Raw genomic sequence first — 72,089 nt, forward strand, 5'->3', positions numbered from 1 at the left:
ATCATCCCCAAACATCCTTTCCATTGATGGAGTAAGAAGTGTGTCAAAGTAAACTTGGGCATTTATTAAAGATGTAGTGACAGCCATCTTCCCCGTGCCATTAGCTGACATACAACCCCATACCATCAACGACTGTGCAATTGTGCATGTTTTCTTCAGGCAGTCGTCTTCATAAATCTCATTGGAACGGCCACAAACACGAGTTTTAGCATCATCACCTTGCCCTATGCAGAGTCACGATTCATCACTTAATATGACTTTCATCCAGTCATTAATAGTCCACAATGGCTTTTCCTTAACCCTTTCTCTTTAGGTTTTAATGATGCCTTTTGTTTAGCTTTTCTGTAAATCACATTTCCTTGAGGCGCATTCGTACAGTTTGGTCACAGACGGTGACTCTGGTTTCTGCCCGATTTTTCTTCATTTGTTTTGCTGTTCATTTTCTGTTTTCAAGACATAATGCTGTCTTGACGCTTTCATTTTATACTTGGTTTATCAGTATGCTTGCCTTTTACAACCTTCTTATGTTGTTTGTACTTTATACACGGCTGACTGTGAACAATCAACATCTTTGGCAACATTCTGTGATTGACACACATATCTGGTGTGCTTATGATCAATACAACTCTCAAAAGTTGGTTTAGCATCTTCTTGCTAAACAAACATAAATGGCATTTAACACCCTACTTTCAAGTATCTCTGAGGATTTATGTCGTGAACTTACTCTCAAACTAAAGCTTACTGTATTTTGCTTCATCACCGTGGTTACCGTCGGACCAACGTCCGCCACATGATGATTTACCTTCTTGAGGAGTTTGACAATCCTCTCCTATGTTTCAACATCTCTTGTGTTGGAGCCATGATTCATGTCAATCCACCTGGTGCAACAGTTCTCGAAGATGTGAACACTCTTTTTTTGACTGTAAACTAATGAACAGATTTCATCTGATTAAAGATTAAGATTAAAGTACCAATGATTGTCAGCAGGTGTTCGCTTCAGAACTGATATTTACAAAGTGATTCCAACATTTTTCTCAGAATTGATTGATTCCATATTTTTTGCACTTGGCTTTATCTAAAAATTAAACGGTTACTGGTTACCACAATTTATATTCTTGATTTTTTTCTGTCTGTTTATTAAAGTCAGAAAGTTGCAATTTGAAATGACTATAGTTTTGTGTCATGTGTTTCCCCGTAATAATTTCACTTGTCATTTAATGTATACTATCTACACTGACTTGAATATGAGAAGGCCCTGTATACTGTATACGATTACATTCCTTCAAAGATTTCACTTGTATACAGTGTATTATAATATATATTACCACATTGATGCTGAATATAAAGCAACATTTCACCATAATAGGTTTACTTGCATATATTCTCATATTTACTACCATACTGACCCAAAAAAATAATATGTGGATGTAAGGCCACATTTCTTCATAATTGTTTCACTTGCATATATTGTGATATATATTAATGCACTGACTGCAAAAAGTAAGGCAATATTTTGCCATAATACTTTCAGTCGCGTGTTTGTAATATATACTACCGCACTAACCTGAATATAAGAAATGTTGATTATAAGACAACATCTGGTTATTGAGTTTCACCTGCATACACAACATTGTAATATACAGTACAGGCCAAAAGTTTGGACACACCTTCTCATTTCAATGTGTTTTCTTTATTTTCATAACTATTTACATTGTAGATTGTCACCGAAGGCATCAAAACTATGACACCTGTGAAGTGAATACCCTTTCAGGTGACTACCTCTTGAAGCTCATCGAGAGAATGCCAAGAGTGTGCAAAGCCGTAATCAGAGTGGGGTGGCTATGTTGAAGAAACTGGAATATATAACATATTGTCAGTTATTTTACCTTTTTTTTGTTAAGTACATAACTCCACATGTGTTCATTCATAGTTGTGATGCCTTCAGTGACAATCTACAATGTAAATAGTCATGAAAATAAAGAAAACGTATTGAATGAGAAGGTGTGTCCAACTTTTGGCCTGTACTGTATATTACCACATTAATTTGACACAATTTCACCAAAATAGTTTTACTTGCATATATTGTCATATATACTACATAGCAGTGGAGGCTGGTGACTTCCAGAATTGAGGAGGCCATTTTTTTCTGCTTGCTCACTTCACTCGCGATGGAATGTTCCCTGTTCTCTTATCTGTCTTTGTGCTGGCCAAAGGCATACTATTTGGAGTGTAAGCTACAGTCAGAAAGTTCTTGCTGATGCAATTCATTGTGCAGAGCTTAGCCTTGTGCCTTCCTGAAGGAATTACATTGCTGTAAGTCTATGAGCCTGCCTGATAATTAAGAGAATACTCACAGGTCGTGTGGATCCAGAACGTGTCCAACTCAGCCATCCATCCCCAGATTAAAAAAAAACTGTAACGTTGATTGCAAAAACGGTCTTGTCTCTGCTTTTTGTTTCCCTTCAACAATTAAAAAAAAAGTACAAAAATCTCAAATTGCGCCAGAATCTCGCCGATTTCCGAGGTCGTTTTAAGCAAAAGTATTTGGCTATATGAGCTATAAACTTCACGGATGATAGCCAGGGGTGTTCTCTAAATTTCCTGAAAAGCACAAGTTGATAGGACACTCGTAGCCACTATGGCGAGTGTTTGTTTGACTGAAGTGGCTGGCGAATTCTCAAAATGGCTTCTGTGTTGATTAGGAAAGGAAAGGATTGATTCCAAATGAACCAGTAGCATGTGATTGGACGAACAAAATGTCAATCTTTCAGCCCTGGACACAATGCATGGTGAGGCCAGGCCTCCGTTGCCCACCCATTTTCAGTGATCTGGCCAATCACATATTGGCATGAAAAAGCATGCATTACATTGACTTCTATGAGAAGCTAATTTCCTAGGGGAGGCCTGGCCTCCCTTAATACAAACTGATAGGGAAATCTGGCCTGTTGCTTTACAATTGCAATATTGGGTTTTAGCCATGGGAACATTTAGATTTATGAACAAAACTAAAATAATATGAATATAAAAAATAAAAAATATGTTTTTTGTTAAAATAAATAAATAAAATAAATATATTTATTGTTTTTTTTAAATCTCTCTCTTCTCTCAAATTATTGGGGAGGCCAGGCCTCCTCCACCTCTATGGAGGAGCCTCCACTGCTACATAGTAACGTGAAAATTAAGACTCTGCATACAAGACCACATTTCTCCATACCTGTTTCACTTGCATATATTATATTACTGCGCTGACTATGAATGTGAGACAACATTTTGCCGTAATACTTTCACTCGCATGTTTGTAATATATACTACCACACTGACCTAATTACGAGAAGGTTCTGATTATAATACATTTGTTCATAAGTTTAATTTCCATTTACAGAATTGCATTTAATTTTACCACATTAACGCATTAATAGTTTTACTCGCTTGTACTCTCATATATACTACCATATGCACGCGGCGCTCAGCTTAAACTCTGAATATAAGACCACATTTCTCCATAACTGTTTCACTTGTTTATATTATATTACTGTACTGACTCTGAATAAAAGCCAAGTTTTTGCCCTAATAATTTTTCTATTGTATATTCTCTTATACTGTATACTAGCATATTAACATGAAAATTTGACAGTGAATAAAATACCTAATTTCTCCATTACGGTTTCACTTCCATATATTGAAATATCACTCCACTGACTCATTTCACTGTAAAAGTTATACTCGTATATATTGTCATATATATTACCTTATTAAGGTGAAAATTAGTGTTTGAATATCAGACCATATATTTCCGTAACTTTTGCTTATGTGTATTGTAAAAATATAACTGCGCTGACTGATATATTTTAATATATATTACAACACTAAAGTTTTACTCGGGTATATTGTCATATGTACTACGGTATTAACTTGAATATGAGAAGGCCATGAATATAAGACGATATTTCTCCGTAAATTTCACTTGCATGTTTTATAAATAAAGTTGGTATGGCATATATTGTAATATGCACTACTATATGAAATGACCCTAAAAATCTGAACTTTTTCCATTACAGTTTCAAGTGTGTATATACAGGTAATGTATATTGACATTATGAACCGAATATAAGACGGCACTGCACACATTTTTCGATTACAGTGAAGTGGAAGCTTGTTATACATAAAAACATATTGTAGTGTAGTCAGTATTATAAAAATAAAAGTTTTATCACAATCCTAACAGACAATGGCACATTTTGGACCCAACTAAAATCCTGTTGTGGATTGTGTGCCTTCTCAGACAAAAAGCCTGTGAGACGCGTCGCAGCAATAAATTGTCGGCGTTGTCCGCCTCTCTGCATGGCTGAGCAAACCAAATCGGATCTGGACTTTTTATGACTCTGTGCCAGCGGCGGCAGTGCACTTTTCAGGCTGCCTGTCCAGCCGTCCTCCTGTCCGTCCGTCTATTGGGCCCATTCTTCTTATGAAGGCAATATCTCAGCAGCAGCTGGGAGGGAATTTCATTACGGCGGAACAAACTTCCACTCGGATTGAGTTGTTCAAGGGTTTGTGTCGTATCGTAATTCACCTTTTTTGTTTACTGTAATTCTGAAAACCACAACGACCAGATTTCACATATCCAGACTTTGGGTAAGTCAATCATGAGCTTCTCTCAAACGTTCTTGGCCTGATCATTGAATTACCTCTCTTCACCTGCCAAGGAAAGCCAGCACATCCACACTGCTGAGTAGGAGAGATTGAGATGTGACTCCGACCGTGAGTTTGCAATCAATTAAGGGCTTAATAGAAATTCCTCTGGCCTTTAAAGGCAAGTGAAGAGAAAAGAAAATGACTTTTTCTAAACTCTCACATCTTGATCAGGAAGGGGCTGGATGTTTTTATGCGTCGCCATCAAACAAAACAGCCGCCATCCCAGCGGTATCATCGTGTTGGACAGAAATACTCATTACAAAATGTAATTAATGAAGCGAATCCCGCTCAGGCCAGCGCTGAAGGATTGCAGACTTGATTTTCTACGTGCTGTTCTGCACTGGGTACATTTGTCCTAGATAAAGCTAATGAACTGTTCTGCTCGCTATCACAAACTTGACCACAGACTGCGCTTGTAAGACTGGGAAGGAAATAAAAGAAGATAATATAAAAACTTTACATTACTGATTTGTGTTTGTTGGTTCATTCATTTCTTCGTAAGCGACGTCCTGGCTCAGGGAGGCTGCATTTGAAGGCCAGTTGGTGTCCCGTTATGAAAATCTTCTTCAATTACAGCCAACTTTTCTTGTTTGGCATTGTTACGATCTTTTCTGACTCCCACTTTATAAGATAGTTTGCTTTGCTTTTTTATGTCATGAGTAGTGATAACATAGCCACCTACCATGGTGACTTAAGGGCAAAGGTATCAGGTTTGCATTAATGTGATAAGTAATGCTAACATGTAGCCACCTAGCATGGTGGCTTGAAGGGGAACTGCACTTTTTTGGGAATTCGTTCACAATCATTATGAATTTGTTTTTTTTCCTAATGCATTCTAACTTAACGTAAATAAAAGTCTGTTAACAGCAGAGCCAATGGGAGGTCCTCTATTTCGCCCATAAAACCCAATAAATAACCATTCAAAAAGCCCCAAAAAATGAACCATTTACATTTAATGACTTGAATATTAACCAAGTATTAATGATATTGTTATTATAAGCGCTAACGCAGATGAACTATTTAATCCAGGGGTGCTCATTACGTCGATCGCAAGCTACCGGTCGATCGCGGAGGGTGTGTCAGTCGATCGCCAGCCAGGCATTAAAAAAATAGTCCTAAAAATGAGCGATCATAAATCTTCACTATGACGTCACTTTCGTCACTTGATTGACATTCACGGCACCCGAGGGTCTTCTGAGATTACGCTGGCTGCTGCCAGCTCATTATTAAGAAAAAATGACCGACAGGAAGGCGAGAAACACTTTTTATTTCAACAGACTCTGGCGCCGTACCTGTCGTCAAAACTCCACAGACCGACTGCACAGTTGCACAATAAAAGCGCTGCTTCATCCTGCCTGCGCTAACAAAATAAGAGTCTCAGAAAGCTGGCGTGCACAAGCCAGCAAGCTACGGAGTTTGCCGCCAATGTATTCCTTGTAAAGTGTATACAAAGGAGTATGAAAGCTGGACAAATAAGATGCCAAAAACCAACCACTTTCATGTGGTATTGGACAGAAAGGAGGACTTTTTTTCTCCTCCATTTGAAAATGCGGACGTTATCAGCACCACTGTCTGATTCCTATCAATGCAAGTCATCAGAATCAGGTAATACACCAACGTATATTCTTGTCTTCATGAAAGAAAGGAATCTATATGTGTTAAACATGCTTGCATTATCTTTAAACACCTTTAACGTGTTAACAATATTAACTATATGTGTTAAACATGCTTGTATTATCTTTAAACACCTTTAACTTATTAACAATATTAACTATATGTGTTAAACATGCTTGTATTACCATTAAACACCTGTAACTTCTTAACAAAATTAACTATATGTGTTAAACATGCTTGCATTATCTTTAAACACCTTTAACTTGCTAACAATATTAACTATATGTATTAAACATTCTTGTATTATCATTAAGCACCTTTAATTTATTAACAATATTAACTATATGTGTTAAACATGCTTGTATTATCTTTAAACACCTTTAACTTGTTAACAATATTAACTATATGTGTTAAACATGCTTGTATTATCTTTAAACACCTTTAACTTGTTAACAATATTAACTATACGTGTTAAACATGCTTGCATTATCTTTAAACACCTTTAACTTGTTAACAATTTTAACTATATGTATTAAACATTCTTGTATTATCATTAAACACCTTTAATTTATTAACAATATTAACTATATGTGTTAAACATGCTTGCATTATCATTAAACACCTTTAACTTGTTAACAAAAACATATATTTCATAAATAAGTAAATATAAATTATATATATGAATGAGGTGGAACCCCGCGACTTGATCAATTGAAAAGTAGCTCGCCTGCAGAAAAAGTGTGAGCACCCCTGATTTATAGCGTGTGTCCCTACGTTGACATGATCGAGTGGTCTGCTGCTTTCTCGCCTCCTTGCTAAAGAAGTGTTTTGTTGATCATAAATCATGCATCTCACCTGGACAGAAGAATTCTGAGGAGGTATTCTGACAAGTTGGTACTTTGACAGCCGTTTTGGGCCCGGAAATAGCGAGAACGACACGAAAAGACGCTTGGTCCCTCCCCCATTTCTTCGTGAGGATTATGAGAAATTCTTCACCTAAATGGGAATATATGTACATCCTAGCAGTCGGCATCCTAATGACAGCAGAACGTGTACAGTAAGTGATGTTTTATTATGTTTGTTGGCTCTCATGAAGTCTGCAGTGAGTAATAATCAGTGATGAAGAAAAAAGAAAGCAAACATGATTAGTTTTTTTTAAATTAATGCTTAAAGTGATCAAAATACATTAATATTAAATGTTGTTATAAACGTGCCTGTTACTACATTACATATATACGTTTGCACTTACATAATGTATATAAAATCGCAATGGAGATGTTTGGATGTTTTTAAGGGTTTCGTAAGCGGAATTGCGCGGCTACCTTAGGTTCCATTGTAAGTGAACTTTTGATCGCATTTATTTAATATTTACAATGCAAAGAAAAATCCATCCATCATCTACATAAATGCGATCAAAAGTCCGCTTACAATGAAGCGTATGGGAGTCGCTCTATTCTGCCTATAAAGCGCTCTAAAAACATCCAAACACTTCCATCAAGGTTGTATATACATGCTGTAAGTGTATATGTAATGTGGTAACAGGCACACACAACATGTAATATTTACGTATTTTGACTATTTTGAGCATACGGCGGTGCGTTAATTTAAAAAACGCTTCACGACAAACGCTTTTTCCTTCGACAACATCACTGGTTGCTACTCACTGCAGACTTCATGAGAGCCAACAAACATAATAAAACATCACTTACTGTACGATGTCTGCTCTCACTGGGATGCCGACTTTTAGGATGTTGTTAGATTCCTGTTTAGATGAAGAATGACTCATATTCCTCGCAAAGAAAAAAGGGGGGTGGAACCAAGCGTCTTTTCGGCTCTTTTTTGCCATTTACGTATTTAAATTGGATGCCAAAGTTGACTAATTCGTTGGATTATGTCCTCATCTTTATACTATTAAGGTAAGAGGCATGATGTCACGTACGATGGAGAAAAGACGACACTGAGGCAGGGGTGTCCTTTAGCCTGATATGTATTTATTAATATAATAAAATTATGTGTGTTATGTACGTGAAGAGTGGAAGGAGACGACACCACGAAGAAACTCAGGTTACCGGATTTATTGTAACCTTTGATGAGTGAGTGGGAGGTGTATGCTACTCTATGTGTTTGTTGCAGGACTATGTGTGATTTTAACCATGTGAATATTACCAGACGATGTTGTACGTGTGTGATGGATGAATCTTTCGGCAGTCCAAGAGGGCGAGGCAAAGAGGGGGTCCGTAAGCAAGCAGGTGGTCAAGGGCAGGAGAGAAGCGACAAGGTCCGTGTCCAGGCAAGGTTTGAGGGTCGAGGAAGGCAGTCCAAAGTCTGGACGGAGGTCGAGGCACAGAGCTCGAGCACACGGGACAAGACGGGTACCGAAGGAGCATGAGACGAGGGAACAAGGAAGACAAGGAGACCGAGTGTGAGGACAACAGGAGGGAAGCCAGAGACGTGAATGCTTACTGCAAAGAATTAACGACGTTCCGGCATTGGTTCCAAGGGTCAACTGGTCTTTATGCTGTCTCCCTGATTATTGTCAGGTGCGCTGACGGCCGATAATCTGCAGCTGCGGCGTTGCGTGGGCGTGAAGCGCCCGGTGCGTGCGGGGGCGTATACTCGCATACTGCCAGCCAGTGTTGGATCTTGCTGCAGGAGAATTGTGGGTTCGAGACTGCGCCGTGACAACATGTGTAATAAATCCAAACGTGTATGGTGTGATTATGTGGTGCGTCTAGCTGGTGAGTTTTACCGTATAATGTTGAAGGTGCGTGTTGTGAGAGGTGCGGAAGTCCAGAACGGGCAAGGCAGGCTCGGAGGTCCGTGGGCAAGCAAGAGGTCAAGGGCAGGAGCGAGGCGTCAGAGTCCATGTCCAGGCAAGAGGTCGAGATCCAGGGAGGCAGCAAGAAGACAAGGAGAAATCCGGGGAGACGAGACACACAGCCCGAATCCAGGGAACGAAGAGGAACTGCAGGGTGACGACACAGGACAAGACACAATGAGCACAGAGGAGGGGAAACACCGAGAACAAGGAAGCACATAGGCGAGGAGAGCTAGAGACGTGTAGGGCTTACTGTATGAAGACAAGTAGCTACGTTCTGGCACTGGAACGCAGGACACGCTGGCTTATGAAGGACGTGGAGCTCTCATCAGCTGCAGGTGTGTTGATTGCTGATTGTGTGCAGTTGCGCGGAGGCTCGGCCGCAGCAGGAGAGGAACGCCCGTGGGCGTGCTCAGAGGAGCGCACAGCAGGCTGTGCGGCGGCAGGAGCTTGAGCCGTAACACATGATTTATAATCTAGAATAACTTTCACAAGCTCCGACGCGAGGAAGCAGCTCACCAGCTGATGATGACAACACAGCAGCAACAAGCTTGTCGCTCTCTCTGACAATGCACCGCTAAAAATAGTTTGTCTGCGTTAGCGCTTATAATAACAATATCAGTAATATGTGGTTAAAATGCCGGTGACCGAATGTGAATGGAGTATTCTTGGCGCTTTTTTGATGTTTATTTAGAGGGCTTTATGGGCAGAAAAGAGTACCTCCCATTGGCTCCATTGTAAGCTGACTTTTATTTACGGTTATTTATGACTTTGAAAATATTGAGAAAAAAAATATACATCCGTCTTCTTGTCTCTCATAATGATTGTGAACGATAGGCAAAATGTCAAAAAAAAAAAAGTGCAATTCCCCTCAAAGACACTTTCCTGACATTTGGAAAAAGAACGATATTGTTTCAAACGCAAAACACTTGCATACTTATAATTTCCTACCCATAATTCAACAGTAAATGCATGAGTGTGTGTGTCCTGTGCCTACAGTGGGTGAAATAAGGTAAATCATCTGGTGTGGCAAAAGAGAAAGTATTTTGCAGTGTGCTGTTGTTGTACAAAAAAAAAAAAAAAAAAAAAATCTAAGGCGACATTATAAAAAATCCAGTACAGTGAAGTGCACAAAAGGAGACTCGCTCAGGGTTCAGCTAAAAAAGACCAAAAAATACTCTGAACCAGAAAGACTGGGTTATATATATATACACTGCTTTTATACTTGATTCACTGAAAGAATACATCCTCACTCATGGCTAATGATGTTTCATAGGATAGTTTCTTTTATGCTGTATAATGAATACGGAGTATGCAATATCTTGTCCTACTGAGGGCATGAACCTGATGCCTTTTTTGTCTCTTAATACAGAATACTGCTATTTGAATTAAAAACTCTTTACACTGAAAGCGAGATGCAGGCCCCAGTGTGACACTACAGTATATATATATATATATATATATATATATATATATATATATATATATATATATATATATATATATATATATATATATATATATATATATATATATTTTTTTTTATATATATATATATATATATATATATATATATATATATATATATATATATATATATATATATATATGTATATATATATATATATATATATTACCTCACTTATGTATCATATATATATATATATATATATATATATATATATATATATATATATATATATATATATATATATATATATATATACATATATATATATATATATATATATATATATATATATATATATATATATATATATATATATATATATATATATATATATATATATATATATATATATATATATATATATATATATATATATATATATATATATATATATATATATATATATATATTACCTCACTTATGTATCATTTATGCTTTTTCTTAAGGTCATGTTTGCAACAAATTCCCCCCACACTGTTTTGCAAGGCATATTAAATTGCCCAAGCTTTTGCTTTAATGCAAGCATTAAAATGCATAGTACGTGTCACAAGCTAAGCGTCCCCTCCCACAGATTCATCACAAATGGACTATTGTTAATTATAGGCTGAACAAATGGGCGCAGATTCGTCTCCATTTTACAATGCTGAGGTTTCAGGCAGTGTTGGTGCTGTCAGAAAGGAAATTATACAGGTGGTTAATTACAGATAATATAATGTATGTGCTTTGTGGTGACATTTGGCAGTGTTTACTGCATCATTGTGCGGCATGGAGTATGTGTTTCCTACATGAAATATTAATCTGACTGAGGTGTTAGTAAAGAAATGGTGCAAACAAGGGGATCTATCCAGAATAACCAGAATATCAAGCGGAGACGTGTGTGCCCTTCATTCACTGTCAGGGGCAGCCCGGTGCTACTCACCAACAACGGAGTTTAGGGGGAAAATACGTAATTTGCAATGCGTCGATATAAAACATATAACCTACTAATTTGAGTCAGTTATGTCGCAATATTGTCAATTAAAGTTTCAAACTGTTTGTGTTTCACCGCCTCAATTTTGCGGAAGCGTTGTCACCGTAATAGGAAACGAACGCGCCCATTGCGGAAGTGACGTCACGGCGCTGTAATTCAAACTTCAGGAAGCGAAAAGCAAGGGAACTGTCTTCCTTCCTGACACAACAAAAGATTATTTTGACGTCAAAGCGTCGATTCTGTAAGTAAGCTTTTTTTTTAAGACCATAAGCTTTAATATTTTTTATTTTGAAGAATGAACAGCCTGCCGAGCATGTTTGTGTTTTGTAACGTTAACTTTCGATGAATGACAGGTGTATCATGCATGCCCTGTTTGGGTGTACGTCAATACCATTTTAACTTAGCTAGCTATTTTTACATTTGTACAGACAAAACTAGATTATTGGTCTTAAATGAGTGATTGAGTACATTGTTAAGTTATTGTTCCCAAGATGAAGAGATTGGTAGTGTATTAATTATATAATGTGGCCTTATCTCAGTGGTCGGCAAACCGAAACGTTGAAAGAGCCACAAAATGAAAAGCCGTATATACTGTAAGTCTTATAATGAGGGCAACACATGACGTAAGTGCCTAAATTAGCCTACTATCAAAATGACTATGTGTCGTTGACAGAAATGTTGAAATTTTATATTTATTCTACACATTTTTACAACATTAGAAACCATTTGTAAATCAGAGGCTACTCAGAAGGTGAGATAACTCCTGGAATTTACTGGCTTTTAATGGCCAAAGGTATATATATGTGTATCCAAGTTAAGACTTTTAATAGATTTATTACAATCTTTGGCAAGCTAGGTAATGTTTGCTGTGGTCTGGAACAACATGGCACACAAACAACTATCTGAATTGCAGCCAATACATACAGATAATGTGTCATGAGACGTGCAAAACTAAATTACATACAAAGAGGATACAGGTAAAGGATATTAAATGAGCTCAAATATACCTACAAATGATATGTACATACAGCTAGCCTAAATAGCATGTCAGCATTGATTAGCTTGCAGTCATCCGCTGACCAAATATGCCCGTTTAGCACTCCTCCAACAAGTCAATAACATCAACATAGCACACATTCGTGTACACACGCACAGCGTGAAACTTTTGGTGGACAAAATGAGACAAAGAAGGAGTGGAAGATTTTACATGGAAACAAACTGTTGCGTCACAGTCCACAATATGGTGAGTTCAAGAACCGCTGAAGTTAGTAGGACAAAACGGTGTTCACCAAATACTCTCATCATTGAAGCATACACACAAACATATTAAACAGTGGGCTTTCTAACAATTGGGAATATTTGTGTTACATTAGTCCTCAAACAAACAACATACTAAAAAAATTATTTTCTCCTCATCTTTTTCCATTTTCAATCCGTTTTTAAAAATGCTCCAGGGAGCCGCTAGGGTGGCACTAAAGAGCCGCATTCGGCTCAAAAGCCGCGGGTTGCTGACCTCCGCCTCATCTACTTAACTAGTGCAATTGCTTCTATTATAGTCTCTTTTAGTTTTTGTTTTTAGTTTATGGAAAGTCTGCACTTTGCATAAATCATGTAGATTTAAATTTAGCATTTGTGGTTAACAAGAAAAATTTAATCTATTTTGACGTTGAAACTTTGGTTTCAGTGACAGCGTTTGCGAGAGGTGGGCGATACAACAAATGTTGGTGTCGATCCGATACCAAGTAATTGCAGTATCATTACCGTCGATGATGACACTTTTTAAATCAAATGTTCCGATTTTGTCATTTTTTGCTTTTTATTGTGTTGCTCATATTTAGAATAAAACACCAAAAAAGATGTTTAGGCAAAAATATATATATGTGAGAGGATCCAGCACCCCCCGCGACCCCGAAAGGGACAAGCGGTAGAAAATGGATGGAAGGATGGATGTTTATCAACACACTTATTTTGTGAAAATTGAACAATACCATTAACAGAATATAAATCCAACAATACAGGACAATTTTACATTTTTGAGGAAAATATAGTCAATAGGACAAATAACAAAACTAAAGCAAAAACTAGCAATGGCTCATTTGAAAAATTTGCATTTAATTTTTTGTATAATTGTGAGCAAGACAAAAACAGATTTTTACAAATAAACATGGAAAATAAGTGAAACATATCAACCACATCACAATACTATTGATCTGATACCAAATACCAATGCTACCCTGGTATCGATAATATTGATATTTTGATTTATTCGCCCAACTCTAGCTTGCCTGTATGAAGACTAAATTAAATGTTTCCCTTTATAGCGGTCCAACCCTCGCAACCAAGAAAGCCACAATGACATCCAAAGGTGCAAAAGACACTTTGGTGGCCAAACTAGGCTTCAAATCCAGCAGCTCTGCCTCTAAAGCCGAGGCGGAGGTGGAGAAGGTGAGGCGGGAGAACGTTCATCTCAGGAAGAAGATTGACGAACTGGCCAAACGACACATAAGACCGCCTGACTCGGACAAAAGCAAGCTGCTGGAAGTGAGTGGGGAAAATGTCTTAGCTATCAGTGTGTGTGACATGTTCCAGTATTTTAACCTTATCTCTTTAATTGTTTGTTTTCATTATTTTTTTTTTTTTAGAGAATTGTTTCGCTGGAGACGCTTCGAGTGAGGAACAATCAACAGTTGCTGGTCAGAGAGCAAGAGCTGGAAGCTGTGAGGCAGCAGCTGACGGCTAAAGGCGGCGAGGCATGTATACGATGAAAACATGCAGAACTGTCCAATTCCGCTTTTATATAAAGTTGTCAAACGATTGAAACGTCATCTTTTAGGACGTCCACGCCATCATCAGCTTTAATGAGCACTATAATGTAATTTATATCTAATTCTGAGAAAGATCTATGCAGACTGACAAATTGTTTTCAACAAATATAATACCCCATTTTGTATATGGCAGGTCAGCTGCTGCTCTTCTTTGTTTGAATTGGGATATGTACTTACCGTATTTTACGGACTATAAGGCGCACTTAAAATCATTTTTTTTCCCTCAAAACTCGACAGTGCGCCTTATAACCCGGTGCGCCTAATGTACGGAATAATTCTGGTTTTGCTTACCGACCTTGAAGCTATTTTATTTGGTACATGGTGTAATGCTAAGTGTGACCAGTAGATGGCAGTCAAACGTAAGATCATACATGTAGACTGAACTATGATGGCAGTCACACACAACAGATATGTGTAGATTGCATTTTATATGTTCCATTAGAAATATAGAACATTACACACGGCCCTCAAAAATCTATCAAAATGTTTTAGTACGACTTTGGTAAGCTATGAAGCTGGATTGTACTGTGCTTCAACATACGAGTATTATGAGGTGGCGACTTGGCCACGGTGTACCGCGCCTTCCGCCCGATTGTAGCTGAGATAGGCTCCAGCGTCCCCCGCGACCCCGAAGGGAATAAGCGGTAGAAAATGGATGGATGGGGTGTATAAGGTCCAACATAGATAGACAACCTTCACACACTACGGCCAGTATAGTAACACACTAACTTATCTCTTAATATTACAACTTTCTTTCAAAAGCATGACTTAGCCTCCAAACATTGATTATTTTCAAAAAATACATAAATAGAATAGAATAGAATGCTTTTTTATTGTCACTATACACAGGTACAATGAGATTAAAAGCAACTCCAGTATCTATATATCCAGTAAATATAGGAAGAAAAGAAAAAGAAAAATAGTGCAAAAGGAGGTAAGGTGCACAGTCCAGTTCTGAGAACGATTTATGTTCAATGTGTTGTTTACAGGAAATACATTTTAGTGCACGCACAGGTAAGAAAGAAGTATAAAAACAATAAAGAATAGCACTGAAGAGGAGAGCCGTGAGCCGCTGCAACCGTGCGCGCCGTTCCCTTAACATTACAACTTATATCCGTGACATTTTTCTAAAAAACAAAATGCAACTTTATTTCCTTGGCATTACAACTTTTATTCTTGTAATACCACAACTTTAGTCACATTTGAACACACATTAAATAAGAAATGTTTCTAAAAAAAACAACAATGTTTTCGAAACAATGACTCTAATGTTACTAATTTATTCTCTTAAGTGGCCTAGTGGTTAGAGTGTCCGCCCTGAGATTGGTAGGTTGTGAGTTCAAACCCCGGCCGAGTCATACCAAAGAATATAAAAATGGGACCCATTACCTCCCTGCTTGGCACTCAGCATCAAGGGTTGGAATTGGGGGTTAAATCACCAAAAATGATTCCCGAGCGCGGCACCGCTGCTGCCCACTGCTCCCCTCACCTCCAAGGGGGGTAATCAAGGGGATGGGTCAAATGCAGAGGACAAATATCACCACACCTAGTGTGTGTGTGACAATCATTGGTACTTTAACTTTAACTTTAACTTTAACTTAATGATACAACTTTTATTCTTGCAATATTATTTATATTTACAGTATATTTCCGTAAATGAAGATGGTATTTTCCAAAATACAGTATTCTCATAAATTTTATGTTTTATTCTCCGAATGTTGCGACGTATTTTCTCAAAAATCTGACTTTATTCAACAAATTTTTTTCCTCAAGAATACAATATTTATTCCGTAAAATTCAGAATTTAAAAAATATTCATGTTTTTCTGTGGCAACTTTTTCGTTGTAGTATTCCTAACATACTATTTATAACAAAAGTTCTAACACAGCAATTTTATTCTCACTCAATAGTCATGTGAAAACATTTTTCTTAAAAATACAATAGCCACCTAACTTCACGACTTTCGTCTTGGTACATGGTGACTATTTTTATCGTAACAGTCTTATTGTAATATTTATAGTTTTGTGTCAACCATGAAGCCATTTCATGGTATACAACTTAATCATGGAGATATGAAGTTTTTCCTAAAAATACGATGTTCACACAACTTTGCAACTTTTTCTTGTACCATTTAATCTCTTTATACTTTCTGAAAATGAAATGTTTTGTCAACTTTATTCTCAGAAATTTGCAAATTTTATGTTGACTTTTCTCCACAAAGACAATTTTATTGCGCAAAAATGTTACCAAAGAAAATTATTGTAAAAAATATTACAACTTTTACTTTGTAATGTTTTTTTAAAATTGTTTGTCGAATTTTTAGACTTTAATTCTTGTAATGTTATATTATTTGTGTTTTATTCATTTAGCTTTATTTCCCATAACATACAGCTGCTATCAAATAGATCTGTAAAGATGAAGTTAGAATTAGAATAAGATTAATTTGATTAGAAAAAAGCTTTGTTTTATATTCTTGTTGCTTCGATTACTCGTTTGAGTATAGCTAATAAAAATTTATAAAATCCAGATTGAAGTGGTGTGCCCGGAACTTTAAAAGAGCTCACATGAAAACCCTGGTGTGTGGGTGCTGTGATCAGTGTGGTGGCCACTAAGAGCAAGTTTTTATTTTTATTTTTATTTTTATCAATGCATACATGTTAAAATTGCAATTTCAATGTTGACAATGTGCATTTATTAGGAAAAAAATAATTAAGGTTATGGCAGGCACACTAATTGTTTTTTATTTAAACTATTTTCCCTAAAATATGCATAGAGGCAATAAAGGGTTGTATTTGCTTACTCGATTAATCTGGAAAACCAATAATTAGTTTAATCGATTACTAGAATAATCAATAGCTGCAGCCCTAAGCACAGTGCAATGTCTTGCAAAGTTATTTATATTTTTGTGGCATAATACCAAGTGTTTTATATTTATTTATTTATAATTAGAAAAACTTCTGCACAGCTGTAATGTCACCATAGAAGTGGCGCCTGGTGCCTGTCGATTAGAACTGGAAGACTAAAGCCACAATATAGTGAAATGGTTTTGTTATAACTCTTCTTGCTTTCCCTATGGGGACCATTTTGAACCGAAACATGTAATGTATGCCCGCAAACGACATCAGCAGCACTGACTGTCACATAAACTGATGTCAAACTACTACAACACAATCCGACTTTTGGTAACCTTTGCGTCCTCCGTGAACACATTTCCATTATGCCCTATGCACAGACGGTATGAAAACAGGTGATGCGATCTGAAACTACTACTATCATAAAACCACTGTTATTGCCACATAGACGGGAATAACTTTATTGGAGTGCACATGATAGCGGTGGTGTGTGGGTGCAGTGATCTGTGTGGCGGTGAACAGCGGAGAGTTTATGTGTATCTTTATGAATGCACTGCAATTTCAATGTTGATGATGTGCATTTATTCCAAAAAAAATGAAGGTTATGGCAAGCGGAAAAATGTTTGTTTATTTCAACTATTTCCGTAAAATATGCATTGAGGCTTCAAAGTGTTTTATTTGATTACTCGATTAATCGAACCAACTAATCAATTAAGAAAATGATTGACGGTCTTTATTATATTAAATAAGGACCATCATATACTTGTTGACCTTTAATGGCTTTGTTTTAGGTGGTGGCGGCACTGCAGTCCCAGCTGGACCAGCGGCGGAAGGATGCGGAGCAGAGAGACGTGCAGTTCCAGAATCTGTCGCAGGAGACGCAGAACCTGAAAAACAAGCTCGCCACCGTTTCTGCACGCTGCCAGACACTGGAGACACAAGCTGGGGTACGTCAATCCATCATATTATAGCCCCTTTTAACACCCCCTGGACCCTTTTTACAGTTCTCTGTTTGTGTATGTATATTCAGCCGTTCACTACTACACCTAATATGTAACCCCCTTCATTAGTTGTTTCACTGATTATAACAATTTCCATGTGCAGTTATAGCTCCGCCACTAGGTGGAACTGTTTGACTTAGGCTGGCTTTGAAGTAATAGTGTTTGTAATAATAAATAAAGGAGAGTAACACAAATCCTTTTCTTATTAAAATATCAGATTTGAATAAAATGCTTAGATTTTTCTTGCTGTTTATATATTGAAATTCATACAAACACCTATTATGACCCACTTCTTAGTTATGTCCCCACCTTCCAGGTTTACTGCATTTGCATAACCATAATCTCACTCACCGATCCTACACCTTTTCCCCTCGTGTCCTTCCTGGATACACGAAAGCTACTAGTTGGCTTAGCATTTGAGGGGATGTATATATATATGTATGTGTGTGTGTGTGTGTGGGTGCGTGCATCTTTAAATCCACCTGAGAGGGTGAAAGTTGACAAGCTCACCATGCTTGTCTGCAAGGCCGAGAGAGCTCACGCAGCATTGGCGCACAGATGATCATTTAGATGCTGCCTGTTGTGACAGTGCCGTGAAGGGTTTGCACCGGGGCTCAGACATCGGGTGGTATCGGGCATGTGTAATTATTGCGCTAGAGGGACGAGGGAGAGAGGGCTGTCCAGCAAGCGCATGCCCTGGGGGTCGTAAAAGTGTATAAAATCTACACGTAGCCTTAATACAAAGAAGCATCTGACAGGGTTTGAAGCTGTTGGAAGAGAGTCGCGGTTTGTGTAGGAACTGTAGGGAGCCTCTAAATAAAAACTTACGAGTTCAGATAAGTCCGATAAGAAGCCTTTGCAATGTTTTTCACTTCAGGGTTTCCTCTAGATTAATTAGTATTAACACGTTTTTTTATATCGTTTTGCTCCATTTTCGTAATTGTTGCTGCTTATTGTACAATGTGCTTTGTTGACAATTTTTCAGATGTCTGGAGACTTTTAGAGACTTTTTCACAAGCAACAAATTTAGCATCTTTTTCTGGTGTTATTATAGACTGTACTCGTGTTTAGAGAGTTTTTCTGTGATGACAGGCAAGCTGCAGCGAGCATGACGTCGCACTTGCTTCGCGTTGCTGCTCCAGTTGGACTGTCTCTCCTTCAAAGCTGCAACTGCCTCTTCAAATTTGCACATTTTGTAGATCTCTGTCTGTGGGTATTTCTGGGATGTATTACAGTTATGTCCACATCGCAGACATGCTGACTCCACCGCAGACTGTCCTGTGCGCATTGCTTACATCATCACAACATCCTGTTCCGGCAGCACTCTTACGGTTGTCAGTCTTTTTTCGGCCGATTTTTTGTGCATCGCTAGTCAATAGTGCGCTAATAATAGGCTATACATATATCCATTCATACTGCAACAACCTGCTGGTGGTAATGTTTTATGTTTGTGTGATTTTGATTTGATGTTTATTGTTCACATGATTGCGAACGTATCGCCCGTGCCCGAACGAGGTTTGACGGAGAACGAGGAAGTGGTGTTGTTTGCCTGGGGACGCACGGAGACAGACGTGTGTGTACAGGAGGGAATAATGTTGGAATCGGGTCGGTCGTTAGCATAAAATGGCAATAAAAGTTAGAAATAGCGTCAGACTTTGTGTGAATTCTTCTGGAGTCTACAATTAATTATACTACATTAATTTGTTTTAATGTAAAACCCCTTTTTTTGATTTGTGAAGGCTATAATTTTTCTGTGGCGGTGCGCCAAAACCAGTTACATTAAGGTGAACTCCTGCTAGTTATCTTTGGCCCTATTCTTGTGTTTATACCCTGTGTGCTAACCCACAGAGAAAAACTGGCGACTGCTTAGATAAATAAATAAAAAGAGAAAAGAGGCTGTTAAACTCATCTTCATTTTGCAACAATGATTTGGATTTGGAGTGCATGAGAAAGTGTCTCTGACCACGCAGTTGTTTATTAAAAAGTATGTTGAACAACACAGCAACCGAACCAATGTTGTAATAGCAGTGAGGGGCAAACTGCTCAGCATTGTAAACAACAGTACGAAAGTGTAACATGTCACACCAACAGCTGAGTTGTGGCATTTTAAAGCGCATGGATAGATGGATAAAGCTGCTTAATACTATATACAGTCGTCCCTCGTTTATCGTGGTTAACATTATTCATAAATTGAATATTTTCATAGTTTGAGCATAAATAATATTTTCGATCTTCTAAATAAGTTTTTGTAACACTATTGGAGCCCTCTAAAAATGAAAAAAACATATAGTCACCTTTATACTCCTTTCACCCAATATAACATCATTGAGTGTGTTCCACTGTAGATTACAGTCTTTCACCCTCAGCCTTGAGGATCCTCCAAGTGTCATTGCTATACCCGTCACCCGGCCACTATCTGGAAATAGTTTGTCACATCCTGGGTAATTCCTCCAAGTTACAACTGGGCCTCAATGTGCTGAAACCACCGGCGTGTGTTCTTTTGCTAAAACGTGGTTAATAGTGGCAGCTACAATTGTTAGCTTTGTTACCTGTCAGCATTAAATCCTTTTTAGCAGTTTGTGTGTCCTGCTTTGTCATTCCACATAGTTCATGGCAAAGAGAGTTCATCCCCACTTTGCCCAGACAGCTGCCGATAGCTGATAACAGTCTTAGTTTGCCATAAGTGTTGCACCGAATGTCCGATGCTACGTGTGCTATTGTCCTTTGACATCGCCTGAGTCAAAGTCTCACCAATGTGGAGATATATTATAAATGGGGCAGGAGTTAAAGATGAAGTCCATCAAGAAGTTGTTCAACTCGAGGTTGTTGCAGTGCATATAGTGCCAAGATTAGCCGCCCGCTTGGTGAATATCTTTATCAATTGCCACATTGTAATAATAGAACATGAGACGAATATTGCACTGTAACCCTTGTAAATAAAACCTAATTAAACACCTAGTTTAAGCAAAAACATGTCGAATATCTTTTTTTTTTTAATCTGCAATGTAGTAAGCTGTGATATTTGAAGTGCAATTGTAGCAAAAACAACTATTATATATATTTTTAAAAAATCCAAAAAAAATCAGGAGGGTGCCTACAGCCACAGCTGTTTAGTGCCACACACCTGGCTCAAATGAAAAAATTATTTATGTCGCTAGTAGAGGTGGGAATCTTTGGCCACCTCACGACTCGATTATGATTACGATTCAGGAGCTACACTTCAATTAAAAATCGATTATGGATGCAGCTTTAATTTATGTACGTATATTGATGCCGTTTTACATTTCTTTTCGTTTCACTAAATAAGCGTTTATCACTTGCAACTTTTAAAAACAGTGCATTTGTAATAAGAAATTCCCATCACATGTATTAAATTCATGGAAATGTGTAGAAAACTGAAACATAAGTGCCTTATGATAAGGGAGCTGGTCAGAGCTCTTGGGTAGGTGGCTCGCTGCAAATTTTAAAACTGTCTGAATTATTTAGTTTACAATAAATACATCGATTATTGACGTTTACTAATCAATTTTATAATCATCCATGTCCGGATTGCGATGCATTTAAAAATCTTATTTCCCCCACGCTAGTTATAATAATGTTGGTTTTCTATGGTTGACTTTCTGTTATGTGATTAGAACGGACAGGCGCCCCCTGCAGACCTGGTGGTGGTACAAGACCAGCTGAGAGATGTGAGTATGATCACCCTCACTCCGGCTCATCACATGATCTCAAGCATTAGGAAGTTCTGAAGCGTCTCCTCCACTCAGGCGCTGGAGAAGAACCAGCAGTGGCTGCTGTACGACCAGCAGCGAGAGGCCTTCGTCCAGTCCGTCTTGGCCCGCACGCACGAGCTAGAGCAGCAGCTCAACCGGGCCAAGCAGCAGGACACGCCCACACAGGAGGTGGCGGCCGACCGCTCGCAGAAGGAAGCGCAGCTCATGAAGGAAGTGGAGAAGCAAAGAGATCAGCTAGAGAGAACACAGCAGGAGCTCCAAACCCAGAAGGAGCAGGTACATCCATCATTGTGTTATGGATCCAAAAAATAGTAAAAGTGGATATGAGAATATTAACGTTTTAAATTGGATTCATCAAGCTACATTGGTACCAAATGTGGATCAGATCTGGACTGAATTTGATGTCTTTTTTATGGCTGTTGACACACATAGTTTCAAGGTTAATTACATTTTAAAAAAGGTTTGAATTATTGTTGATGTAATATATATAATTTAGTAAAAATTAATGTATAATTATTTTTGATTTATGTAATTTATTAAAAATAAAAGTATGATTGTTTTTTTTTTTTTTTGTTTTTTTAAACATTTTGAAAATACCTGAAATAAAATACAACTAATAAGTGAATACAAAAGAAGCCATGTGCAGAAAACCGTGGATTCCAATTTCAATGAACAATACTTATTTATAATATTTAACAAATCAATTACTGTATTGTTTTTACAATCAAAAAATAATAATACATATCTTCTCATTAAGTGGTTATAAAAACATTGTAACACTAATTGTTGCACGAAAACGTTTCATAAAACGTAACCTGGCAGAGGGAATAATTTTCTTATTTAACAATTTATGTTGCACTTAAAATAATATTGTGAGTGTTTTTCTATAATTTATAACGGCAAAAAAACAAATATTAACCCAATGCCTGTGCAGAACGTCCGGAGTCAGGGTGATCTGCACCATCAGTGCGAGCAGGTCGCCAGGTTGCAGGAGGAGATGTCGGTGCTGCAGCGGCGCTCGGACGACAAATGTGACGAGCTGGCGTCCCTGCAGAGGAAGTGCAAGGAGCGCAGCAAAGAGCTGGAAGAGACCAGGATGCAGCTGCAGACGGAGCGCCTCAGTAACAGGTGCTTGCTGCACACTTCGTCAAGCTCTGCGAAAGAAGTTGACCCCTACTGTCTCCACGTTTTTACGTCTATTATACAGACATGCTGCGTCTGAGGAGAGGCAGGTGTCCTCGGAGCGAGTGGACAGAATGAGGGTCGAGCTGGAGGGCGTGGACTTAAGACTGGAGGAGGAGAGGAAGAGATCGGCTGAACTTCTGCTTCAAGTGACCTCTCAGCCTTGTTTAGCACCAGTCAACACGCACATCATAAGTGTATCGGTAAATGTTCAATTGAAATGGGCTGACTTGACTTGACAGGTCAACGTGCTGCAGAAATCTCTCCTGAACCAAAGCGAAGAGCAGAGGAGGATTGCAGTACTGGAGCAGCAGGTGACGCCCCAACTAACCAAGACTTAAATGTCGACTGCACTCAATCACTAAGACGCTACATGCTGTATGCACAGGCAACACGCACATCTTGGAGCGTGTGCAATATGAACAAAAAAATTCATATCCTAATATCCTTTTATGTTTCAATAACGATATATATCACAATTTATAAATATACACACATGAATGTCAATATGGCTGATATTTTCTCATTTTATTTATAAAACACCTATTTTATATATAAAAAGGACAGACAAACCAACAAATAATTTTAGTTCCAGTCTTTCTTTTCGACAACGTATACTAGGTCAGGAGTTCTTAACCTTTTCACCTTGGGCCCAACTTTTCCACTACGCAGGGGGCCGGGGCCTACTCAAATATTAACTCTGAATTAGTAATCTTACTCTTGATTTTATTCATGTTCGATAGTTATATCTAATAGAATAGAATAGATCTTTATTGTCATTGTACAACGAAATTGCAAGCAAACTCATTTAGTGCAAATTCATAATGACTAGGGCTGCAACAACTAATCGATTATAAAAATAGTTGGCGATTAATTTAGTCATCGATTCGTTGGATCTATGCTATGCGCATGCGCAGAGGCTACCTTTTTAAACGTATTTTATTTTATTTATTTTTTTATAAACCTTTATTTATGAACTGCAACATTTACAAACAGCTGAGAAACAATAATAAAAATAAGTATGGTGCCAGTATGCTGGGTTTTTTTTCAATAAAATACTGGAAAGGATAGAAATGTAGTTTGTCTCTTTCATCCGATTATTAATCGATTAATCAAAGTAATAATGGACAGATTAATCGATTATCAAATTTAATTGTTAGTTGCAGCCCTAATAATGACAAATAAAAAACATAAGAAACTGGTACTAAGATTAATAGATACAAATAATACATAAAATACCAAGCACACAGCTCACATGCACAGTCGTTCTTTTTTATGCCGTGTGTTCAGTGACACTATTACTCTTGGGTAGAAAGTGTTCTTAAATCTGTTTGTACGGCGTGGCTTGGTTGGGAGAGCAGCCGTGCCAGCTCCCTCAACACCTGAGGGTTCCTGGTTTGATCCCCAGCTTCCGTCTTGTGTCCTTGAGCAAGACACTTCACCCTTGCTCTCTGATGAGTCGCGGTTAGGGCTTTGCAAGGTAGATCCCACCATCAGTGTGTGAATGGGTGAATGCGGAAATAGCGCTTTGAGTACCTTGAAGGTAGAAAAGCGATATACAGTTGTAACCCATTTACTGACAGTTTAACAGGACAAACCTTGTCAATTGGTATGAAACCATGCGTAAATCCCAAAAAATATTATTAAGGCTTAGGTCAGGCTGATTACAACAATAATTTATCAAATATGATGCAAAAGATGGGACTCTTAAAAACTGACGAAAATAAATGTACTCACAATTATGCAGTGCTAAAACAAATTCCACCTAAATTAATGATAAATAATAATATATATGTTTCTTAAATGAACTGTCAATAAAATTCAAGTGCAAATGAAAATACAGCTTCACCACTTTAGTCATAATTTGTGCACTTAAATTTCCCTGACTTCTTCTATTTGATGCAGACTAGCTTCAAGAGGTGGTCACCTGAAAGGGTATTCACTTCACAGGTGTGCTTAAGCTCATCAAGAGAATGCCAAGAGTGTGCGAAAAAGTAATCAGAGCAAAGGGTGGCTCTTTTGAAGAAACTAGAATATAAAACATTCATCAATCCATCTATTTTCTACCGCTTATCCCTTTCGGGGTCGCGGGTAGGGCTGGAGCCTATCTCAGCTGCATTTGGGCGGTAGACGGGGTACACCCTGGACAAGTCGCCACCTCATCGCAGGGCCAACATCATTCACACTCACATTCACACTAGGGCCAATTTAGTGTTGCCAATCAACCTATCCCCAGGTGCATGTCTTTGGAGGCGGGAGGAAGCCGGAGTACCCTGAGGGAACCCACGCAGTCACGGGGAGAACATGCAAACGTATTGTGAGGCAGACGCACTAACCCCTCTTCCACCGTGCTGCCCGAATATAAAACATGTTTTCAGTTATTTCACCTTTTTTTGTCAAATACATAACTCCACATTCATAGTTTTGATGCCTTCAGTGACAATCTACAATGTAAATAGTCAGGAAAATAAAGAAAACGCATTGAATGAGGACAAAGTGTGTCCAAACTTTTGGCCTGCATTGTATATACTGTAATATCGTAACGCACTAATATGGCTCGCGCTTTTTTCCTCATGAAAAAACCTAACTTAGCAAACTCTCTTAAGAAGAAGTCGGCAACTGTTGGTTTGGTTTGAATAAATCTTCAGATCGAAATATAAGAATATTCAGATGTACTTTTCCTTGGGGTAATCAAAGAAAATACAGTCTTATACTGTATCTAGTATTGTATTTTCCTCAGATTTAAATCAGTACATTTACTTTTAAGTGTGAAATGTCCACTGTGAAAATGTATGATGTCTTGTGGTTCCTACCGCCCCGCACAGATCCAACTCTCGGCTAAAGACTTTGAGAACGAGAAGTTGGACCGTCAGAGCGTCCAACACCAGCTTCACAAGGTCCTCAAGGAGCTCCGCAAGGCCCGTGACCAGATCGCCAAGCTGGAGTCTTCGGTATGTACCATTTTTACATCCTAGAAAAGATGTCAAATGTTGTCGTCTGACTTACCCTTTTTTGTCCATGTTCTTTTTAGAAGCAGCCCAACAGCCGCTTCTCGGAGCCCAGCTCTTACAGCAAGCTGGAGCGGCTGGCCATTGACGACCCGCGCTCGCCCACGTCGCCCTCCAAGGCCGGCGGCCTCCTGGACGAGAGCTTCCTGGAGTGTCCTAACTGCCGCGTCCACTACCCCACCAGCCGCCACCGCGAGCTGCTGGCTCACATCGACTTCTGCTTGGCCTGAGCGCCCTCAGCCTGCAGCACGTAATCATCAAACACACGTTTTCTTTTTAAATCTCATTTTTACCAGGCGGGCTTATCATGAGAAGGTAACAATTAAGATATCATTTATCAGGTTAAAAGGGCAACTTTGGTCTGTGAAGTCCAAATGATGGTATTTAAATGCCAAAGATTGACTATACTTGAGTTTCTGCTTTATTTGTTTGGTTTTTCATAAGGTGATGTATTGTGCTTGTTTTTGTCATATTTATTTTGGGGTTGGTTTTTCAGTGAGCTTCCATCTTTTTAGGGCAACTTTAATCAGTATTTGCTCTTTTTATAGGTAAAGGTATTATTTGTTTATTTCTTTGATCATCTTGGCACAAAGTTATGTTTTTTTTTTAATATTGTTAAATATAACCCTGATAATAGGGATCATCTTTCCATTCTTGCCTTCAACTATCATGAAAGAAAATCATGTGACAACCCTGAATATTTTTTAAACCTGTTTTGGGCAAATATTTCATGGAAAAAAACTTACAATCTCAGAAAATACATACTAAGACCTTTTCCTCCTTTGGTGTGCGAGTGACGGGATGAAAAGCTCCGACTTGTTTGGAAGAAATATAATCATAGGACAAAGCTAATGTTTTTAAATATTGTTGTCACTCCGTTGTGCTTTTAACCATATAAGAATCATGTATGACTTCATTTGGCAGCACAGTTATTCTCCTCTTTGTGGACATTGGACTCAAATAACTGACTTTTTGTCAAATATGTTGCTGCTTTTCCCTTCCATCACCACCATGACTTGTTGCGAGGCGGCAACAAGATTGCATCGAGTTAATTCCTTGTAAGAAACTATTTAAGGCCGAGGATTAGCGGCGGTCCTCTCTCGGCCGGGTGGAAAGGTGTCTTTATTTCCGCCCGCCGCCTCGGTAATGAAACTCCTTCGAAGTTTGGGTTTTTAAATCCTTTCGGACAACTCTCTGTTTTGCTTATGTAATATTCTTTTGTTGTGCAATAAACTTTCAAAAATATTTATGTGCTTTTTCCAAATAAATGCATGAGCAGAAAGGTTATCTAGCTATGATAGAATCTGAACCACAATGTATATCTGGAGTAAAATTATGGGAGGGATTGAGTAAGTATTTGTGACATGTTTTTAATATGTGCCAGTTAGAGAAACAATATATGCATACAGAGGGGAGGGTATTTAATTGGCCCCATTTGTCACGGTTTACCTGACACATGAAACGTGACTAAGTGGGCTGTTGCATTATCAGGAGTAGAGGTTTAAATATCTTAAAGTGTGTTTTGTGTGTAGTGGATTGTCCGAAGCTTAAACAGCAACAAAAGTGAGTTTAGTACAAAAAGTTTATTTACCCATAGTCAAAAATGCAAAGTCGGATTGAGCTGCCCATGCAGACAAACAAATCTCCTCCGGAGGACACAAGAATCACTTGGCCATTTTATCTGTTTCCCCATGCCCCAAGGTCCCGTTGTTTTCGACATGTTTGTTTTGCAACATCCTTGAATCCCTTAGTCATGCTTAGACAATCAAAACATTTTGTAGAATGGTCAGAGCGACTCCATATTCAACTTTGTCCTACATCTGGTCCTTCAATGGTATAGAATAGAAGAGAAATGAAACAAGCAGACATTCTTGATAGACACGAAATATAGCTCAAAGGTCAGAAATTCTACTACATACCCCTCTTCCAGGGTTCTAGAACCCTGGCCCATACCGGTTTCTAACGTAGGCCACTTACTTAAATCTCTACCACAGATAGAGGCAAAAACCTCAATGTTTTATACGAGGCGAAATTCCTCTATGACCCTTCTACGGAGCGATCGCTGTTACCAGCCTGCAGTAAAACCATATCACAGAACACAATTAGTGGCCTACCCTTTGATTTAGTAAAGGAATAACAGAATACTTTGATCATGAACATCATTGAACATAATTAGATATATATATGTATATATATATTTATATATATATGCTTATTCGCATGTATTTCACATTAATGATCAACCAAACAAATCTGTTTTAAGATGTATATAGACTTATGACTGTAAGACATTTGGAGAATTATTTTTCCGGCATTTGCAATTACAACTGTGACCACAGTGTTGGTTGCTATACTGAACAAAAATATAAACTCAACACAGCCCAGAACTGTGAAGAGAACGCCTCTCCAACGTGCCGGACGCCATCGAATGCGATCATTTGCACACTCAAGTCGGTTACGACGACAAACTGCAGTCAGGTTGAGAAACCGACGAGGCGGTTCCTCACAGTTTCTGCAGAAATTCTCTGGGTATGCAAACCAATTGTTGCAGCAGCTGTCCGGGTGGCTGGTCTCAGACGGTCATGGAGGTGCACCTGCTGGATTTGAGGGTCTTAGGCTGGTTCGGTTACATGTGGTCTGCGGTTGTGAGGCCGGTGGGATGTACTGCCGAATTCTCTGAAACGACTTTGGAGACAGCTTATGGTAGAAAAATTAACATTTAATTCACAGGAAACAGCTCTGGTGGACATTTCTGCCGTCAGCATGCTGACTGCACGCTCCCTCAAAACCTGCGACATCTGTGAGATAAAACTGCACAATTTCAGAGTGGCCTTTTATTGTGGGCAGCCTAAGGCACACCTGTGCAATAATCATGCTGTTTAATCAGCATCTTGATATGCCACACCAGTGAGGTGGGATGGATTATCTTGGCAAAGAGGAAATGCTCACTATCACTTTGGGATGTCCGATAATGGCTTTTTGCAGATATTCCGATATTGTCCAACTCTTTAATTACCGATACCGATATCAACCGATACATACAGTCGTGGAATTAACACATTATTATGCCTAATTTGGACAACCAGGTATGGTTAAAAAATAATAAAATAAAATAAGATGAATAAATTAAAAACATTTTCTTGAATAAAAAAGAAAGTAAAACAATATAAAAACAGTTACATAGAAACTAGTAATTAATGAAAATGAGTCAAATTAACTGTTAAAGGTTAGTACTATTAGTGGACCAGCAGCACGCACAATCATGTGTGCTTACGGACTGTATCCCTTGCAGACTATATTGATATATATTGATATATAATGTAGGAACCAGAATATTAATAACAGAAAGAAACAACCCTTTTGTGTGAATGAGTGTAAATGGGGGAGGGAGGTTTTTTGGGTTGGTGCACTGATTGTAAGTGTAGATTTTGTTTTAACGATACCGATAATAAAAAAAACGATACCGATAATTTCCGATATTACATTTTAAAGCATATTATCGGACATCTCTACTAGCACTCAGTAAATATGTTTCAGACACATTTGTGAACAATATTCGGGAGAAATAGGTATTTTGTTTATTTAGTGGCGGCGTGGTTCGGTTGGTAGTGCGGCCGTGCCAGTAACTTGAGGGTTCCAGGTTCGATCCCCGCCTTTGCCATCCTAGTCACTGCCGTTGTGTCCTTGGGCAAGACACTTTTACCCACCCGCTCCCAGTGCCACCCACACTGGTTTAAATGTAACTTAGATATTGGGTTTCACTATGTAAAGCGCTTTGAGTCACTAGAGAAAAGCGCTATATAAATATAATTCACGTCACGTAAAAGTTTTAGATCTTTGAGTTGAACTCATGAAAAATGGGAGCAAAAACAAAAGTGTTGCAGTTATAGATTTGTTCAGTGTATGTAGACCAGACCTGGGCAAATTAAGGCCCGGGGGCCACATGCGGCCCGTTAAGCTTTTAAATCTGGCCCACCGGACATTCCCAAAAAATTTTTTTAGATCTTTAAGATGGAAAGTGTAGCTGCCATTATGATGTGCAGTGATGTTTTCTAATGACCGGAAGTCTTGAACTATACAAAGTATTTCAATGGTTGGAATCTGCGCTTTTGCATGATATATTAGTTACTATGGTAATCTAATTAGTTACTATGGTCATCTAAGTCACAGCAGCTCAGACGAGGTACCAAGCAGTGTGGGTGGGGAGCGTTTCCACAGAGTGTTTCCAGAGTGGCCTGAAATGCGGGTGTCAGGGACAGACGCGGAAGGAGATTTTTACAACAACAAGAAAAGTGATATTATATCAGATTGTTGGCATTCATATTTCGCCATCGTGGATGGAGAGGGGGTGTGAGAAGTAAAAGAGGAGTGACGTTCATACGTTGTCAATATTCAGTGTTTTATCGTTCGTAGTTAATATCGTAAATCCCACATTTTTTATATTCATGTACATTCTGGGTGTCTCATTCAGTAGAAAATTTAAAATTCCATTCCGTTTCCTAAGGCGGTCTGTCATAACGTTTTTAGCATTCAATCCGACATTTTTGTGAGTTTTTGTATTAGTGTTCCTAAACACACACATACTGTCCAGCAGATTGTCACAGCTTATATATGTGTGTGTGTGCGTCTATTTATATATATATATACATATATATGTATACACACTACCGTTCAAAAGTTTGGGGTCACATTGAAATGTCCTTATTTTTGAAGGAAAAGCACTGTACTTTTCAATGAAGATAACTTTAAACTAGTCTTAACTTTAAAGAAATACACTCTATACCAGGGGTCACCAACCTTTTTGAAAGCAAGAGCTACTTCTTGGGTAGTGATTAATGCGAAGGGCTACCAGTTTGATACACACTTAAATAAATTGCCAGAAATAGCCAATTTGCTCAATTTACCTTTAACTCTATGTTAGTATTAATAATTAATGATATTTACACTTAATTGAACGGTTTAAAAGAGGAGAAAACACGAAAAAAATGACCATTTAATTTTGAAACATAGTTTATCTTCAATTTCGGCTCTTTAAAATTCAAAATTCAACCGAAAAAAAGAAGAGAAAAACTAGCTAATTCGAATCTTTTTGAAAAAATTAAAAAAATAATTTATGGAACATCATTAGTAATTTTTCCTGATTAAGATTAATTTTAGAATTTTGATGACATGTTTTAAATAGGTTAAAATCCAATCTACACTTTGTTAGAATATATAACAAATTGGACCAAGCTATATTTCTAACAAAGACAAATCATTATTTCTTCTAGATTTTTCAGAACAAAAATTTTAAAAGAAATTCAAAAGACTTTGAAATAAGATTTAAATTTGATTCTACAGATTTTCTAGATTTGCCAGAATATTTTTTTTTAATTTTAATCATAATAAGTTTGAAGAAATATTTCACAAATATTCTTCGTCGAAAAAACAGAAGCTAAAATGAATAATTAAATTAAAATGTATTTATTATTCTTTACAATAAAAAAAATACATTTACTTGAGCATTGATTTAAATTGTCAGGAAAGAGGAGGAAGGAATTTAAAAGGTAAAAAGGTATATGTGTTTTTTCTCTAAAATTGTCTTTCTGAAAGTTATAAGAAGCAAAGTAAAAAAATTAATGCATTTATTTAAACAAGTGAAGACCAAGTCTTTAAAATATTTTCTTGATTTTCAAATTCTATTTGAGTTTTGTCTCTCTTAGAATTAAAAATGTCGAGCAAAGCGAGACCAGCTTGCTAGTAAATAAATAAAATTTAAAAAATAGAGACAGCTCACTGGTAAGTGCTGCTATTTCAGCTATTTTTAGAACAGGCCAGTGGGCTACTCATCTGGTCCTTACGGGCTACCTGGTGCCCGCGGGCACCGCGTTGGTGACCCCTGCTCTATACATTGCTAATGTGGTAAATGACTATTCTAGCTGCAAATGTCTGGTTTTTGGTGCAATATCTACATAGGTGTATAGAGGCCCATTTCCAGCAACTATCACTCCAGTGTTCTAATGGTACAATGTGTTTGCTCATTGGCTCAGAAGGCTAATTGATGATTAGAAAACCCTTGTGCAATCATGTTCACACATCTGAAAACAGTTTAGCTCGTTACAGAAGCTACAAAACTGACCTTCCTTTGAGCAGATTGAGTTTCTGGAGCATCACATTTGTGGGGTCAATTAAACGCTCAAAATGGCCAGAAAAAGAGAACTTTCATCTGAAACTCGACAGTCTATTCTTGTTCTTAGAAATGAAGGCTATTCCACAAAATTGTTTGAGTGACCCCAAACTTTTGAACGGTAGTGTATATTTATATTAATATATATACACAGATAGATAGATATACCGGCCCCGGACACATTTTTTTCTCTAAATGTGGCCCCCGAGTCAAAATAATTGCCCAGGCCTGATGTAGAGTGACGCTTTCCATCATTTTCAGCAGACTACATTGCAAAAATGATAAATCCTTATCCACCCAGGAACGGGGGCCATATGAATCCCTTCCCCTACTGTAGTTCATCACAATAAAACGCGTATAAGCCAACACAGTATGAATGTTTTATTTCACAAAAGGAGAAATAAAATGCCACACTATGCCAAGCCCCTGACCTAATATGTGTGGTTAGTTCCAACAAACAAACACAAAATAAAATGTTTCCACACTTTGGTACAAAAGCAATGGCAGTGATTTGGGGGGAAGCGGTTGTAAACATGTCAGGTAAACTCCTCCAACGGGGCGCTCCTGCTGAGAGCTGGCTTGAAAGACATTATTTTTGTCACATTCTCATAAATAGACCTTTCCTTATCCAGCTTGAAAAAAAAAAAAAAAAAAAAAAAAGAAGCATCGGTGAGGCAGGCAGGCGTTAATACGTTTAAAGACATTCGGGACTTTTAGTGAGTAAATGCCGTGTTTGTTCCTAAGAAGGAATAGGAAACGACGAGGGAAGGTGGGGGACACAATCCCGCTGGTGGGTGCTTCAGTGAGACAAATCTCTGCGTGGGAAGAGATCAACTGCTATTTTCGCAGAAGCCTGTGAAGCAAAGATGAGGGGGAATTTCAACAACAAAAAAAGTCATGTGTGCGCAAACATTGCTCAAAAAGGCAGAAACCTATTGACTCACCGTTGTGCACCACACGTCGGTATTTCCCCAGGAGGCACACGTCGGACTTCTTCTGCGTCACGACGGCCTGGTCCTCCGGCCTCAGGCCCGTGATGTGTCGGGAGAAGACGAAGGAGTAGCTGTTGAGGCAGGTGCCGTCCTCGTCCACCTGGCGGCAGGAGTAGTGGATGGCGTAGTTGTCGTAGTCGGTGTCGATCACCCAGTGGTCGTCATCTGACAGAGAGTGGGAAGCGCCTTCAGACCAAATCTCTCATACTTCTCCTGATTGGCTTTTCATTACGTCATTGTGGGGCCACCCATGGATTGGGAATGGTGTTTGCGGGCCAGATAAAATGATGTCGCGGGCCAGATCTGGCCCCCGGGCCTTGAGTTTGATACCTGTGCACTAATGGTACATGTACCACAGTTTGAGAATCATTGCAACAGAGCAGTGTTTTTCAAACTTTTTTAAGCCATGTTAGAATAATTATGTATAAGTTATCACTAGGGATGTCCGATAATGGCTTTTTGCCGATATCCGATATTCCGATATCGTCCAACTCTTTAATTACCGATACCGATATCAACCGATACTGATGTATACAGTCGTGGAATTAACACATTATTATGCCTAATTTGGACAACCAGGTATGGTGAAGATAATGTCCTTTTTTTTTAAAATTTATAAAATAAAATAAGATAAATAAATTGAAAAAATGTTCTTGAATAAAAAATAAAGTAAAACAATATAAAAACAGTTACATAGAAACTGGTAATTAATGAAAATGAGTAAAATTAACTGTTAAAGGTTAGTACTATTAGTGGACCAGCAGCACGCACAATCATGTGTGCTTACGGACTGTATCCCTTGCAGACTGTATTTATATATTGATATATAATGTAGGAACCAGAAATATTAATAACAGAAAGAAACAACCCTTTTGTGTGAATGGGGAGGGAGGTTTTTTGGGTTGGTGCACTAATTGTAAGTGTATCTTGTGTTGTTTATGTTGATTTAATAAAAAAATAAATGAATAAAATAAAATAACCGATACCGATAATTTAAAAAATGATACCGATAATTTCCGATATTACATTTTAAAGCATTTATCGGCCGATCATATCGGCAGGCCGATATTATCGGACATCACTAATTATCACACAACTCTTATGCTCAAGGGCCGTTGCTATAGTTATTATCAATTGTGCTGAAGTGGTATTTTTCTTTGTCTGTGCAAAGCTGGCAATCCAAAAGATTGCAAGCCAGTCACGTATCAGTGTCTGTGTCCAGGAACGGCCCGCTGACTGCCAAGGCCGAACACCGCCGTGACGCAGACAGAGCAGAGACAAGGCGATGTCACCATGTCAACACATTTGCATTTCTTGTATAATCATATATTGTGTCTAACTGGAGCTGTCGAGATTACCCCCTTCCCTCAACGACAGCTTCAGTGATGTAACCAGGGACCTCCTAAATTTATAGAGGAAGCAGGTGGGCTAGACTTTAGAGCGAAGTTTGGATCTGTAACTAGAGTACAGCCCAAATAACGTCTTTCCTCAATTGAGCAAAATGTAACTCTTGTCTCTGCATGATTCCTTGCTTCTCGTCTGTTTAATAGATGTCATCAGTGTTTGAACCTGACAGCCAAGGCACATTTTTTGCATTGAAAAAATGCGGAGGCACACCACCAGCAGAAATCATAAAAAAACTAAACTCGGTTGACAGTAAAAAGTCGTAATTGTTGGATATGACTTTAAACCATAACCAACCATGCATCACTATAGCTCTTGTCTCAAAGTAGGTGTACTGTCACCCCCTGTCACATCACGCCGTGACTTATTTTGACTTTTTTGCTGTTTTCCTGTGTGTAGTGTTTTAGTTCTTGTCTTGCGCTCCTATTTTGGTGGCTTTTTCTCTTTTTTTGATATTTTCCTGTAGCAGTTTCATGTCTTCCTTTGAGCGATATTTCCCACATCTACTTTGTTTTAGCAATCAAGAATATTTCAGTTGGTTTTATCCTTCTTTGTGGGGACATTGTTGATTGTCATGTCATGTTCGGATGTACATTGTGGACGCCGTCTTTGCACCACAGTAAGTCTTTGCTGTCGTCCAGCATTCTGTTTTTGTTTACTTTGTAGCCAGTTCAGTTTTAGTTTCGTTCTGCATAGCCTTCCCTAAGCTTCAATGCCTTTTCTTAGGGCCACTCACCTTTTGTTTATTTTTGGTTTAAGCATTAGATACCTTTTTACCTGCACGCTGCCTTCCGCTGTTCCCGACATCTACAAAGCAATTAGCATCGGCTGCCACCTACTGATATGGATGAGTATTACACGGTTACTCTGCCAAGCTCTAGACAGCACCGACACTCAACAACAACACATCATTTGCAGATTATAATTACTGGTTTGCAAAAAATATTTTTAACCCAATTAGGTGAAATTAGATAATCTCCCACAACACATCAGACTGTACGTCACAGCACAGTGGTTGAAAAACACTGCAATAGATATGGAAATGATATGTGTCGATAATGGATTTGATATTTTCTCACTTAATGTAATAGATTTTTTTTCATTTTGACAGAAAAAATATATGTACCGCTTGAAATTGCATACCTTTTAAACTTTACTAGTATCCAACATTGCAACAAATATTACAGTATATTATCATACTCTCCAAACATTTTTTTGTCCAAATAAAAATAAATACTTAAATATCTGCTTGACTTGTGATTTTACAGCAAACTACCAATCAAATTAATAAAAAATTATAGGCTCCAGCGCCCCTCGCAACCCCAAAAGGGACAAGCGGTAGAAAATGGATGGATGGATGGACAATACATTTACGGTGTTCTTTACAGCATATTACTGTATATTGAAAAAAAAAAACAGTTTTTTGCGTTAAAATTCTGTTGACTGAGCTGCCATATTGTTACTTTAAAATCTACGGTTGTTGTTGACGATTAACATAGGTTGTCTATTTAACAATCAATTAATATAGCTTGTCTTTTTAACAAAGATGGCTGACTAACATAGCTTGTTTATTTACAAAGATGGACGACTAACATCTATCTAACAGTCAAATATGGCCGACAAACATTAGCTTGTCTTTTTAACAAAGATGGCCGACTAATATAGCTTGTCTATTTTACAGTCAAAGATGGCCGACTAACATAGCTTGTTTATTTAACAATCAAAGATAGCCGACTAACATAGCTTGTCTTTTTAACAAAGATGGCCGACTAACATAGCTTGTCTATTTAACACAGATGGCCCATTAACATAGTTTGTCTATTTAACAATCAAAGATGGCCGACTAACATAGCTTGTCTATTTAACACAGGTGGCCGATTAACATAGCTTGTCTATTTAACAATCAAAGATGGCCGACTAACATAGCTTGTCTATTTAACACAGATGGCCGATTAACATAGCTTGTCTATTTAACAATCAAAGATGGCCGACTAACATAGCTTGTTTATTTAACAAAAATGGCCGATTAACATAGCTTGTCTATTTAACAATCAAAGATGGCCGACTAACATATAGCTTGTTTATTTAACAAAGATGGCCGATTAACATAGCTTGTCTATTTAACAATCAAAGATGGCCGACTGACATAGCTTGTTTATTTAACAAAGATGGCCGATTAACATAGCTTGTCTATTTAACAATCAAAGATGGCTGAATAACATATAGCTTGTTTATTTAACAAAGATGGCCGACTAACATAGCTCGTCTATTTAACAATCAAAGATGGCCGATTAACATAGCTTGTCTATTTAACAATCAAAGATGGCCGACTAACATAGCTTGTCTATTTAACATTTAAAGATGGCCGATTAACATAGCTTGTCTATTTAACAGTCAAAGATGGCCGATTAACATAGCTTGTCTATTTAACAATCAAAGATGGCCGATTAACATAGCTTGTCTATTTAACAATCAAAGATGGCCGACTAACATATAGCTTGTTTATTTAACAAAGATGGCCGATTAACATAGCTTGTCTATTTAACAATCAAAGATGGCCGACTAACATAGCTTGTTTATTTAACAAAGATGGCCGATTAACATAGCTTGTCTATTTAACAATCAAAGATGGCCGACTAACATATAGCTTGTTTATTTAACAAAGATAGCCGACTAACATAGCTCATCTATTTAACAATCAAAGATGGCCGATTAACATAGCTTGTCTATTTAACAATCAAAGATGGCCGACTAACATAACTTGTCTATTTAACATTTAAAGATGGCCGATTAACATAGCTTGTCTATTTAACAGTCAAAGATGGCCGATTAACATAGCTTGTCTATTTAACAATCAAAGATGGCCGATTAACATGGCTTGTCTATTTAACAATCAAAGATGGCCGACTAACATATAGCTTGTTTATTTAACAAAGATGGCCGATTAACATAGCTTGTCTATTTAACAATCAAAGATGGCCGACTAACATAGCTTGTTTATTTAACAAAGATGGCCGATTAACATAGCTTGTCTATTTAACAATCAAAGATGGCCGACTAACATATAGCTTGTTTATTTAACAAAGATGGCCGATTAACATAGCTTGTCTATTTAACAATCAAAGATGGCCGACTAACATAGCTTGTTTATTTAACAAAGATGGCCGATTAACATATCTTGTCTATTTAACAATCAAAGATGGCCGACTAACATATAGCTTGTTTATTTAACAAAGATGGCCGACTAACATAGCTCGTCTATTTAACAATCAAAGATGGCCGATTAAAATAGCTTGTCTATTTAACAATCAAAGATGGCCGACTAACATAGCTTGTTCATTTAACAAAGATGGCCGATTAACATAGCTTGTCTATTTAACAATCAAAGATGGCCGACTAACATAGCTTGTTCATTTAACAAAGATGGCCGACTAACATAGCTTGTCTATTTAACAATCAAAGATGGCAGACTAACATAGCTTGTCTATTTAACATTTAAAGATGGCCGATTAACATAGCTTGTCTATTTAACAATCAAAGATGGCCGACTAACATATAGCTTGTTTATTTAACAAAGATAGCCGACTAACATAGCTCATCTATTTAACAATCAAAGATGGCCGATTAACATAGCTTGTCTATTTAACAATCAAAGATGGCCGACTAACATATAGCTTGTTTATTTAACAAAGATGGCCGATTAACATAGCTTGTCTATTTAACAATCAAAGATGGCCGACTGACATAGCTTGTTTATTTAACAAAGATGGCCGATTAACATAGCTTGTCTATTTAACAATCAAAGATGGCTGAATAACATATAGCTTGTTTATTTAACAAAGATGGCCGACTAACATAGCTCGTCTATTTAACAATCAAAGATGGCCGATTAACATAGCTTGTCTATTTAACAATCAAAGATGGCCGACTAACATAGCTTGTCTATTTAACATTTAAAGATGGCCGATTAACATAGCTTGTCTATTTAACAGTCAAAGATGGCCGATTAACATAGCTTGTCTATTTAACAATCAAAGATGGCCGATTAACATAGCTTGTCTATTTAACAATCAAAGATGGCCGACTAACATATAGCTTGTTTATTTAACAAAGATGGCCGATTAACATAGCTTGTCTATTTAACAATCAAAGATGGCCGACTAACATAGCTTGTTTATTTAACAAAGATGGCCGATTAACATAGCTTGTCTATTTAACAATCAAAGATGGCCGACTAACATATAGCTTGTTTATTTAACAAAGATAGCCGACTAACATAGCTCATCTATTTAACAATCAAAGATGGCCGATTAACATAGCTTGTCTATTTAACAATCAAAGATGGCCGACTAACATAACTTGTCTATTTAACATTTAAAGATGGCCGATTAACATAGCTTGTCTATTTAACAGTCAAAGATGGCCGATTAACATAGCTTGTCTATTTAACAATCAAAGATGGCCGATTAACATGGCTTGTCTATTTAACAATCAAAGATGGCCGACTAACATATAGCTTGTTTATTTAACAAAGATGGCCGATTAACATAGCTTGTCTATTTAACAATCAAAGATGGCCGACTAACATAGCTTGTTTATTTAACAAAGATGGCCGATTAACATAGCTTGTCTATTTAACAATCAAAGATGGCCGACTAACATATAGCTTGTTTATTTAACAAAGATGGCCGATTAACATAGCTTGTCTATTTAACAATCAAAGATGGCCGACTAACATAGCTTGTTTATTTAACAAAGATGGCCGATTAACATATCTTGTCTATTTAACAATCAAAGATGGCCGACTAACATATAGCTTGTTTATTTAACAAAGATGGCCGACTAACATAGCTCGTCTATTTAACAATCAAAGATGGCCGATTAAAATAGCTTGTCTATTTAACAATCAAAGATGGCCGACTAACATAGCTTGTTCATTTAACAAAGATGGCCGATTAACATAGCTTGTCTATTTAACAATCAAAGATGGCCGACTAACATAGCTTGTTCATTTAACAAAGATGGCCGACTAACATAGCTTGTCTATTTAACAATCAAAGATGGCAGACTAACATAGCTTGTCTATTTAACATTTAAAGATGGCCGATTAACATAGCTTGTCTATTTAACAATCAAAGATGGCCGACTAACATATAGCTTGTTTATTTAACAAAGATAGCCGACTAACATAGCTCATCTATTTAACAATCAAAGATGGCCGATTAACATAGCTTGTCTATTTAACAATCAAAGATGGCCGACTAACATAACTTGTCTATTTAACATTTAAAGATGGCCGATTAACATAGCTTGTCTATTTAACAGTCAAAGATGGCCGATTAACATAGCTTGTCTATTTAACAATCAAAGATGGCCGATTAACATGGCTTGTCTATTTAACAATCAAAGATGGCCGACTAACATATAGCTTGTTTATTTAACAAAGATGGCCGATTAACATAGCTTGTCTATTTAACAATCAAAGATGGCCGACTAACATAGCTTGTTTATTTAACAAAGATGGCCGATTAACATAGCTTGTCTATTTAACAATCAAAGATGGCCGACTAACATATAGCTTGTTTATTTAACAAAGATGGCCGATTAACATAGCTTGTCTATTTAACAATCAAAGATGGCCGACTAACATAGCTTGTTTATTTAACAAAGATGGCCGATTAACATATCTTGTCTATTTAACAATCAAAGATGGCCGACTAACATATAGCTTGTTTATTTAACAAAGATGGCCGACTAACATAGCTCGTCTATTTAACAATCAAAGATGGCCGATTAAAATAGCTTGTCTATTTAACAATCAAAGATGGCCGACTAACATAGCTTGTTCATTTAACAAAGATGGCCGATTAACATAGCTTGTCTATTTAACAATCAAAGATGGCCGACTAACATAGCTTGTTCATTTAACAAAGATGGCCGACTAACATAGCTTGTCTATTTAACAATCAAAGATGGCAGACTAACATAGCTTGTCTATTTAACATTTAAAGATGGCCGATTAACATAGCTTGTCTATTTAACAGTCAAAGATGGCCGACTAACATAGCTTGTCTTTTTAACAAAGATGGCCGACTAACATAGCTTGTTTATTTACAAAGATGGACGACTAACATCTATCTAACAGTCAAATATGGCCGACAAACATTAGCTTGTCTTTTTAGCAAAGATGGCCAACTAACATAACTTGTTTATTTAACAGTCAAAGATGGCCGACTAACATAGCTTGTCTATTTAAGTCAAAGAGCCGAGTTTTTTTCTGCTCTACCATTTAAGACTGTGATTATAAGATTGTTTCAGGCTTTTATTCGACCAATACGTTCATATATCCCAGTTTGTAGTACATATTATCAGTTACAGACAGTTTTTTTTACCTATGAAGCACATAAAACAAGTTTGGCTCAGACTGTACATTGTTTCTTCCGATCAGTAATAGATTTGTTTGGATTGTGTTGACGTTCCCAAAGAGCCGCATCTTGCAAAACACTCTTGCAAAGCAAACAGCATCAAAATGATGTCATTGTAGAGCCGTGATTGATTTAGTGGGTTGTGGTCAAATTCTAAAAGTCCATTCCTGCAACCCAGAGTCAAGTCAGTCAAAGTGTTATTAGTCCCGAACTATTATCAGAGCTCAAAGCACAAATGTAGAGCTTTCAATACTTTCCTACAAGTACCATTATCACTGGAGGACTAGAGGGCAAGGAGCTAAACATGCAACACTACACACCACAGGAGGATACACGAAAGCACTGCTAATCGCTAAACTAAGCTAAATACAAGTAAGAATAATTTTAGACTTAGACAAACTTTAATGATCCTACAAAGGAAATGGCTCCGCACAGTAGTTCAGTTACAAAGGATGGAAAGGGTAAGGATTAGGGATGTCCGATAATGGCTTTTTGCCGATATCCGATATGCCAATATTGTCCAACTCTTTAATTACAGATACCGATATCAACCGATATATACAGTCGTGGAATTAACACATTATTATGCCTAATTTGGACAACCAGGTATGGTGAAGATAAGGTACTTTTTAAAAAAATGAATCAAATAAAATAAGATAAATAAATTAAAAACATTTTCTTGAATAAAAAAGAAAGTAAAACAATATAAAAACAGTTACATAGAAACTAGTAATTAATGAAAATGTGTAAAATTAACTGTTAAATGTTAGTACTATTAGTGGACCAGCAGCACGCACAATCATGTGTGCTTACGGACTGTATCCCTTGCAGACTGTATTGATATATATTGATATATAATGTAGGAACCAGAATATTAATAACAGAAAGAAACAACCCTTTTGTGTGAATGAGTGTGAATGAGTGTAAATGGGGGGGGGGAGGTTTTTTGGGTTGGTGCACTAATTGTAAGTGAATCTTGTGTTTTTTATGTGGATTTAATAAAATAAATAAATAAATAATTTTTTTATAAAACGATACTGATAATAAAAAAACCGATACCGATAATTTCCGATATTACATTTTAACGCATTTATCGGCCGATAATATCGGCAGACTGATATTATCGGACATCTCTAGTAAGGATGGAAAGGATAATGCAGGTATAAAGTAGACTAAAAATGTACCGTAGTAGCAATATAAAATATAACATGTAATATTTACATATTATATATACAGTATAAAATATATACTGATATATTATTTTATTATATTATATTATATTTTTATACAATATATACAATATATTACAAATCCCAATTACCATGTACAATATTACCGTATATGTAACAGCTGCAGCAAAAAAAAAAAGGGCAGCATAAAATAGAGACACAACTTCTTGAGCCTTATTAAAAATGAGATATAAGCCATCTCGTTATGGGAATTATAACTGACTTATAGAATTCAAAAAGTTGTGTATTTCAAATAACATAATTAAAAATACAGTTATTTATTTATTATATATAATTTATTACATACTATTTGTTATTGTTATTGTGTATTTATTTATTATTATTTTATTCCATCCATTTTATTTTTATATTATTTATTAGTGTTATTGTTTACTATTATATATGTAATTATTTTTCAAACTCTGAACTGTATTGAGGTAGTGGCGTGAATAACAATATAGCCAAGCTAATACAACAGAAACAATCAGAGGACAAAAGTCATAAAAGTACACGAAAATGCTGTTTCCAACCATGACAAAAAGGAAATAAGTGACATTAAGGTAAATTAATGTATAAGAACTACTATTAGGATAAAAAAGTAAGTTACAATTCAGTTACTGTACATCTCAGGTGTCAAAATCAAGGCCCAAGGGCCAAATGTGGCCCTTCACTTCATTTTATTTGGCCCTCGAAAGCCTGGAAATAATATGTATCAATAACGTACTGTAACTCTTCTTACTAAATGTATGGTTCCTTTCTATTTTGGGAGAAAAAACATATATGTAGTACATGTAATCGTAAATTATGTTAACTTAAATGTTGTCTAATTATGCAAAAATATAATATCAAATATTCAAACCATTTTTTTAAATACAAATAAATACTACTAATAATGATGATTTCAAAGCAATTTTCCCATCAAATTGTGCAATGTAAAAGTAGCAATAGATTTCATGGTGAAATTGTGAAATTTACTGTGGTTTCTACAGCATTTTTCTCTAAATGAAAGAAAAAAAAAAAATTTTTACTGTAAAAACTGGGGTTTACTTTTGGCATGTACAGTAATGCACCCAAAAATCTACAGTTGTTGATTTGCGGTAAAAAAAAAAAAAAAACTTTAAAAAAAAAAAAAAAAACTGCCAGCTCAGGTGCCAAAATGTTACTGTAAAATTGCAGTTTTTTTAATTTGCAGTAAAGAAACAAATGTACATTTTACAGTAAAATTCTGGCAAATGAGCTGCCTTTTTTTTTTTTTTTTTTTTACCATAACAGCTGTTCTCTTTTTGCATTTATAGCAATATACTCTACATTTTGAGATGAAATTATTGTAACTTACCATATTTTTTTATACATTTTTTTGTTGTTTTTAAATGTACTAATAAAATTCATGAAAAAATGGTGTAAAAATAGTATTCACTGTTAGAAGCGGCCCTCTGGGGCCAAACTGCCATGTGGCCCTGTTAAGTGAAAATACTGTTGTTGTGTTTCATTGATGTAAATTGTGTTACAAATTAAGAATAGGAATGGTCATATGAGTCAGTAGCACCAATGATTTGGAAAAGGTATGAACAGATGAGCTTTGCTTCTTCCTACTCCTTTTCGGACATGTTGTAAAGAGAAATGAAGAAATGTAAATGGTATGATGTATCATATTGTGACTGCATATGTCACATAGTAGAAATCAACTTAAACCACACCAAACCGAGACAGAGCTCTTGAATGTAAACATAGGGCAAGGATCGATACAAATATCAACAGTAAAGATATCAAGTATAGTATCGATATATGGTCGAAACTACAGTGATTAGATCGATATTTTATATCGCCACAAAAAAAATGTTTGTTAATGTTTATGTTTGCTTTTGTTTACCTAATTTGCACTATTGACTTTATTATGAATGTTGCATGTAATGAAAGGGAATACGGAAAGCATTTGTTTTGTAGTTTTAGCTCGTTTTAGCTACTGTGGTAAAATACAAGAAGGTAGCGAGATAAATGCTAACATTCATGCTAGCTCCTAAAAACGACTAAAAACAAACAAACCGTAGTCTTTGTTTTGCATCACATGTTTACAAGTTTAAACTGTTGAATCAGATTTAATAGCTTAAAATATGAATGAAAATTATTATTTTTTATTTTATTTAAGCTAGTGTTAGGTACTGTGCTAAATTACAAAATTATTGTTTTGCATTATGTTTAGAGGTTTAAACTACGTACGTAAAGCAATTGTTTTTTGTAGTTTTAGCTGGTGTTAGCAACTGTGGTGAAATACAAAGACAAGAAGATAAATGCTAACGTTCACGGTAGCTTCTAAAAACAACAAAAGCAGAACAAACCATATTATTTGTTTTACATCTTATGTTGACAATTTTAAACTGTTGAAACTGATTTAACAGCTTAAAATAAGAACGAAAAGCATTTTTTTCGTACTGTGCTAAATTACAAAAATGTTACGTTAAAAAAAATGAATTCTTTATTTTGCATCGTATGTTTACAGGTTGTTACAACTGTTGAATGTGGCTTATTAGCTTAAAATACAGAGGCAAAGCAATAGCTTTTTGTAGTTTTAGCCAGTGTTGGCTACTGCGGTAAAATACAAAAGGGCGTGAAGATACAGTAACTGCTAACATTTATGCTAGCTCCTAAAAACAACAAAAACAAAACAAACTATATTCTTTGTTTTGCATCACATGTGTACAAGTTTAAACTGTTGAAACAGATTTAATAGTTTAAAATATGAATTAAAATTTTTGGGGGGGTAATTTTAGCTAGTATTAGCTACTGTGCTAAATTACAAAACTATAGTTTTGCATTATATTTAGAGGTATAAACTGTTGAAATACAACCGGAAATAAGTAGTTTTTTGTAGTTTTAGCTGGTGTTAGCAACTGTGGTGAAATACAAAGACAAGAAGATAAATGCTAACATTCGCGCTAGCTTCTAAAAACAACAAAAACAAAACAAACCGTATTATTTGTTTTGCATCTTATGTTGACACGTTTAAACTGTTGAAACTGATTTAACAGCTTTAAAATAAGAACGTAAGGCACTTTTTTCGTCATTTTAGCTCGTGTTAGCTATTGTGCTAAATTACAAAAATGTTACGTTAAAACAAAGGAATTCTTTCTTTTGTGTCATATGTTTACTGTTTTAAACTGTTGAATGTGACTTGATAGCTTAAAATACAGAGGCGAAGCAATAGCTTTTTGTAGTTTTAGCTAGTGTTGGCTACTGTGGTAAAATACAAAAGGGTGTGAAGATACAGTATCTGCTAACATTTATGCTAGCTCCTAAAAACAACAAAAACAAAACAAACTATATTCTTTGTTTTGCATCACATGTGTACAAGTTTAAACTGTTGAAACAGATTTAATAGTTTAAAATATGAATTAAAATTTGTAATTTTAGCTAGTATTAGCTACTGTGCTAAATTACAAAACTATAGTTTTGCATTATATTTAGAGGTTTAAACTGTTGAAATACAACCGGAAATAAGTAGTTTTTTTTGTAGTTTTAGCTGGTGTTAGCAACTGTGGTGAAATACAAAGACAAGAACATAAATGCTAACATTCGCGCTAGCTTCTAAAAACAACAAAAACAAAACAAACCGTATTATTTGTTTTGCATCTTATGTTGACACGTTTAAACTGTTGAAACTGATTTAACAGCTTTAAAATAAGAACGAAAGGTACTTTTTTCGTCATTTTAGCTCGTGTTAGCTATTGTGCTAAATTACAAAAATGTTACGTTAAAACAAAGGAATTCTTTCTTTTGTGTCATATGTTTACTGTTTTAAACTGTTGAATGTGACTTGATAGCTTAAAATACAGAGGCGAAGCAATAGCTTTTTGTAGTTTTAGCTAGTGTTGGCTACTGTGGTAAAATACAAAAGGGTGTGAAGATACAGTATCTGCTAACATTTATGCTAGCTCCTAAAAACAACAAAAACAAAACAAACTATATTCTTTGTTTTGCATCACATGTGTACAAGTTTAAACTGTTGAAACAGATTTAATAGTTTAAAATATGAATTAAAATTTGTAATTTTAGCTAGTATTAGCTACTGTGCTAAATTACAAAACTATAGTTTTGCATTATATTTAGAGGTTTAAACTGTTGAAATACAACCGGAAATAAGTAGTTTTTTTGTAGTTTTAGCTGGTGTTAGCAACTGTGGTGAAATACAAAGACAAGAACATAAATGCTAACATTCGCGCTAGCTTCTAAAAACAACAAAAACAAAACAAACCGTATTATTTGTTTTGCATCTTATGTTGACACGTTTAAACTGTTGAAACTGATTTAACAGCTTTAAAATAAGAACGAAAGGCACTTTTTTTTGTCATTTTAGCTCGTGTTAGCTACTGTGCTAAATTACAAAAATGTTACGTTAAAAAAAATGAATTCTTTGTTTTGCATCGTATGTTTACAGGTTGTTACAACTGTTGAATGTGGCTTATTAGCTTAAAATACAGAGGCAAAGCAATAGCTTTTTGTAGTTTTAGCTAGTGTTGGCTACTGCGGTAAAATACAAAAGGGTGTGAAGATACAGTAACTGCTAACATTTATGCTAGCTCCTAAAAACAACAAAAACAAAACAAACTATATTCTTTGTTTTGCATCACATGTGTACAAGTTTAAACTGTTGAAACAGATTTAATAGTTTAAAATATGAATTCAAATTTTGGGGGGGGGGGGGGTAATTTTACCTAGTATTAGCTACTGTGCTAAATTACAAAACTATAGTTTTGCATTATATTTAGAGGTTTAAACTGTTGAAATACAACCGGAAATAAGTAGTTTTTTGTCGTTTTAGCTGGTGTTAGCAACTGTGGTGGAATACAAAGACAAGAAGATAAATGCTAACATTCGCGCTAGCTTCTAAAAACAACAAAAACAAAACAAACCGTATTATTTGTTTTGCATCTTATGTTGACGCGTTTAAGCTGTTGAAACTGATTTAACAGCTTTAAAATAAGAACGAAAAGCACTTTTTTTTCGTAATTTTAGCTCGCGTTAGCTACTGTGCTAAATTACAAAAATGTTACGTTAAAACAAAGGAATTCTTTCTTTTGTGTCATATGATAACTGTTTTAAACTGTTGAATGTGACTTAATAGCTTAAAATACAGAGGCGAAGCAATAGCTTTTTGTAGTTTTAGCTAGTGTTGGCTACTGTGGTAAAATACAAAAGGGCGTGAAGATACAGTATCTGCTAACATTTATGCTAGCTCCTAAAAACAACGAAAACAAAACAAACTGCTCTTTTTTTCATCACGTTTACAAGTTTAAACTATTGAAACAGATTTATTAGCCTAAAACACGAACGAAAAGCAGTTTTTTCGTCATTTTAGCTAGTGTTAGCTACTGTGCTAGATTACACTCAGGCTTTGCTTTTGTTTGCTTATTTTGAACTATTGACTTTATTATGAATGTTGTATGTAATAAAAGGGAATACGGAAATCATTTCAATACGAATTGATATTGGTCCACCACCATCGTGTCTTTTTTGTTGGATTACAATTGTGATCAAAAATGGTATTATTCAATGATCATGAAAAACGTGAAGTATTAACGTCTGCCATACCCAGATTTCTAGTATCGCCCAAAACTAATGCAAAGTATGCAGACAACAGAAGAATCAGTTCTTATTATATTTTAACAAGAGTGTAGATAGAAGACGTTAAAACATAACGTAACCAGTTATCAATAATACATCAACAAGTAGATTAATAATAATGTTGAAAAAAATTATACAAGTTTTGAAATAAATAATATCGAGTTATTGAAAGATAGATTTTAGGCCGTATCGCCCATCTCTACTTGTAACCCTGACAGAACACTACAAATAAAAGAGTGTAAATGTTGCCTGTGTTAACCCTCAAGTTGGACTGACTTGAAATTTCTCACACAGCTTACAAAACCAGCTTTTTAGGGTGTTTTGTAAAAAAAAAAAAAAAAAATCAAACGTTTTAGGAACTAGTTTGGAGGATATCATGTCTGCCATAAAATGTGGAGAGTTTAGTACGTACTTCCAGTCTGCAGGAAGGACGCCACTCCCCAGTACTTCATCCTAAACTTGGCGGGGTCGGGGGTCTCCTCGAAGGTGGCCAGCATGTCGGCGCACATCTCCCAGTTGCTGCACGACAGAAAGAGGACGTTGTAAGACGGCGAGGACGCCGGCGAAACCGCCTTTTTTTTTTGGGCCGCCGCTCACTTGAGAATGACGACTCTGCCCTTGGCCGTGGCGGTCATGGTGCCGTCGGCGGCCACGATGAACTGGGCCACGACGTTGTCGATGAGGAAGAGACCTTCGGGGTCCTTCTTCGCCACGGCGTACCAGGTCCCCACGTACTAAAACACAAGGGGGGGGGGGGGGCGGAGGTTACTCACCTGATTACCTCACCCCGACGACATCCACCAACTCACCCTGTTCCTGTCAAAGTTCTGCATGACCTGGATGTTGGCCACTTGGCAGTCCTGAGCCCAGGACAGAGCCAGGAGTCCGAGGGCCACAACGTAGCGCAGCATTTTGCCTCTGACAGGAGCACATATTGTTACCTCATTGCTTTTGCATTCTTCGAGAAGAAAAAAAATAAAAATTAAAAGTCAAGCGCGGAGCCAAGATCAATACGTACCTTGTTAGCTGCTCCCACAGATGTGCTCCACCCCGCCGCCGCCGAGGGGCTTTTATAGCGAGGGCCTGCTGTTGCGTAAGGACTGTGCAGGACCTGAACCTCCCCTAGTCTTCCATTGGACTGACATTTACATAACTGCAGGCCCAAACATGTGTTTTTCACGTGCGGCGTTACGAAAACAACCGCCGGCGATGCCAAACGGAGACATCTGGAAAAAGATATATCGTTATTGTATGGACGGCTCACATGATTGAGCTGTTTTTTTTTTTAAAGAAACTTGGCTGAGGTCGTATGATGGCCTCCTTTCATGACTTGATTATCTTCAAATAGACAGTCAGTGAGCGGCTCAGTGGAGATAGTTCATTATCTGTCGCCCTAAATATGAATATTCCAATCGGTTACTCTTATCTATTTCAAAATAAGAGTAAAGAGAAATTGTTTTGATAGTTTTAGCTTTCTTCTGTAGCCCAAAAAGTTGATACATCAATGGATAAAACTCCACGAAGCCCATAACATTCTATTTTAAACTGTTAAATGTGATTTATTTGCTTAAAATACAAACAGGAAGCCGTTTCTTTTGTGTAGTTTTAGCTAGTGTTAGGTAATAGCTAACTGTGATAAAAGACAAAAGAGCAGGAAGATAAATGCTAACATTTATGCTAGCTCCTAAAAACAACGAAAACAAAAACAACTTTTTTCCATGATATGTTTTCAAGATTAAACTGTTGAATGTGATTTATTTGCTTAAAATACCAACAAAAAGCACTTTTTTTGTAGTTTTAGCTAGTGTTAGCCACTGTGGTAAAATACAAAAAGGCAGCAAGATAAATAAATCCATGGATAAAAGTCCACGAAGCCCAAAGTATTCTATTTTAAACTGTTAAATGTGATTTATTGCTTAAAATTGGAACGAAAAACACTTTTTTTTGTAGTTTTAGCTAGTGTTAGCTAATAGCTACAGTGATCAAATAAGATAAATGCTAACATTCACGGTAGCTTCTAAAAACAACGAAAACAAAAACAACTTTTCAAGGATTAAACCGTTGAATGTGATTTATTTGCTTAAAAAAAGAACAAAAATCACTTTTTTTTGTAGTTTTAGCTAGTGTTAGCCACTGTGGTAAAATATGAAAAGGCAGCAAGATAAATAAATCCATGGATAAAACTCCACGAAGCCAATAGTATTCTATTTTAAACTGTTAAATGTGATTTATTGCTTAAAATTGGAACGAAAAACACTTTTTTTTGTAGTTTTAGCTAGTGTTAGCTAATAGCTACAGTGATCAAATACAAAAGAGCGGGAAGATAAATGCTAACATTTATGCTAGCTCCTAAACACAACGAAAACAAAAACAACTTTTCAAAGATTAAACTGTTGAATGTGATTTATTTGCTTAAAATACGACCAAAAATCACTTTATTTTGTAGTTTTAGCTAGTGTTAGCCACTGTGGTAAAATATGAAAAGGCAGCAAGATAAATAAATCCATGGATAAAACTCCACGAAGCCCATAGTATTCTATTTTAAACTGTTAAATGTGATTTATTTGCTTAAAATACGAACGAAAAGCACTTTTTTTTGGAGTTTTAGCTAGGGTTAGCTAATGGCTACAGTGATCAAATACAAAAGAGCGGGAAGATAAATGCTAACATTTATGCTAGCTCCTAAACACAACGAAAACAAAAACAACTTTTCAAAGATTAAACTGTTGAATGTGATTTATTTGCTTAAAATACGACCAAAAATCACTTTATTTTGTAATTTTAGCTAGTGTTAGCCACTGTGGTAAAATATGAAAAGGCAGCAAGATAAATAAATCCATGGATAAAACTCCACGAAGCCCATAGTATTCTATTTTAAACTGTTAAATGTGATTTATTTGCTTAAAATACGAACGAAAAGCACTTTTTTTGGAGTTTTAGCTAGGGTTAGCTAATGGCTACAGTGATCAAATACAAAAGAGCGGGAAGATAAATGCTAACATTTATGCTAGCTCCTAAACACAACGAAAACAAAAACAACTTTTCAAAGATTAAACTGTTGAATGTGATTTATTTGCTTAAAATACGACCAAAAATCACTTTATTTTGTAGTTTTAGCTAGTGTTAGCCACTGTAGTAAAATATGAAAAGGCAGCAAGATAAATAAATCCATGGATAAAACTCCACGAAGCCCATAGTATTCTATTTTAAACTGTTAAATGTGATTTATTTGCTTAAAATACGAACGAAAAGCACTTTTTTTGGAGTTTTAGCTAGGGTTAGCTAATGGCTACAGTGATCAAATACAAAAGAGCGGGAAGATAAATGCTAACATTTATGCTAGCTCCTAAACACAACGAAAACAAAAACAACTTTTCAAAGATTAAACTGTTGAATGTGATTTATTTGCTTAAAATACGACCAAAAATCACTTTATTTTGTAGTTTTAGCTAGTGTTAGCCACTGTGGTAAAATATGAAAAGGCAGCAAAATAAATAAATCCATGGATAAAACTCCACGAAGCCCATAGTATTCTATTTTAAACTGTTAAATGTGATTTATTTGCTTAAAATACGAACGAAAAGCACTTTTTTTTGGAGTTTTAGCTAGGGTTAGCTAATGGCTACAGTGATCAAATACAAAAGAGCGGGAAGATAAATGCTAACATTTATGCTAGCTCCTAAACACAACGAAAACAAAAACAACTTTTCAAAGATTAAACTGTTGAATGTGATTTATTTGCTTAAAATACGACCAAAAATCACTTTATTTTGTAGTTTTAGCTAGTGTTAGCCACTGTGGTAAAATATGAAAAGGCAGCAAGATAAATAAATCCATGGATAAAACTCCACGAAGCCCATAGTATTCTATTTTAAACTGTTAAATGTGATTTATTTGCTTAAAATACGAACGAAAAGCACTTTTTTTTTGGAGTTTTAGCTAGGGTTAGCTAATGGCTACAGTGATCAAATACAAAAGAGCGGGAAGATAAATGCTAACATTTATGCTAGCTCCTTAACACAACGAAAACAAAAACAACTTTTCAAAGATTAAACTGTTGAATGTGATTTATTTGCTTAAAATACGAACATGAAGCATTTTCTTTTTTTTTTTGTATTTTTAGCTAGTGTTAGTTAATAGCTACTGTGATAAAAGACAACAGAGCAGGAAGATAAATGCTAACATTTAGGCTAGCTCCTAAAAACAACGAAAACAAAAACAACTTTTCAAAGATTAAACTGTTGAATGTGAATTATTTGCTTAAAATACGAACAGGAAGCATTTTCTTTTTTTTTTTGCAGTTTTAGCTAGTGTTAGTTAATAGCTACTGTGATAAAAGATAAAAGAGCAGGAAGATAAATGCTAACATTTATGCTAGCTCCTAAACACAACGAAAACAAAAACAACTTTTCAAAGATTAATCTGTTGAATGGGATTTATTTGCTTAAAATATGAACGAAAAGCACTTTTTTTTTGTAGTTGTACCTAGTGTTAGCTACTGTCGTAAAATACGAAAAGGCAGCAAGATAATGCTAACATTCCTGCTAGCTCTTAAAGACACAGAAAACAATATGTGTTTTATTTATATTAAAATATATGTTCACAAGTTTAAACTGTTGAATATGATTTAATGCCCAAAATACGAACACAAAGCAATTTATTTTTTTGTATAGTTTTAGCTAGTGTTTGCTAATAGCTACTGTGATAAAAGACAAAAGAGCAAGAAGATAAATGCTAACATTTATGCTAGCTCCTAAAAACAACGAAAACAAAAACAACTTTTCAGAGATTAAACTGTTGATTGGGATTTATTTGCTTAAAATACGAACAAAAAGCACTTTTTTTGTCGTTTTAGCTAGTGTTAGCCAATAGCTACAGTGATCAAATACAAAAGAGCAGGAAGATAAATGCTAACATTTATGCTAGCTCCTAAAAACAACGAAAACAAAAACAACTTTTTTCCATGATATGTTTCCAAGATTAAACTGTTGAATGTGATTTATTTGCTTAAAATACGAACAAAAAACACTTTTTTTGTAGTTTTAGCTAGTGTTAGCTAATAGCTACTGTGATAAAAGACAAAAGAGCAGGAAGATAAATGCTAACATTTATGCTAGCTCCTAAAAACAACGAAAACAAAAACAACTTTTTTCCATGATATGTTTTCAAGATTAAACTGTTGAATGTGATTTATTTGCTTAAAATACCAACAAAAAGCACTTTTTTTGTAGTTTTAGCTAGTGTTAGCCACTGTGGTAAAATACAAAAAGGCAGCAAGATAAATAAATCCATGGATAAAAGTCCACAAAGCCCATAGTATTCTATCTTAAACTGTTAAATGTGATATATTGCTTAAAATACGAACAAAAAGCACTTTTTTTGTATTTTTAGCTAGTGATAGCTAATTGCTACAGTGATCAAATACAAAAGAGCAAGAAGATAAATGCTAACATTTATGTTAGCTCCTAAAAAAAACAGGAAAACAAACTTTTTTCCATGATTTGTTTTCAAGACTAAACTGTTGAATGTGATTTATTTGCTTAAAATACGAACGAAAAGCACTTTTTTTTGTAGTTTTAGCAAGTGTTAGTCACTGTGCTAAAATACAAAAAGGCAGCAATATAAATGCTAACATTCATGCTGACTCTTAAAATCACGGAAAACAAAAAAAAAATTCTTTGTATTGCATGATATGTTTCCAAGATTAAACTGTTGCTTAAAATGCGAACTAAAGCACTTTTATTGCAGTTTTAGCTACTGTTAGCTACTGTGGTAAAATACAAAAAGGCTGCAAGATAAATGCTAACATTCATGCTAGCTCCTAAAAACACAGAAAACAAATCTAACTAGTCTTTGTTTTGCATCATATGTCTACAAGTTTAAACTGTTGAAATTGATTGAAAGGCAGTAAGATTAATGTAATATACAGTCATGGTCAAAAGTTTACATACACTTGTAAAGAACATAATGTCATAGCTGTCTTGAGTTTCCAATAATTTCTACAACTCTTATTTTTTTGTGATAGAGTGATTGGTGCACATACTTGTTGGTCACAAAAAACATTCATGAAATTTGGTTCTTTTAGTAATTTATTATGGGTCTTGTGGAGAAAGCATATATTTTTAAGAGTTCTTTCTTTATTCATAGTCATGTTTAAAGCAGCTAATATTTTCCCATGTGTACTCTTTTTGCTTGTATCTTATGTCCGCAAGTAAACTCTGTGCTTTACCTTGAAGGGGTTGGAATGTGGGAGTATAGCATACTCCCTTTTTATCTTATCAGTATTAGAACAATGAGGCTGTATTCCTTTCTGGGCAGGGTGGGGGCTGTTTTCGTATTCAATAAGTTGTCTCTTCCCGTTTGATTTTCAGACCACTTCGAGATGCTGGTATTAACGCATTTGTAAGGACTGGTTTTCCTAAAGCTTTAGTAAAACGTGATAATATTCCTATTCTGTCCTGATGGTCCTTCTTACTCAACATATATGTCATCTGAAGACTGGTCAGACGCAACAATTTACTGAAAATGTGACCAAATCTGCTGGGTCAAAAGTATACATACAGCAATGTTAATATTTGGTTACATGTCCCTTGGCAAGTTTCACTGCAATAAAGCACTTTTGGTAGCCATCCACAAGCTTCTGGTTGAATTTTTGACCACTCCTCTTGACAAAATTGGTGCAGTTCAGCTAAATGTGTTGGTTTTCTGACATGGACTTGTTTCTTCAGCATTGTCCACACATTTAAGTCAGGACTTTGGGAAAGCCATTCTAAAACCTTAATTCTAGCCTGATTTAGCCATTCCTTTACCACTTTTGACGTGTGTTTGGGGTCATTGTCCTGTTGGAACACCCAACTGCACCCAAGACCCAACCTCCGGGCTGATGATTTTAGGTTGTCCTGAAGAATTTGGAGGTAATCCTCCTTTTTCATTGTCACATTTACTCTCTGTAAAGCACCAGTTCCATTGGCAGCAAAACAGGCCCAGAGCATAATACTACCACCACCATGCTTGACGGTAGGAATGGTGTTCCTGGGATTAAAGGCCTCACCTTTTCTCCTCCAAACATATTGCTGGGTATTGTGGCCAAACAGCTCAATTTTTGTTTCATCTGACATCGCATGGACAAAGATAAGACCTTCTGGAAGAAAGTTCTGTCGTCAGATGAAACAAAAATGGAGCTGTTTGGCCACAATACCCAAAAACAAAGAAAATAAAACAAAATGTTGTCTTTTTTAGACGTTTACCAGTTTAAACTGTTGAAACTGTTTAATAGCTTAAAATACAAACGAAAAACACTTTTTTTGTAGTGTGTTTGCTAAAGTTGTAAATTAAAAAAAAAAAAGGATAGATAAGTCATTTAAATACGATGATGTTTAGGCTAGCTCCTAAAATAAAATAAAAACCTCCCCTCTCAAAATAATTGGCATTTTCTGTGTTCTTTGTTTTGGATCACTTGTCTATAAGTAGGAACGATTGAACTGTAGAAGTGTTGGCTAATGCAATAGATTAAATATATGTATATAAAAAAGACAGCAAGAGAAGGACTGCAAAAATCCCCAAAAGTTAATAATTAATATCATAATTATTGTATGTGCTCTAGTATTTTGTCTTATAATAAGCACTGTTTTTTTATTTTCATGCAATTTTGAACGAGCTCAGATGCTACAGCAACCATGCTAGCTCCTAAAAACAACAACAACAACAACAAAACAAACCATATTCTCCATAATTTCAGCATAAGTTTACTCGTTTGAACTGCTGCTATTATTTATTAGCTTAAAGTACTAGTAAGACGCATTTTTTTGTCGTAGTTTCAGCTAGCAACTGTGGAAAATACAAAAAGGTAGGAAGCTAAATCATTTAAAAAAAATGCTAACATTTGTGCTAGCTCTTAAAAAGAACAAAATACTTATTTGTATTGCATGTTTATAAATTTAAACTGTTGAATCCGATTTAATAATGTAAAATGTGAGTAAAAAGCAATTGTTTATGTAGTTTCTGCCTAAAGACTAACCCCATTTATAGTTTTTAAGTGTTAGCTGCTGCGCTAAATAGACAGCAAGAGAGGAAATGCAAAGTTGATCATTTAAGTATGAATGTATACACTATAGCAGTGTTTTTCAACCACTGATGCAGTCTGGTGTGCCGTGGGAGATTATCTAATTTCACCTATTTGGGTTAAAAATATTTTTTGCAAACCAGTAATTACAGTCTGCAAATGATGTGTTGTTGAGTGTCGGTGCTGTCTAGAGCTCGGCAGAGTAACCGTGTAATACTCTTCCATATCAGTAGGTGGCAGCCGGTAGCTAATTGCTTTGTAGATGTCGGAAACACCGGGAGGCAGTGTGCAGGTAAAAAGGTATCTAATGCTTAAACCAAAAATAAACAAAAGGTGAGTGCCCCTAAGAAAAGGCATTGAAGCTTAGGGAAGGCTATGCAGAACGAAACTAAAACTGAACTGGCTGCAAAGTAAACAAAAACAGAATGCTGGACGACAGCAAAAACTTACTGTGGAGCAAAGACGGCGTCCACAAAGTACATCCGAACATGACATGACAATCAACAATGTCCCCATAAAGAAGGATAAAAACAACTAAAACCTTCTTGATTGCTAAAACAAAGTAGACGCGGAAAATATCGCTCCAAGGAAGACATGAAACTGCTACAGGAAAATACCAAAAAAAGAGAAAAAGCCACCAAAATAGGAGCGCAAGACAAGAACTAAAACACTACACACAGAAAAACAGCAAAAAAAAATCAAAATAATGTAGAAATAATAATAATGTGATGTGACAGTTCATGACAGTACACCTACTTTGAGACAAGAGCTATATTGATGCATGGTTGGTTATGGTTTAAAGTCATATCCAACAATTGCGACAACGACTTTTTACCGTCAACTGAGTTTCGTTTTTTAATGATTTCTGCTGGTGGTGTGCCTCCGCATTTTTTCAACGCAAAAAATGTGCCTTGGCTCAAAAAAGGTTGAAAAATACTGCACTATAGTATTCTGTCCTATAATAATTATTATTAAATCTAGCTTGAACGCTAGTAATAATGCTAGCTCCTGAAACAAAAACTGTATTTTTGGGGGTTCTTGTGTAACATTGCAAAGTTCTGCCAGAACCTAAAGTTGGAACTCTCCACTAAAAAAAATCATTTTGAAATAAATGTTCTTAAGGGTGCTTCAGGGCCAAGTTATGATACATCATATTGCATAATAGTGTAGAATGAAGGGTACAGTACAGTATATATCACCACTTGTCTTATGATTGTAAAACATTGCGCTTGCCTTTGGCCACCTTCCAGCTGCTATTCATTTTGTGGGCCTCGGGTTATGCAAGACACATGTTTGTTTTTTTTGTTTTTTTTAATGTTACGCTGTGTTCTTTTATAAATCATATTCAGAAGACAGGTTGCTTGTAAGGGCTTTAAAGTCGAGATATTGAAAAGTGTCTTTTACAACCAAACAAAAAAACATTATACAATGCATTACACAACAGAAGTAATACTGAGGCAATTTTGCACCAGAGAGGTTATGTTGGGACTCTTAAAAAGACAAATATTTATATTTGTAAAAAAAACAGCACAACATGCTGGTTTGAGTCCAATGTCTTATTGAAACCATTGCAGTATTTGCACAAAATATAATTACCGTATTTTCCGGACCATAGGGCGTACCATATTTTAAGGCGCACTGCCGATGAATGGTCTATTTTTGATATTTTTTCATATATATTATAGGGCGCATTAAAGGAGTCAAATGATGATTTTTTTTCTAAATGTAAAACACTTCCTTGTGGTCTACATAACATGTAATGGTGGTTCTTTGGTCAAAATGTTGCGTAGATTATGTTTTACAGACCATCTTCAAGTCGCTTTCGGATGCGCCGTTTTGTGGGCGGTCCTATTTACGTGGCTCACCTTCGGCAGCGTCTTCTCCCCGTCATCTTTGTTATAGCGGTGTAGCGTGCAAGGACGGGAGTGGACGAAGTGTCAAAAGATGGAGCTAACTGTTTTAATGACATTCAGACTTTACTTGAATCAATAACGGTGCAGCATCTCCTCATCCGGAAACAACAACACCGGAAATGTGTCCCGTGAGAAACCGTCCGACTGGAACTCTAACAAGTAAAGTTCCTTGGGTGAATAATGTAAACTCACTACACCGGTATGTTTTAGCGCTTTCATGGCGAGTTTACTGACAGATATAAGTAAGAACTTTACACTACTTTATATTAGAAATGGCAACAGCGGAGGATGAAAGTCCCATAACAAGAAGATAGAGAAAAAGAAGAAGCTTATCAACTACAGTGTCGGCACGGACTACAAAGGCAAACATGCGCTATTTTTCAGGATTTATGCAGATCCCAAATACAAATCAGCAGGTACCAGAAGGTAAGAACAGTTGCTTTTGCATAATATTGCAAAACAAAACACCAGATAATATGTCTTACCTTATACACACACCATAATAATACTCGTATGTTAAAGCACATCAAGCGGAGCGGCTTCATAGCTTACCAAAGTCGTACTAAAACATTTTGATAGATTTTTGAGCGCCGTGTGTAATGTTCTATATTTTTAATGGAACATATAAAATGTTGGTGTTGTTTACTTGAGTCATATTGCCATCATAGTGCAGCCTACATGTATCTCTTATGTTTGACTGCCATCTACTGGTCACACTTATCATACATAGTCAGTGGCCTAGTGGTTACAGTGTCCGCCCTGAGATCGGTAGGTTGTGAGTTCAAACCCCGGCCGAGTCATACCAAAGACTATAAAAATGGGACCCATTACCTCCCTGCTTGGCACTCAGCATCAAGGGTTGGAATTGGGGGTTAAATCACCAAAAATTATTCCCGGGCGCTGCACCGCTGCTGCCCACTGCTCCCCTCTCCTCCCAGGGGGTGAACAAGGGGATGGGTCAAATGCAGAGGACAAATTTCACCACACCTAGTGTGTGTGTGTGACAATCATTGGTACTTTAACTTATACACCATGAACCAAATAAAAATTGCTTTGAGGTCGGTAAGCACAACCAGAATTATTCCGTACATTAGGCGCACCTGGTTGTAAGGCGCACTGTCGAGTTTTGAGGAGAAAAAAAAGGATTTTAAGTGCGCCTTATAGTTCGGAAAATACGGTAATCAATAATTGATTAACTTAGATTTAATAAAACACGTATGAATGAATAATGAATGTAATAATATATTTAAATGAGTTATTCGAATCAAGCTTTCTATTTGGACTACTGCCTTTTAATTTAAACTTGTCCAATAGATGCGCGCTACATTTTACCATTCAAAGCAAGCAGCAGAATTTCACAGCGTTTTCTGCGAGGGTGCCTTGCTATATACACTACCGTTCAAAAGTTTGGGGTCACCCAAACAATTTTGTGGAATAGCCTTCATTTCTAAGAACAAGAATAGAGTGTCGAGTTTCAGATGAAAGTTCTCTTTTTCTGGCCATTTTGAGCGTTTAATTGACCCCACAAATGTGATGCTCCAGAAACTCAATCTGCTCAAAGGAAGGTCAGTTTTGTAGCTTCTGTAACGAGCTAAACTGTTTTCAGATGTGTGAACATGATTGCACAAGGGTTTTCTAATCATCAATTAGCCTTCTGAGCCAATGAGCAAACACATTGTACCATTAGAACACTGGAGTGATAGTTGCTGGAAATGGGCCTCTATACACCTATGTAGATATTGCACCGAAAACCAGACATTTGCAGCTAGAATAGTCATTTACCACATTAGCAATGTATAGAGTGTATTTCTTTAAAGTTAAGACTAGTTTAAAGTTATCTTCATTGAAAAGTACAGTGCTTTTCCTTAAAAAATAAGGACATTTCAATGTGACCCCAAACTTTTGAACGGTAGTGTATATATATATATATATATATATATATATATATATATATATATATATATATATATATATATATATATATATATATATATATATATATATATATATATATATATATATATATGGAAGATAGCGTGTAAAAACGTTATCTTCCTCCACAGGTTCATATTTTGTTTAATAAAACTCACCAAGCAGCTGTCAATTTTCGGAGTCACCGTCTACGATTTAATTTTTTTTTTTATAGTGTGCTTGTTTGAAGCAAAGGAAATATAATTCATGTGTGGCCACCTTGCCATCTCACGCCTCCTCTCGAAAAGCAGACGTTGACTCAGGTTTCCATGGCAACGGGTCCTGCGCTGACCCACGTTGCTGCTCATAAACACCTCGCACCCTCGTGTCATGTACTGTGTGTGTCTTTAAAACTGACCATTTTCATAATGAGAACAGAAATACGATGGGCAAATCAATATATCAATTTCATCAAGTGTATAAGTATGCCAGCAATAAGTGTAGCTAGCATTAAAAAATAATGAATTCCTTCAACACGTGTATATTTGTATTTATATTAGAGCTGTCAAATTTGACACATTAACTCATGCAATTAACGACAAAACATTGCATTAAACATGTATAAACACCGATTAATCTGGCAATGGATTTTGCTCGCTCTGTGCTCCTTTACTTTACAACACAGGTGTCAAACTTTAGGCCCAGGCCACATCATTTTACATGGCCTGGAAATAATACACGTCAATAAAGTACATTTTCTTTTCCTACCAAATATTTTGGCTTTTTCCATTTTCACAGGAAAAAAAACATATGTATTGTACTGCATGAATTTGCATACATTTTATTTTGAATTATTATTACTTTTGTGATTATTTTATTTTTAGTTTTGCCTTCATGTCATTTTCTGTACAGAATTTTGGGCCGTGCCAGCAACCTGAGGGTTTCTGGTTCAATCCCCACCTTCTGCCAACCTCGTCACGTCCGTTGTGTCCTTGAGCAAGACACTTCACCCTTGCTCCTGATGGGTCATGGTTAGGGCCTTGCATGGCAGCTCCCGCCATCAGTGTGTGAATGTGTGTGTGTGAATGGGTGAATGTGGAAATAGTGTCAAAGCGCTTTGAGTAGCTTGAAGGTAGAAAAACGCTACACAAGTATTTTAACATTTACCATAAATAAACCTTGCCTTGTCTTGTTGTTCGGTGCCACTTTTTTTTTTTTTTTTACTGTAAAAAACCTGCAGCTCGGTTGCCACAATTACAAGAAAACAGACGTACTGTTTTTCCATCTACAGCAATATGTTGTAAAAAATTAATTAATTAATAAAACATTTGAAAAAATTTCACAGTAAAATTTTAGGGACGACACTGCCATTTTTCTTATTTAAAAAAAACCAGCGCTACAGTTTTTCCATTTACAAAAAAACATTGTATATTTTACAGTAAAATTCTGTTGATGTTTTGCCATTTTTTTACTGTAAAATTAAAAAAAAGTTGTTTTATTCATTATTATCATTAATTTTTTATTTTTACTTATAGGTAAACAATACATATAAAAATCAAATGCATACTCAAATTCCTATATTCACTCACTGTTACAAGCGACCCTTTAAATCAGACCTGGGCAAATTAATGCGGCCCGTTAAGCTTTTCAATCTGGCCCGCCGGACATTCCCAAATAATTTTTTTAGATCTTTAAGAGCGAAACTGTAGCTGCCATTATGATGTGCAGTGATGTTTTCAAATGACCCTAAGTCTTGAACTATACAAAGTATTTCAATGGTTGGAATCTGCGCTTTTGCATGATATATTAGTTACTATGGTAATCTAATTAGTTACTATGGTCATCTAAGTCACAGCAGCTCAGACGAGGCACCAAGCAGTGTGGGCGGGGAGCGTTTCCACAGAGTGTTTCCAGAGCGGCCAGCCTGGGTGTCAGGGACAGATGCGGAAGGAGATTTTTACAACAAAGTTCTAAAGCTTAGTGATGTATCAGATTGTAGGTGGGTTTATTTTTTAACCTTTGCGTTCATATTTCACTGTTTGTTGCATTTTTGTTGCGTTTCGCTTGATTGTAAAATATGTCCATCGAGAGTGGGTGTGACGTTCATATGTTGTCAATATTCAGTGTTTTATCGTTCATAGTTAATATTGTACATCCCACATTCTTTATTTTCATGTACCTTCTGGGTGTCTCATTCAGTAAAAAAATTAAAAATTCTATTTCGTTTTTTAAGGCGGTCTGTCGTAACGTTTTTAGCTTTCAGACACTACTGTGATGTTTTGTATTAGTGTTCCTAAATATAGATATTCCGGCTCCCGGACAAATTTTTTTTTCTCTAAATTTAGCTCCTAGAGGCAAAATAATTGCCCAAGCCTGCTCTAGATTCAGCTATAACTGCGATGTGGCCCTCAATGAAAACAAGATGCCCCTGCTTTAGATACAACTGTTACCAAGCTTCGAGAAAATAAATGATGTACATCAGTGGTTCTTAACCTTGTTGGAGGTACCGAACCCCACCAGTTTCATATGCGCATTCACCGAACCCTTCTTTAGTGAAAAATAAAATGTTTTGTTTTTTTTCAAATTCAAGACAAAGTTATATGTTTTTGGTAACACTTTAAAGGCCTACTGAAACCCACTACTACCGACCACGCAGTCTGATAGTTTATATATCAATGATGAAATCTTAACATTGCAACACATGCCAATACAGCCGGGTTAACTTATAAAGTGCAATTTTAAATTTCCCGCTAAACTTCCGGTTGAAAACGTCTATGTATGATGACGTATGCGCGTGACGTCAATCGTTGAAACGGAAGTATTTGGACACCATTGTATCACAATACAAAAAGCTCTGTTTTCATCGCACAATTCCACAGTATTCTGGACATCTGTGTTGGTGAATCTTTTGCAATTTGTTTAATGAACAATGACTGCAAAGAAGAAAGCTGTTGGTGGGATCGGTGTATTAGCGGCTGGCTGCAGCAACACAACCAGGAGGACTTTGACCTGGATAGCAGACGCGCTATCCGACGCTAGCCGCCGACCGCATCGATGATCGTGGTGAAGTCCTTCATCGCTCTATTGATCGCTGGAACGCAGGTGAGCACGGGTCGTGATGAGCAGATGAGGGCTGGCTGGCGTAGGTGGATAGCTAATGTTTTTAGCATAGCTCTGTCGAGGTCCCGTAGCTAAGTTAGCTTCAATGGCGTCGTTAGCAACAGCATTGTTAAGCTTCGCCAGGCTGGAAAGCATTAACCGTGTAGTTACAGGTCCAGGTTTAATAGTATTGTTGATTTTCTGTCTATACTTCCAGTCAGGGGTTTATTTCTTTTGTTTCTATCTGCAGTTAAGCCCGATGCTATCACGTTAGCTCCGTAGCTAAAGTGCTTCGCCGATGTATTGTCGTGGAGATAAAAGTCACTGTGAATGTCCATTTTGCGTTCTCGACTCTCATTTTCAAGAGGATATAGTATCCGAGGTGGTTAAAAATACAAATCCGTGATCCACAATAGAAAAAGAACAAAGTGTGGAATCCAATGAGCCCTTGTACCTAAGTTACGGTCAGAGCGAAAAAAGATGCGTCCTGCACTGCACTCTAGTCCTTCACTCTCACGTTCCTCATCCACGAATCTTTCATCCTCGCTCAAATTAATGGGGTAATCATCGCTTTCTCGGTCCGAATCGCTCTCGCTGCTGGTGTAAACAATGGGGAAATATGAGGAGCCCTTCAACCTGCAACGTCACGCTACTTCCGGTACAGGCAAGGCTTTTTTTATCAGCGACCAAAAGTTGCGAACTTTATCGTCGATGTTCTCTACTAAATCCTTTCAGCAAAAATATGGCAATATCACGAAATGATCAAGTATGACACATAGAATGGATCTGCTATCCCCGTTTAAATTTAAAAAAATAATTTCAGTAGGCCTTTAGTATGGGGAACATATTCTAAGTAACAAAGACTTAATTTAGAGTTATTTGGTTAGGGTTAGGGTTAGGGCCAGAGTTAGAGGGTTAGGGTTATAATAAGGCTGTGCCGAATAAGGCATTAATAAGTACCTAATAATGACTAGTTAAGAGCCAATATGTTACTAATTTGCATGTTAATAAGCAACTAATTAATGGTGAATATGTTCCCCGTACTAAAGTGTTACCATGTTTTTTTACTGGTGCACAAAATGAACCGAACATCACCTTGTTCAAACAACAAAACCAACACAGCGCATAAACTCACAACAAATTACACACCTGCAAATCTAAAAGTTTTTATTTACACGATGAGTCGGGTGTGTTCCCCTGAGGCCGACTCACCGAACCCCTGGGGTTCGATCGAACCCAGGTTAAGAACCACTGATGTACATTCAAGACAAACTTTTGAAAAAATGTCCGTTTGTGACATTCTGACAATAATGTTGTAGTTGTGTCAAAAAGGGTGTTTTTTTTCATTATGTAATTAACAGCAATTAATCGTAATTATCCATCCATTTTGTACCGCTTATTCCATGTATATTTCTCAGTGAACTAGTTTTGAAATATTAACCAAAATATGAATGGGTGATATTTGATCAGCAGCTGTGAATAGCAGATATTTTTTAGGTCACATGTGTGATTGAATTTTAATAATCTCTTAAAAGTTTTTTTTGGCTTTCAGGCTAACTTGTCACCCTAAGTGTGAACTTCCGAGGTAGCTCTAATGTACTCGTCCTCGCACCGCCCACACCTTTTAGTGGATCTCCCGGGCTTAATGCCGCCTACGTACACTGCAGTGCAGAGGGCCTCTTGCTTGTCTTGCCAGGCAGCCAGCGGCTAAAAGCAGACGCAGAGCAGTTAATAATAGCCCGCCATCTTTGTTTAGGCCTCAGACGCCCAAAGTCCCATTAGTTGGTCAATTTCCACCCTGAGGACAGATGATTTGATTACGGGGGAAGGCTACGCTACAGTGAACAATGGCCGACAGCCTAACTAGGTGCTTCCTTCCACGTTCTAGTAACATATGCGGCAAAATATGCACCACAAACTGGCCCTCAATGGGTTAAATGCTCAAGAAATGTGTTGGCTGTGTTTTTAAATGCTTAATCATTTCAAAATGTCTACCGCACATAAATGACACTTTATTGAAAGTTCTCCAAATGCTAAATTAGATTTGCCGGCGCAACCATGTTTGTCTGTAATTAGAGAGTATTACTGAATTATCCTCATAGCCTCTGGGAAACTCATTCCAATCTTCTCATCAGTGGGTTATAAATGATAAAATGCAAAAAAACAACACAATGACTAGGGTTTAGTTGGATTGGTGTGCGTAGTTTTTACTCAATCAAGACTATGCTAATGCTAACATACCTTCAGTAGCATGTAGTTAGCTCAATGGAAGTGGTGCTAATGCTAAAGCTCTAATATGGCTGTAGAAGTTAGCTAACACAATTCTAATAAGGCTGTTGTAGCATAAAGTTAACTCAATGGAGGTATTGTTAATATTAAAGTTAGTAATATATCTGTAAAAAACAGCTAACATATTTAAAATAAGGCCTTCGTAGCGTAATGTCAAGTCAATGAAGGAGGTGCTAATGCTAAAGCTAGTAAAATAGCCGTAAAAGTTAGCTAACATAATTGTATGGGGTCTTAGTAGCATAATGTTAACTAAATAGAGGTGATGCTAATGTTAAAGCTGGTAAAATATCGAAAGAAGTTAGCTGATATAATTGTAATTAGGTCTTAGTAGCAACATTTTAGTTTCAATGGAGCTGATGCTAATGCTAAAGCTTGCAATATATCTGTAGATATTTGCAAAAATAATTATTTTAAGGCTTAAGTAGTGTAATGTTAACTAAATGGATGTAATGCTAATGTGCTGGTAATGTAGCTGTTGAACTTCGCTAACGTCAGTTTAACGAGGCCTTAGTAGCGTAACGTTAGTTTCAATGGAGCTGATGCTAATGCTAAAGCTTGTAATATCATTCTAGACGATCTCTAACATAATTCTAGTAAGGCCTTAGTAGCGTAATGTTAAGTCAGTGGAGGTGATGCTAATGCTAAATCTAGTAATATAGCTGTAGAAGTTAGTTAACATAATTCTATGGGGTGTTAGTAGCATAATGTTAACTAAATAGAGGTGATGCTAATGTTAAAGCTGGTAAAATATCTATAGAAGTTAGCTGATATAATTGTAATTAGGTCTTAGTAGCAACATTTTAGTTTCAATGGAGCTGATGCTAATGCTAAAGCTTGTAATATATCTGTAGATGTTTGCTAACATAATTCTATTAAGGCTTAAGTAGTGTAATGTTAACTAAATGGAGGTGATGCTAATGTTAAAGCCAATAATGTATCTGTAGAAGTTAGCTAACATGATTCGAATGAGTCCTTAGCAAAATTGTTAACTAAATGAAGCTGATGCTAATGCCAAAGCTAGTAATGCATCTGTAGAAGTTAGTTAACATAATTTTAATGAGGCCTTAGTGGCGTAACTGTCACGGCGCACTGTCATCTGCTAGAAGCGGGCCGGGACACGCCCCTGCTCGCTCTTCCCGCATTGCGGCCACGCGCCTGCAAGGCTGCAGGCAATCACCAATCCGCGCACCTGGGTCTGATGAGGACAGACAGCATGAAGACCAGCGGACCCGAAGATCCAGTGCCGGAACGTAGTTCACTCTTCATAGTAAGCATCCCGTCTCTTGCTTCCCTCTGCGTACTTGCTCTCTCTGTGCCTTCCCCTGCGCCGTGTTTTATGTCCTTTGTGTTCCCCGCAGTGTTACCTCTGTTTCCCGTGGTCGAATTGTGTGCCTCGACTTCCCTCTGGATTCTGGACTGCCTCCCTTGATCCTCGACCCCTGCTTGGATACCGCACCTGTTCAGGAAGTCGCATTAATGGTAAGAAGTACTTTATTTATTATTGGTTAGCTTCAGAATAACAATGTTATTAAAAAGAATAAGAGACTTGTATACTCTAAAAATGTTGGTCTTACTTAAAAATGCAGGCATTTAGTTGTATTCAGTGTTAAAAAAAATATTATATGGCTCTCACGGAAATACATTTTACAATATTTGGCTTTCATGGCTCTCTCAGCCAAAAAGGTTCCCGACCCCTGCTCTAGACCAGTGTTTTTCAACCACTGTGCCGCGGCACACTAGTGTGCCGTGAGATATTGTCTGGTGTGCCGTGGGAAATTATGCAACTTCACCTAATTGGTCTCAAAAATATTTTTTGCAAATAAATAATTATAATCTGCAAATAATGTGCCGTTCCATAGTGTGTGTGCTGTGTAGAGCTCGGCAGGGTAACCACGTAATACTCTTCCATATCAGTAGGTGGCAGCAGGTAGTTAATTGCTCTGTAAAAGTCTAAATGTGTCGGGTGAGACGAGGATGGTTTGTTGTGATCCCAATATGCGGACGACAGCGGGAGGCAGCATGCAGGTAAAAAGGTATGTAATGCTTAAACCAAAAATGAACAAAAGGGAAAGAAAAAGGCAATGAAGCATAGGGATGGCTATGCAAAACGAAAGTAAAACTGTCAGGTTCAAACACTGATGACATCTATTAAACAGACCAGAAGCAAGGAATCATGCAGAGACAGAGTTAAATTTTGCTCAATTGAGGAGAGACGTTATTTGGGCTGTACTCTAGTTACAGATTCAAACTACGCTCTAAAGTTCAGCCCACGTGCTCCTGTATTTATTTGGGAGGTCCCTGGTTACATCACTGAAGCTGCTGCTGAAGGAGGTGGGGTAATTTCAGCAACCCCAGTTAGACACAATACATGACTATTCAAGAAATGCAAATGTGTTGATACTCGTGATATCGCCCTGTCTCGGCTCTGTCTGCGTCACGGCACTCGATGTTCGGCCTCGGTAGTCAGCAGGCCGATTCTGGAAACAAACACTGATACGAGACTGGCTTTGCACAAATAGAAAAAGTACAATGTCAGCACAATTGATAATAACTATAGCAGTGGTTCTTAACCTTGTTGGAGGTACCGAACCCCACCAGTTTCATATGTGCATCCACCGTACCCTTCTTTAGTGGAAAAAAAAAATATATATATATATATATATATATATATATATATATATACACATATATATATATATATATGTATATATATATATATATATATATATATATATATATATATATATATATATATATATATATATATATATATATATATATATATATATATATATATATATATATATATATATATATATATATATATATATATATATATATATATAGGGGTTTTTTTTCAAATTCAAGACAAAGTTACATGTTTTTTAGTGGTGCACAAAATGAACCGTGCATGAACATCACCTTGTTCAAAGAACAAAACCAACACAGTGCATGAACTCACAACAAATTACACACCTGCAAATCAGATGGAAAATTAGAGGGAACGTTGTTTGGGGGTATCCATAACATGCCGATAGGGAGAGGTTTTTATTTACACGATGAGTCGGGTGTGTCGTGACCTCCGCGGCGGAGGCTCCGCCGAACCCCTGAGGCAGACTCACCGAACCCCTAGGGTTCGATCGAACCCAGGTTAAGAACCACTGAACTATAGCAACGGCCCTTAAGCATAAGAGTTGTGTGATAATATACACATAATTATTCTAACAAAAACTGAACTGGCTACAAAGTAAACAGAAACAGAATGCTGGACGACAGCAAAAACTTACGGCGTCCGCAAAGTACATCGGTACATGACATGACAAGGAACAATGTCCACACAAAGAAGCATAGCAACAATTTAAATAGCCTTGCTTGCTAACACAAAGCAGGTGCGGGGAATAGGGCTCAAAGGAAGACATGAAACTACTAAAAAAAACAGGAAGGGCCACCAAAATAACAGCGCAAGACAAGTACTCAAGCACTACACACAGGAAAACACCAACAAACTCAAAATAAGGCACGACGACCTGGTGGAGTTTCATTTTTTAACGTTTTCTGCTGGTGTTGTGCCTGCGCATTTTTTTAATGAAAAAAATGTGCCTTGCCTCAAAAAAAAATAGAAAAACACTGCTCTAGACATAACTCTAAAAATAGCGCAATGTTAAGTCAATGGAGGTGATGCTAATGCTAAAACTAAAAACACAGAAGTTACTACTGTGGCCTCAGTAATAAAGTCTGACATCAGTGCTTATATTGCTTTAGTAACATAGGCTTCACTCAAAAAAAAAAAAAAATGCATGGCTAATTGTCACTGAGGCCTCAGCAGCATAAGACTAATTATTGGCCTCCAATAAAACGGAATATATATATTCAGAAAACAGTAGTGATTTTTACTAAGATACAGCAATTTTTAAAGTAGTCTTTAGCTTGAACTGTCCCGATGGCCCCTCCCTGTTGCACAGCCCATGCTTTAGTGTCCATGTCATCGCCCCGCGGATGCGTCACACCTGCGCTGACTCCCTCTTGCATCCTCCTTCACACAGGCAGGTTACAAAATGATCAGCGCTGGGATTTGCTGGGTTAAGGACGCTTAAAGCAGGGCTTTTATTGGCATGACGTCACATTAATTAGCGGCCACTTTGATCCTTTCAGCCTCTAAGCCTCAGTGCGTCCTGGGACACCGTCAGTGACTCTTTAGGGAGCGCGCAGGAGGATGCACTCAGCCCTGTAGGACGCTTTATTTCCCTCAAACTTCCCTCTGCGAGTGATGCTCCTGTAGGAAGACGCTTGCAAGAGTTGCAAAATGGCCGATAAAGACAGCGTGGAGAAGTATCTGGAGAACAACCCGCAGTTCGCCAAAGAGTACTTCGACAAGAAGCTGCGGGCGGAAGCCTTGTCCGCCGCTTTCTCCGCCGCCGTCCAGGTGACGGACACCGCCTCCTTCAAGGATGTCAACTCGGTGCAAGAGGCCGCCATCGTCTTCGAGCTGGTGCAGGAGATGCAGAAGCAGGGCCCGGTGGAGGAGTCCATCCACAAGGTGCTGCAGAGGCTGGCCCTCATCCTGCAAGCCGACAGGGTCAGCTTTTACCAGTGCCGCTCCAGGAACGGCACGCCCGAGCTCGCCAGTTGCCTCTTCGACGTGAACCCGACGTCCAAATACGAGGCCAACTTGGTCCACCCCCAGACTGAGATTGTGATCCCCCTGGAGTTGAGCATCGTCGGATTCACCGCAAATTCCAGAAAGCCCCAAAATGTCCCCGATGTGTCTCAGGTGAGAAGTGATGATCCAATGTTATTATTGTTACCCCCGACAAGGACGTATTATTAGTCAAAATACCTTTATTGTGATATAATGTAGTGGATGGAATATTGTCACACATTATCGACAATTTACTTGGTATCACAACACTCTCAGTGTGGTAATACTATTGGTATCATGATACTGTTGGTATGAATTAATCAATAGGTTTATTGTTGTTACCTCCAGCAAGTAGTTTCTATGTGGGACAAAATATTCATATCATTATATTGTCGATGCTCTGAAAAAATCTATGTGATTTATCCCAATATATTGATTTGTTATGATAATAATGATGATAATAATAAAAAAGATGTGGTGCATTTGCAAACAGCTAAAATTATACACAAAGCAAACTATAACCTGCTACCCAAGAATGTACAACAATTCTTCTCAACAAAAGAGGAGAAATATAACCTTAGAGGAAAACCTCATTTAAAACATTTGTATGCTCGTACAACACTTAAAACCTTTAGTATATCAGTATGTGGGATTAAATTGTGGAATGGATTAAGCAAAGGAATCAAACAACGCACCAATATGATTCACTAAGAGACTGTTCAAACTACAAGTGTTCACAAAGTACACAGAACAATCAATCAATCAATCAATGTTTATTTATATAGCCCTAAATCACAAGTGTCTCAAAGGGCTGCACAAGCCACAACGACATCCTCGAGAATTATGATGAACATCTTGAACCATTTTTTTCCCCCTTTTTTAATGTTTTTTTTTATTGAGACAAAGATTATTTATGCATTTAATATGTGTATGCTTACTATGGTATATTATTTATTTATTTATTTATTTCCACTGTTCTAAACAAGGAAATTGAATAAAACTGCAATGGTATGAAAAGGGGTAGAATTAAATCAGCTCTGCTTCTTTCTACTCCTTTTCGGACATGCTGTAATGATACAAATGGAATTGTATGATGCATTACATTGTATAGTATGCATGTTCGAAATAAACTGAAACTGAAACTGAATAATAACAATAATTGTATTTCTAGAGATATTTTCAAAAACTCCGAGATGCTTTACAGGGGAGAAAAACAGTCTATAAAATAGCGTATATAACAGTAAAAAAAAAAATTAAAAAGATAAACGATCAGTATCATACTATTGGTATCTTGATACTGGTACTGATCAACTGGTTATAACTACTGTAAACTGTAAGATAACCACCCTTTAAAAATTAAAGCTCTTGTATCTGATCCGACTTGATTATGTGCGTGTTTCTAAATAAATATGTTGTATTGATATCAATGGGTGAAATATAATGTGGTTGTCAGTATTTCTTATTGTACGATAGCTGCATCCTGATACTCTTAATATCACAATTGTGATACCAGCACTAATTGCAGACAGTGAGACAATAACCCAAGGTACATCTCTTTCAATTTGAATGATTATCTCGTTTATACTCTCAATAAAATGACTAATTGATCAAAAGGATGTTTAATAAGCCTTGGTGGAGGTGTATTCTTGGAGCTCTTGTATTGAATCTGATTGTGCAAGTGTACCTAATGAAGAGTGTGTTTGTGTCGCTAATGCTCTTAAACGGGATATAAAGAGGCAGCTTGCCTCTAAAAGCGTCCTCAAATCGTTTAATTTATTTATTTACCCAAACAATATGGAAGCTCAATTTGTGCTGAAAAAAGCAGCAAAGAGGGATTACTACCCCCGTGCTATCATTTATTATTATTTGAATTTGACAATCAGAAGCACTCGAATGTAAAAAAAAAATAATAATAATTAAAGACTGTTATCTCATTGTTCGTGTTGACTGTCATCAAGTTTGAATACAGAAAAAACAAACTAATCAGTGTTTGTTTACGTAAAGCAAAAAAAAAAAAAAACACTCCAGACAATATACATTTCAGAGCAGAAATAAATCTGCCGTGGTGAATGTGAACGGGGTCGCTGTTAATTAAACCACACAGGATTAAATGGACGACGTGTGTGTGTGTGTGTGTAAACTGGGTGTTCTCCCTCGGCAGAATAAAAAGTTCT

General features: G+C 36.7%; 3 protein-coding genes across 3 annotated transcripts in view; 2 read left to right on the forward strand and 1 right to left on the reverse strand.

Moving 5' to 3' along the window:
* The first annotated feature begins 11,675 nt into the window (after positions 1-11,675).
* On the forward strand, positions 11,676-27,405 carry cep55l (centrosomal protein 55 like). The gene is made up of 11 exons (XM_062054851.1): positions 11,676-11,806; positions 13,887-14,106; positions 14,208-14,315; positions 18,034-18,189; positions 21,879-21,932; positions 22,011-22,253; positions 22,912-23,105; positions 23,185-23,308; positions 23,402-23,473; positions 25,985-26,110; positions 26,191-27,405. Exons 2-11 carry the CDS (start codon positions 13,918-13,920, stop codon positions 26,395-26,397), a joined length of 1,473 nt encoding a protein of 490 aa, XP_061910835.1. The 5' UTR covers positions 11,676-11,806; positions 13,887-13,917; the 3' UTR covers positions 26,398-27,405.
* Positions 27,406-32,701: 5,296 nt separating this feature from the next.
* rbp4 (retinol binding protein 4, plasma) lies at positions 32,702-49,055 on the reverse strand. Its single transcript, XM_062055658.1, has 6 exons — positions 49,021-49,055; positions 48,812-48,920; positions 48,600-48,736; positions 48,415-48,521; positions 33,278-33,490; positions 32,702-33,186 (listed from the first exon to the last, which is right to left on the reverse strand). Exons 2-6 carry the CDS (start codon positions 48,911-48,913, stop codon positions 33,164-33,166), a joined length of 582 nt encoding a protein of 193 aa, XP_061911642.1. The 5' UTR covers positions 48,914-48,920; positions 49,021-49,055; the 3' UTR covers positions 32,702-33,163.
* A 20,398-nt stretch (positions 49,056-69,453) lies between these two features.
* The window catches only part of pde6c (phosphodiesterase 6C, cGMP-specific, cone, alpha prime), a 35,343-nt gene continuing 32,707 nt past the window's right edge, over positions 69,454-72,089 (forward strand). Inside the window, exons 1-2 of the mRNA XM_062055659.1 lie at positions 69,454-70,047; positions 72,077-72,089. The exon at positions 72,077-72,089 is cut by the window's right edge and continues 140 nt beyond it. Coding sequence (XP_061911643.1) covers positions 69,580-70,047; positions 72,077-72,089 — 481 coding nt within the window. The 5' untranslated portion in view covers positions 69,454-69,579. The remainder of the gene's footprint in view (positions 70,048-72,076) is intronic.

This window comes from Entelurus aequoreus, linkage group LG08 (assembly GCF_033978785.1).
Source record: "Entelurus aequoreus isolate RoL-2023_Sb linkage group LG08, RoL_Eaeq_v1.1, whole genome shotgun sequence".
NCBI classification, from domain to species: Eukaryota; Metazoa; Chordata; class Actinopteri; order Syngnathiformes; family Syngnathidae; genus Entelurus; species Entelurus aequoreus.

Excerpts from the sequence above, each read along its gene's own strand:
- cep55l (XM_062054851.1), top strand. The coding sequence starts at position 13,918 with ATGACATCCAAAGGTGCAAAAGACACTTTGGTGGCCAAACTAGGCTTC. Across the intron at positions 18,190-21,878 it reads CACTGGAGACACAAGCTGGG|AACGGACAGGCGCCCCCTGC; the intron begins GTACGTCAATCC and ends TTATGTGATTAG. Across the intron at positions 23,309-23,401 it reads CGGCTGAACTTCTGCTTCAA|GTCAACGTGCTGCAGAAATC; the intron begins GTGACCTCTCAG and ends TTGACTTGACAG.
- rbp4 (XM_062055658.1), bottom strand. The coding sequence starts at position 48,913 with ATGCTGCGCTACGTTGTGGCCCTCGGACTCCTGGCTCTGTCCTGGGCT. Across the intron at positions 33,491-48,414 it reads GTCCTTCCTGCAGACTGGAA|ATGACGACCACTGGGTGATC; the intron begins GTACGTACTAAA and ends ACTCTCTGTCAG. Across the intron at positions 33,187-33,277 it reads CCGACGTGTGGTGCACAACG|GCTTCTGCGAAAATAGCAGT; the intron begins GTGAGTCAATAG and ends TTTGCTTCACAG.